The sequence below is a fragment of the Oncorhynchus mykiss genome, chromosome 22, assembly GCF_013265735.2.
Source record: "Oncorhynchus mykiss isolate Arlee chromosome 22, USDA_OmykA_1.1, whole genome shotgun sequence".
NCBI classification, from domain to species: domain Eukaryota; kingdom Metazoa; phylum Chordata; class Actinopteri; order Salmoniformes; family Salmonidae; genus Oncorhynchus; species Oncorhynchus mykiss.
The window spans coordinates 19174139-19245236 of NC_048586.1; the positions used below are offsets into that span (position 1 = coordinate 19174139).

General features: G+C 42.1%; 5 protein-coding genes across 12 annotated transcripts in view; 3 read left to right on the forward strand and 2 right to left on the reverse strand.

Moving 5' to 3' along the window:
* Positions 1–2127: 2127 nt before the first annotated feature.
* Positions 2128–5128, reverse strand: LOC110501547 (glutaminase kidney isoform, mitochondrial). 4 transcript variants are annotated; one of them, XM_021579201.2, is made up of 5 exons: positions 4954–5128; positions 3393–3454; positions 3023–3099; positions 2730–2793; positions 2128–2450 (listed from the first exon to the last, which is right to left on the reverse strand). In XM_021579201.2, the coding sequence occupies exons 3-5, from the start codon at positions 3081–3083 to the stop codon at positions 2300–2302; spliced, it is 276 nt and encodes a 91-aa protein (XP_021434876.2). In that variant the 5' UTR covers positions 3084–3099; positions 3393–3454; positions 4954–5128; the 3' UTR covers positions 2128–2299. The 4 variants fall into 4 exon arrangements, with proteins under 4 accessions (XP_021434876.2, XP_021434874.2, XP_021434875.2 ...); XM_021579199.2 differs by having other exon boundaries at positions 3388–3454; positions 4954–5127; XM_021579200.2 differs by lacking the exon at positions 4954–5128 and adding an exon at positions 4590–4701.
* Positions 5129–11937: 6809 nt separating this feature from the next.
* Positions 11938–19381, forward strand: LOC110501548 (glutaminase kidney isoform, mitochondrial). 3 transcript variants are annotated; one of them, XM_036958925.1, is made up of 5 exons: positions 11938–12453; positions 16815–16881; positions 17183–17259; positions 17487–17550; positions 17830–19381. In XM_036958925.1, the coding sequence occupies exons 3-5, from the start codon at positions 17199–17201 to the stop codon at positions 17978–17980; spliced, it is 276 nt and encodes a 91-aa protein (XP_036814820.1). In that variant the 5' UTR covers positions 11938–12453; positions 16815–16881; positions 17183–17198; the 3' UTR covers positions 17981–19381. The 3 variants fall into 3 exon arrangements, with proteins under 3 accessions (XP_036814820.1, XP_036814821.1, XP_021434877.1); XM_036958926.1 differs by having other exon boundaries at positions 11939–12453; positions 16815–16876; XM_021579202.2 differs by lacking the exon at positions 11938–12453 and adding an exon at positions 15354–15712.
* A 6619-nt stretch (positions 19382–26000) lies between these two features.
* LOC110501549 lies at positions 26001–38935 on the forward strand. Its single transcript, XM_036959582.1, has 7 exons — positions 26001–26414; positions 31505–31556; positions 31771–31960; positions 32076–32112; positions 32389–32633; positions 37418–37496; positions 38858–38935. The coding sequence occupies exons 1-7, from the start codon at positions 26379–26381 to the stop codon at positions 38933–38935; spliced, it is 717 nt and encodes a 238-aa protein (XP_036815477.1). The 5' UTR covers positions 26001–26378.
* Positions 38936–42965: 4030 nt separating this feature from the next.
* LOC110501550 lies at positions 42966–55730 on the reverse strand. Of its 2 annotated transcripts, XM_021579205.2 has the most exons (10): positions 55421–55730; positions 52630–52788; positions 52229–52396; positions 50374–50425; positions 49961–50150; positions 49809–49845; positions 49288–49532; positions 44630–49091; positions 44425–44503; positions 42966–43164 (listed from the first exon to the last, which is right to left on the reverse strand). In XM_021579205.2, exons 1-10 carry the CDS (start codon positions 55433–55435, stop codon positions 43010–43012), a joined length of 5562 nt encoding a protein of 1853 aa, XP_021434880.2. In that variant the 5' UTR covers positions 55436–55730; the 3' UTR covers positions 42966–43009. The 2 variants fall into 2 exon arrangements, with proteins under 2 accessions (XP_021434880.2, XP_021434881.2); XM_021579206.2 differs by lacking the exons at positions 49809–49845; positions 50374–50425; positions 52229–52396; positions 52630–52788; positions 55421–55730 and having other exon boundaries at positions 49961–50002.
* A 159-nt stretch (positions 55731–55889) lies between these two features.
* The window catches only part of LOC110501551 (WD repeat-containing protein 75), a 26883-nt gene continuing 11674 nt past the window's right edge, over positions 55890–71098 (forward strand). Inside the window, exons 1-7 of one of the 2 annotated variants that reach the window (XM_021579207.2) lie at positions 55890–56050; positions 64963–65092; positions 65830–65895; positions 67393–67492; positions 67673–67794; positions 67970–68040; positions 68373–68489. In XM_021579207.2, the coding sequence (XP_021434882.2) occupies positions 55965–56050; positions 64963–65092; positions 65830–65895; positions 67393–67492; positions 67673–67794; positions 67970–68040; positions 68373–68489 (692 nt within the window). In that variant the 5' untranslated portion in view covers positions 55890–55964. The remainder of the gene's footprint in view (positions 56051–64962; positions 65093–65829; positions 65896–67392; positions 67493–67672; positions 67795–67969; positions 68041–68372; positions 68490–71098) is intronic. The other variant, XM_021579208.2, reaches the window with a different exon arrangement.

Genomic DNA, 71098 nt, shown 5'->3' on the forward strand with positions numbered 1-71098 from the left:
AAGATGATCGTGGACTTCCGGAACCAGCAGAGGGATCACCCCCCTATCCACATCGACGGGACAGCAGTGGAAAGTTTTAAGTTCCTCGGCGTACACATCACGGACAAACTGAAATGGTCCACCCACACAGACCACCTGGTGAAGAAGGCTCAACAGCGCCTCTTCAACCTCAGGAGGCTGAAGAAATTTGGCTTGTCACCAAAAACGCTCACAAACTTTTACAGATGCATAATCGAGAGCATCCTATCTCGCTGTACCACCGCCTGTTACTGCAACTGCACACCGGGGGAAAACTACCTGCCCTCCATGACACTTACACCACCCGATGTCACGGGAAGGCAAAAAGGATCATCAAGGACAACAACCACCCGAGTCACTGCCTGTTCACCCTGCTATCATCCAGAAGGCGAGGTCAGTACAGGATGGTGACCATGTCGTGATGGTCAAAGCTGGGACCGAGAGACTGAAAAACAGCTTCTATCTCAAGGCCATCAGACTGTTAAACAGCCACCACTAACATTGAGTGGCTGCTGCCAACATACTGACTCACTCTCTAGCCACTTTAATAATTAAACATTGGATGTAATAAATGTATCACTAGTCACTTTAAACCATGCCACTTTATATAATGTTTACATACCCTACATTACTCATCTCATACTCTGTACCATCTACTGCATCTTGCCTATGTCGTTTGGCCATCGCTCATCCATATATTTATATGTACATATTCTTATTCATTCCTTTACACTTGTGTGTTTAAGGTAGTTGTGAAATTGTTAGATTACTTGTTAGATATTACTGCACGGTCGGAACTAGAAGCACAAGCATTTCGCTACGCTCACATTCATTTGTGAGACACTGTTGTGAATGAAAATATTTTTGAATTTTGCGCGCTGCCTTTTCAGAAGTATGTTGTCAAGGGGTTCCGCTAGCGTGTTCCCGGCGCTAGAAAGGTTAACATCTGCTAGCCATGTGTATGTGACCAATAAAATTTGATTTGATTTCATGTTTTCCCCATAAAACCTACCACTGCTTTGATTTCTAATTTGATCAGTATTGGTCCTTTACACACCAGCTCCGTGGGAAAATTAGATCCTGGCCAAAGGCACAAGTTCATTCAAAAAGTGTGAGACATCTAGGATGAGTTTTTGACAATATTAATGTCAACTGCCATATGTTTATGTACAGGTCCAACTGGTTTCCTCCTATTTGCAGACTACTGATGCCAGACTAGTGTTTTATCATGTGGCCACAGATACTCCCCTATTCTGTCAGTGGTTCCAGATCTACAACAGACAACTGTGTGCACATAGCATACAGTATTGAGCAATAGAGAAGTAAAATGTAATTGTTATGAGAAAATCATAATACAAAAAAAGAACACTAGACCAGAAATATACACAAAACATTTTTAAAGTGTCTTGTGCCGCCTCAAACAAAGTACAATAAAATGAAATGAAAGCTAAAGGGAATATGCAGTAGGGTTGATAAAGGTCAAGATAAGTTTGACTGGGACTAGTGGAAGCGTAGGATGTTTGGTAACATTTGGCATCCTAAACTTGTTTACTTGTGACAAAGTAGGCTCCAGGACCATATAGTGCTTCTACCCAAGTGGTGGCCAGTCATGTCTTTAGGAGCTACAGTCTTTTTCATTTTTTCCAACCAGGCATTAACCAAGACATATACCAACATAAACTAATTTTCAGATTCAACATCATATCGCTCCATAGACTCTAGTGTGCCTGGTTTGGCCAAAGATTACTACACATTGTGGCCATCCAGGAAAAATACCAAACTGCTAAACTATTACATTCCATTAGATTAAGTATTGGTACTTGATATCATTACATATATTTACTTTATGCAGTACATAAATATACAATTTACATGTAGCAGCATATGTATAATAATATCACTTTATATTGCACACCAATGTCACAAAGATTCAATCAGATTCTGCCCTTCGATTTGGGACTCACCACACACACACACACACACACACACACACACACACGGTGAGGGAAAGGTTAGAGGACGAAAGAGGAAAGATACAGCAAAAATAAGCAACACCGTCACCAAAGCGCACAACAAAAGGTAAAGAAAAACACTTACAGTAAAACAAAGGAGTATAACAAATGTAAAACACATTTAATCAAACACACAGTTCAGAAATAAAGTCATCATACATAGTTGACAAAAGTCACTCCAAAAAGTGTTTATCCCACCAAAGAAACAGCAGTCTATTAGAGAGGATACAAAAGCAGCGTGGCGCCATCAACTGGCTTGGATGTCTACACTACAGCAGACCGCCCAGGTTGTTCTCTGCTGTCTCCTTGTCCTTCTTGGGGGCCTCTTGTGGGTTGTACTTGTTTTGATAGTCCTGGAGGATGGTGACCATGTCGTGATGGCCAAAATGCAAGACCTCTTCCATTGGGTTCTTATCCCACCTACCGGAAAGATAATGAGCAGTGTGACTGACTGAGGTTGGACTGGCCTACAAAGGTATTCGTTTTGGGAACTAACACGACTCTTCAGGTGTGAAAATGCTATAGGGTACAGTTCAAATAAATCCCTCATGGTTGACCATAGGTGTTCTTTTGAGTGGGACTACATTGTAGACTCTCACACAAGTATATGATACAGTCTCTCATCCACCCACACCTACCTACCCACCCAAAACACACACACAGGTAAGACAGACAGGCGGACAGACAAAGTGGCCATACCTATCAATGGGAACAGGGTTCACTTTGCACGCCTCCAAGAGGAAGCTCACCACCTCTGCATGTCCTGAAAATAGAGCAGATGACAGGGTTATTTAAGAAACAAACACACACTCCTACGCACTTTCTCTCTCACACACTGCAGCAAAGATGTCAAACACTACACGGTGCAGTAACCGAGGGACAACAAATTAACCCTACGACACAGAGGGGGTCTGCCAAACACTCCCAGATGACCCTGACACACACACAATCTGTCCCTGTGTGTGACAGGAAAAGGAGGCTGTGAGAAGTACCTTCTGCTGCTGCCACATGTAAAGCCGTCCTGGAGTCATAGTCCCTCTGCTCCATGTCCATGGAGGAAAGAGCAAATCTGCAGACATACAGAAACAGGTCAGCAGTGTCACGAGATGGACGATAACGGCCAAAGAAAGAAGTCAGAGATGCAAAAGATGATTTATCACTATGAATGAAGATCTAATCATTCCATTGTCATGAAATTAACATGATTAAAATATGTTATAATTTGCATTTCATGGACAGCAGGACTTTAGTGCCGTTGTACACACTGAGGGACAGTCATTATGTTTGGTGTGTTTCTGTGAATTTGTGTGCACGTGCGCGTGTGTTAAGGAAGAGAGTGTGTAAGAGAGTTGCATACTTGACCTCCTTAGTGCTGAGACGTCTCCGGTGTAGGCAGCAAACAGGAGGTTGATGACAGACTTGACCTGGAGTGAAAAAAGAAAGCAGTTTGTGGAACCAGGCAACACACAGAGTCAGCCAGGGGGTGTGTGGGGGACATGTGCCAGCTAAAGGAGAAGCAGAGTCAAACCCGTCAAATCAGTACTTCTGGATACCAATAAACTCCTAACAAAACCCCTAGGCAATGGCAGTATTACTTTAATTATGTGAATCTGAAAAATATACGGCAGATTGAGGGATTTCTCGTTTACTGTAATAACCCGAAGTAAAATGCTACAGCGAGCCACTCGTGAAGTCAGCAATAACTAGGAAACTAAATGAGAAAAAGTAAGAAAACTATAGTTTAAAAAATATTGGCATCCCTAACTAGAGCCGAAAGGAATAATGCTAAGAATGCAGTTGTAGTGCATTGTAAGACTGGCCAGAAGTTCTTATTACCCCTTTATAATGTCTAAGCAGGGGATATTGCCAGCTTTGTTAGCCAATGTTTTCTATTTTAAAGTGCACACAGTCATATTTGAGGAGCTACCAGTATCGATTACAGACCAAATACTATGGTTGGATTCTGGCAGTGGGTTTTTAAAGAGTTGATTGGAGAAATAAAGGTAGAGATGAACATGTTGGGTGTAACACTATGGCACTAGCATAGAAATAGAGTGATGGAATACAATTTGAGCTTATTCTCTTTTCACAATACACTTACTTGAAGTTCCCATGCTTTAACAGACTACGTGTGCGTTTTATGGGAGGGAAAGCAGTCTAAATTGAGGGCCTTGCTGTATTGCAAAGTTATTGGTCTGCAGTAACCTTCTCCAATCTAATCTGACAATTAACCACTAGAGGGTGCTGAAACATTACTGAAGGGATAGTGACATTGCCTTGAGTAAATTCTCTGTTTTTCCAATTGGGTGTTGGTGGTGCTATTGTGGGTAGAGCTCAAAAGCTTCAAAGACATTGTTATGTGAACCTCTGGTTGGACCGGAATTAGATGCTTTATATATCAACTGCACTGGAGCTAATGAAAATAGTGAATTGAAAACAAAAACAGTAAACAGTGCTGGGGAATCAAAAGCATAAAACCCTTGCTTCACATTCACAACAAACCAGTAAAAACGAATCAATTATTACATTTCTCAATTAATGACAATATGGAGTTATTACCAGTTGAGAAATGTTTTACTTGGGGAAGAACAGTTCTGCAGTATAACATATCTGATGCATTTTGATCATGCTGCACAATGCTTTCCAATGCAGAGACACAACTGCCCAGAATATAATATAAAGGAGCTCCACATCACAGTAGAACACCAATCAGAACAGAATGAAGCAGGGCAAAACTCAGCATAGACCTAAGTTGCATAGAGCAGAACTGAACACAGTAAAATAGAGTAGAGCACAGGCATTTAGCAGATCAGTTGCACACAACTCGGGAGCAGAACAGAACTAGCTAGATCAGAAAATAACATATACGAAATGAGATAGCAGTAGAGCAGAGAGGTCCGGGAGCACCACATGAAACACTCACCTACAGCTCTTAACCATCACTGGGCTGCATTCAGCAGGGCACAACATTGTGAAGCGTTCAGGTAGGAATATATTGTGTAGAACAAATATGCCACTCTGACATGTAAGAAATCATGTCAGCTCTGTTCCTACAGAAAATGGCTCTGCTCTATATACCAATGTTGTCATGATGTCTTTAAATAATCTTTCCACATCTGTGATCAAATGAACACAGTGGTGTTGTTCTCACATCTTCACGTCTAGATACATGCTGGTGCAAGACGAGGGGATGTTGTATAATATACCGGTCCGATTTGGATCGAACCGTTCTGGATGAAAGAGCACTGAGTAATACTGCAGTGAATCTCACACCCAGTTCCATCTCTGAGATTTTTGCTGTGGATTAAGCCCCCACTGTGTGTCTCTTTTCTGCTATCTCCTGAATCCTCACCCCCAATCCCCATCTTACAAAAAGACTAGGAGAGAAGAGAGACAGAGAGAGGTATTGACTGAGAGAGGTAGTGACAGAGAGGTATTGACAGAGAGAGGTATTGACTGAGAGAGGTATTGACTGAGAGAGGTATTGACTGAGAGAGTTATTGACTGAGAGAGGTAGTGACTGAGAGAGGTATTGACAGAGAGAGGTATTGACTGAGAGAGGTATTGACTGAGAGAGGTATTGACTGAGAGAGGTAGTGACAGAGAAAGGTATTGACAGAGAGGTATTGACAGAGAGGTATTGACTGAGAGAGGTAGTGACAGAGAGAGGTATTGACTGAGAGAGGTAGTGACTGAGAGAGGTAGTGACAGAGAGGTATTGACTGAGAGAGGTACTGACTGAGAGAGGTAGTGACAGAGAGGTATTGACTGAGAGAGGTAGTGACTGAGAGAGGTATTGACAGAGAGGTATTGTCTGAGAGAGGTATTGACTGAGAGAGGTAGTGACAGAGAGAGGTAGTGACAGAGAGAGGTAGCGACTGCTTCTCAAAGAGAGTGAGAGTCCACATGGTGTGGTACAGCCTAAGGGCAGAGAAACTGAAGCAAAACAAAAAGGGAGCAACCTGTAGGCTAGTTAGGATAAAACACATGCAAACACACCCAATGTGGGGCTGAGAATATCTGAAACACTTTGTTCACACGGGGTCAGGGAGTTCAAATCAAATAACATTTTTTTGGTCACATACACATGGTTAGCACATTTTATTGCGAGTGTAGCGAAATGCTTGTGCTTCTTGTTCCGACAGTGCCACAACAACTACCTAATACACACAAATCTAAGTAAATGGAATAAGAATATATACATATAAATAAATGGATGAATAATGATAGAGCAGCATAGGCAAGATGCAATAGATGGTATAAAATACAGTATATACAGTGCCTTGCGAAAGTATTCGGCCCCCTTGAACTTTGCAACCTTTTGCCACATTTCAGGCTTCAAACATAAAGATATAAAACTGTATTTTTTTGTGAAGAATCAACAAGTGGGACACAATCATGAAGTGGAATGACATTTATTGGGTATTTCAAACTTTTTTAACAAATCAAAAACTGAAAAATTGGGCGTGCAAAATTATTCAGCCCCTTTACTTTCAGTGCAGCAAACTCTCTCCAGAAGTTCAGTGAGGATCTCTGAATGATCCAATGTTGACCTAAATGACTAATGATGATAAATACAATCCACCTGTGTGTAATCAAGTCTCCGTATAAATGCACCTGCACTGTGATAGTCTCAGAGGTCCGTTAAAAGCGCAGAGAGCATCATGAAGAACAAGGAACACACCAGGCAGGTCCGAGATACTGTTGTGAAGAAGTTTAAAGCCGGATTTGGATACAAAAAGATTTCCCAAGCTTTAAACATCCCAAGGAGCACTGTGCAAGCGATAATATTGAAATGGAAGGAGTATCAGACCACTGCAAATCTACCAAGACCTGGCCGTCCCTCTAAACTTTCAGCTCATACAAGGAGAAGACTGATCAGAGATGCAGCCAAGAGGCCCATGATCACTCTGGATGAACTGCAGAGATCTACAGCTGAGGTGGGAGACTCTGTCCATAGGACAACAATCAGTCAAATCTGGCCTTTATGGAAGAGTGGCAAGAAGAAAGCCATTTCTTAAAGATATCCATAAAAAGTGTCGTTTAAAGTTTGCCACAAGCCACCTGGGAGACACACCAAACATGTGGAAGAAGGTGCTCTGGTCAGATGAAACCAAAATTGAACTTTTTGGCAACAATGCAAAACGTTATGTTTGGCGTAAAAGCAACACAGCTCATCACCCTGAACACACCATACCCACTGTCAAACATGGTGGTGGCAGCATCATGGTTTGGGCCTGCGTTTCTTCAGCAGGGACAGGGAAGATGGTTAAAATTGATGGGAAGATGGATGGAGCCAAATACAGGACCATTCTGGAAGAAAACCTGATGGAGTCTGCAAAAGACCTGAGACTGGGACGGAGATTTGTCTTCCAACAAGACAATGATCCAAAACATAAAGCAAAATCTACAATGGAATGGTTCAAAAATAAACATATCCAGGTGTTAGAATGGCCAAGTCAAAGTCCAAACCTGAATCCAATCAAGAATCTGTGGAAAGAACTGAAAACTGCTGTTCACAAATGCTCTCCATCCAACCTCACTGAGCTCGAGCTGTTTTGCAAGGAGGAATGGGAAAAAAAATTCAGTCTCTCGATGTGCAAAACTGATAGAGACATACCCCAAGCGACTTACAGCTGTAATCGCAGCAAAAGGTGGCGCTACAAAGTATTAACTTAAGGGGGCTGAATAATTTTGCACGCCCAATTTTTCAGTTTTTGATTTGTTAAAAAAGTTTGAAATATCCAATAAATGTCGTTCCACTTCATGATTGTGTCCCACTTGTTGTTGATTCTTCACAAAAAAATACAGTTTTATATCTTTATGTTTGAAGCCTGAAATGTGGCAAAAGGTCGCAAAGTTCAAGGGGGCCGAATACTTTCGCAAGGCACTGTACATATGAGATGAGTCATGCAAGATATATAAACATTATTAAAGTGGCATTATTAAAGTGACTAGTGATCCATTTATTAAAGTGGCCAATGATTTTGAGTCTGTATGGAGGCAGCAGCTTCTCTGTGTTAGTGACGGCTGTTTAACAGTCTGATGGCCTTGAGATAGCATTGTTTCCTTCTCTCAGTCCCAGCTTTGATGCACCTGTACTGACCACCGCCTTCTGGATGGTAGCGGGGTGAACAGCCAGTGGCTCGGGTGGTTGTTGTCCTTGATGATCTTTTTGGCCTTCCTGTGACATCGGGTGCTGTAGGTGTCCTGGAGGGCAGGTAATATTGCTTCCGGGGATGCGTTGTGCTGACCGCACCACCCTCTGTAGAGCCTTGCGGTTGTGGGCGGAGCAGTTGTACTTACCAGGTGGTGATGCAGCCCAACAGGATGCTCTCAATTGTTCATCTGTACAAGTTTGTGAGGGTTTTAGTTGACAAGCCACATTTATTCAGCCTCCTGAGGTTGAAGAGGCGCTGTTGCACCTTCTTCACCACACTGTTTGGTTGGACCCTTTCAGTATGTTCATGATGTGTACCGAGGAACTTAAAACTTTGCACCTTCTCCACTGCTGTCTCGTCGATGTTGGTAATCAGGCCTACAACCGTTGATGTACATCAAGGAACACAGTTGCCAACAAAGAAAGCACACTTGACTTCACTCAACTCACCAAATAAAAAAAGGTTAAAAACAATGCTGCAAGACCGGAGAACAAGCTTTTTTTTTTAATTACCACAATTTCCCCCCCAATTTTGTGGTATTCAATTGGTAGTTACAGTCTTGTCTCATCGCTGCAACTCCCGTACGGACTCAGGGAGAGCAAAGGTCGAGAACCGTGCGTCCTCTGAAACACAACCAAACCAAGCCGCCCTGGTTCTTGATGGTAAATCTGACACAGCGGTTGCATTAAGGAGAGGTATATCTATAATTCCATGTCTATAACTTGTATTATCATCTACATTTATGATGAGTATTTCTGTTGAATCGATGTGGCTATGCAAAATCACTGGATGTTCTTGGAACTACTGAACGTAACGCGCCAATGTAAACTCAATTTTTTTTATATAAATATGAACTTTATCAAACAAAACATACATGTATTGTGTAACATGAAGTCCTATGAGTGTCATCTGATGGTTAGTGAGGTTAGTGATTCATTTTATCTCGGTAACGCGACCAATCCCGGAGAAGCTGGCGGGAGCCCCGGGGAGAGTTCTCTTTTCTTTGTGAAGGGCAGGGCGCCCTGGAATGGGTTCGCCCCGAGAGAGGGGCCCAAGCCCTGGAAAACGTTGCGGTTCCAGCGGCGTCCGGTGAGCTCTCATTGGCCCTTGAAAATCCGGGGGAGAACCCAACCCCTCACCGATCCGCCTTCGGCCCGTCGGCGAACACTACCCCAATGAACCCCCACAAGCAGCCCCTTGCGAGACCACAAATGAGAGCCCACGAGATGGACCGCACAACAAACTTCCAACAGTGGCGAGAGGAGGGCGGCGGAGCAACTGCTCCCCCAGCCGCGGCTCGAGCCCAGTCCCGCTTCATATCCCAGCCCGATCGACCAGTGGGTTAACTCCCTTGCTCAGGGGCAGAACGACAGTTAAGTACTGTTAGAAAGCTAAGAACTGTGGGATTCTGATAAGCGTTAGAAACAATGTGACTATTACAGAGCCCGAGGTTCGACATAAAATATGTAACCAATTACTCGCTCTAAACATGTGCACATTTCCATAGGAACATAGCCATTTTAAAAGCGCAGGGCTTGTGCAGCATTTTTAGTTTTACAGGATATACACATGAGAAGAAAGCTGAATTCTCTACCTATCCATTGATGGAAATATATTCCCTGTCTGATTCCCAGTTCGTCCACTAGTAAGCAGTAGGAGATCACATGAGTTCTCTTGGCCACTTGAAACCAGTTGCGTCTGGATCCTGTAATTTCTTAATGAGCCACCCCCAGGTGGTGAGGGTAGGCAACAATTTGTAACTAGATCTTGGACCTCCTGACGGGCCGCCCCAGGTGGTAAGGGTAGGCAACATCATATCCGTCATGCTGACCCTCAACACGGGGACCCCTCAGGGGTGCCTGCTTAGTCCCTTCCTGTACTCCATGTTCACCTGAGGATCCAACATCATCATTAAGTTTGCCAATGACACAACTGTGGTAGGGCCTGATCACCAACAACGATGAGACAGCCTACAGGGAGGAAGTCTGAGACCTGGCAGTGTGGTGCCAGAACAACAACCTCTCCCTCAATGAGGACTACAGGAAATGGAGAGCCGCGCACACTTCCGTTCACATCGACGGGGCTATAGTGGAGCGGGTCGAGAGCTTCAAGCTCATTGGTGTCCACATCACCTTGGTGTCCACATCACAGTCGTGAAGAGGGCATGACAATGCCTCTTCCCCTTCAGGAGGTTGAAAAGATTTGGCATGGGCTCTCAGATCCTCAAAATGTTATACTGCTGCACCATTGAGAGCATTTTGACTGGCTGCATCACCGCTTGGTATGGCAACTGCTTGGTGCTACAGACGATAGTGTGTGCAGCCCTGTACAACACTGCGGCCGAGCTCCTTGCCATTCAGGACCTCTATACCAGGCGATGTCAGAGGAATGAAACTTGTGTAGTCAAATTAATCTATGATCGTATGCTATACATTTGTTGTTTGTATGCTGTTCTTTGTATGACATTTTAATATTTTATTATTAACCAATGATATTAGGCCACTCTTGGCCATGATTACAGACACCTGTGTCTTTTGACACTATATAAACGAGTCATCCCGCAGTGTTTGTGATTATACCCTGATGAAGACAGCTTGGCTGTCGAAACGTTGGTAATTACATTTTTGCATCTGAGCTCCTAGAGTGTGCGGCTCTCTTTTATTTTCAAGATGTCAGAGGAATGCCCTAAAAATTTGATTTATTTGTTTTTCACGGAGTGGCTGTGGTTTGTGGCTATTGATAGAGATTTCTGCTTCTCTACAGGATTTTTTAAATGTAGCTGTAGCTGCCCACTCTGCCTAGGTAGCTTCGGCTCGATTTCATGCTCTATTTATTAAGAAGGTGCGTTTTGGCTAAATGCAGCTATCATGTTGTACATAGAATACTTTGTTGTCTGTTGTAATAGTATATTTAGGAAAGCATGTAAAACACAAGCTCGAAACAAACAGGCAGTCAAAATCGTGATTATTGTCTCATTAACATTGCAAAAATTGTCTAGTTATTTTTTCAGCAACTCTCACTACGATATGGCACCATAACTACGAAGATTATCATCGCAAATAGGGTGCCGGGCGACGCAGAACCAACTTGCCCAGTCAGACTCTGGTTATCAGTCCAGCTACACATGCTCGGGCTGCCTAGAAGGTTTGGCTGCCCAGAGGTGGAACCACTAGGTAGCCTACTCGTGCAGTACTTGTGTGATCATTGAGAAGCTAAATAGCAGTGAGCAGGGCCTGTGTGTGATTCATTTTGGGATCAGTGTCCCTTCCACGGACGGTTGAGCTAACATAGGCTAATGCAATTAGCATGAGGTTGTAAGTAACAGGATCATTTTCAAGGATATAGACATATCTGATATTGGCAGAAAGCTTAAATGCTTGTTAATCTAACTTCACTGTCCAATTTACAGTAGCTATTACAGTGAAATAATACCATGTTATTGTTTGAGGAGAGCACAATTTTGAACATGAAAAGTTATTAATAAACAAATTAGACACATTTGGGCAGTCTTGATACAACATTTTGAGCAGAAATGCATTTAAAGGATGATGGTACAACAAAAATACAAAAGAACGGTTGTTTTTTTCTTTGTATTATCTTTTACCAGATCGATTGTGTTACATTCTCCTACATTGCTTTAACATTTCCACAAACCTCAAAGTGTTTCCTTTCAAATGGTACCAATAATGTGCCAATACTTGCTTCAGGGCCTGAGCTACAGGCAGTTAGATTTGGGTATGTCATTTTAGGCAAAAATTGAAAAAAAGGGATGGATCCTTAAGAGGAGATTGTTTTTTCCCTCAATCCAAAACTCGGAAGTGGGGAGTTACATTCTTTTTTCAGGAGCTCTGCCAAGTGGCTACGATATGGCAGCAACTATAAAGATGAGCCTATATCATCACACAAAATGCTGATGGTTTTTGCAATGTGTCGGGACTGAGTCCTGCGCGTGCAACTGCAAAATCCATTACAACAGACAGAGAAGGTTGTATAGCCTTCAATACATATTTTGGGAATGTTCGTTAAAATGTTTATTTCAGCTGTTCAGAAATATGAATCAGAGATCATGGTTCAGAAGAGGGTGAGTAGAGAGAAACATAAAGGGAGAGGTAGTGTTAGCAGCAGCTACGTAGTGTGCGTAAAATAACACATGCGCAGAACAAGATCCGGATCCTTAGCATTGAGAAATATGTTTCTGGAGGGGCGAGGGCGAAAACTCCGTATTCACAGCCACGACCTTTTTTGAAATAAGACACAGACAGGTGAGGAAACTTCAAACTTATTTCCCTATTCACTTTTCCTATTGTAAACAAGTGAAATATATCAACGGTGCATGTGAAGGAGGCATACAAGGTCATGTGGATGGATAAGGAAATGCCTTGCTTTACAATGACCATCAAGGTGTACCCTTTCCATGCATACTAAATGTCTGCACTTTGTGACTTGACCTACATTGCAAACTCCTTAGCGCATGATTTTTGGCCTTTATGGGGGTAGGTGGTGGGAGTGGGAGATTCTTATGACATTGCCAGGAGTAAGATTTGAGTTATATATTTTTTTAAAGACGAGGGCTGTTGTTCCTTCCCCAACTCGCCGTACTCGGTACCAGGTCCAAAACAACCGCTCAGAGTTGAAAAGGTTTTAACTCAAATGAACTCAGCTGAAGTTGTTCAGCCTTTCTTAGTTTTCTTGGCTAACAGAATATTTTTTGATGGCCCTTTATGTTACGATATTGTTTGCACTGGTATTTATTTACTAGGACATTATGTGGTATCAATAGGTCCTTTCTTTACTTACTTTCAACACAATTGCTATCTGGTTGGTACTAAAACGGTAACTAGCAGTTTTAAATAATCCTAACAAATTTGTAACAATCAGTAATTTAAAGTAAACTTGTTGGTTATTATTATGTAACTACCATTTTACCATATCATTTCCAAGTAATTACCTGGTCATTTCTGTGCCATAAAAACGTTTGAAAACGTTTCTGTGACTAGGCTTGATTCTTCAGGTCACAGTTCAACCTGAGCTGGTAACGGAGCGGTGAGGGGGTGAGTGATTTGGCAGGGGTCTTGTGTGGGATGCAGTGCACCCTTTCACCTCTGAGATCAGAGTAAATGGAACTAATCAGAAGAGACCCCCAGAATGCATTGTGTTTGACCTGTGTGAGCTTGGTCTGTATGCTTGTGCTCTGGGTGGCGCAGTGGTCTAAGATGTGCCACTAGAGATTCTTGGTTCGAGTCCAGGCTCTGTTGCAGCCGGTCGTGCACTAGTGACTCCTGTGGCAGGCCGGGCGCAGTGCACGCTGACACAGTCGCCCAGGTGCACAGTATTTCCTCCGACACATTGGTGCGGCTGGCTTCCGGGTTAAGTGGATATTGTGTCAAGAACCAGGGCGGCTTGGTTGGGTTGTGTTTCAGAGGACGCACGGTTCTCGAACTTTGCTCTCCTGAGTCCGTACGGGAGTTGCAGCGATGAGACAAGACTGTAACTACCAATTGAATACCACAAAATTGGGGGGGAAAATGTGGTAATAAAAAAAAAAAGCTTGTTCTCCGGTCTTGCAGCATTGTTTTTAACCTTTTTTTATTTGGTGAGTTGACTGAAGTCAAGTGTGCTTTCTTTGTTGACAACTGTGTTCCTTGATGTACATCAACGGTTGTAGGCCTGATTACCAACATTGACGAGACAGCAGTGGAGAAGGTGCAAAGTTTTAAGTTCCTCGGGACACATCATGGAAAAACTGAAATGGTCCAACCAAACAGTGTGGTAAAGAAGGCGCAACAGCGCCTCTTCAACCTCAGGAGGCTGAATAAATGTGGCTTGTCAACTAAAACCCTCACAAACTTGTATAGATGAACAAATGAGAGCATCCTGTTGGGCTGCATCACCACCTGGTACGTCAACTGCACCGCCCACAACCACAAGGCTCTACAGAGGTTGGTGCGGTAAGCATCAACGCATCCCCGGGGGCAATATTACCTGCCCTCCAGGACACCGACAGCACCTGAAGGCCAAAAAGATCATCAAGGACAACAACCACCCGAGCCACTGCCTGTTCACCCCACTACCATCCAGAAGGCGGTGGTCAGTACAGGTGCATCAAAGCTGGGACTGAGAGAATGAAACAATGCTATCTCAAGGCCATCAGACTGTTAAACAGCCATCACTAACACAGAGAGGCTGCTGCCTCCATACAGACTCAAAATCCTTGGCCACTTTAATTAATGTATCACTAGTCACTTTAATAATGCCACTTTAATAATATTTATATATCTTGCATTACTCATCTCATATGTATATACTGTATTTTATACCATCTATTGCATCTTGCCTATGCTGCTCTATCATTATTCATCCATATATTTATATGTATATATTCTTATTCCATTCCTTTACTTAGATTTGTGTGTATTAGGTAGCTGTTGTGGAACTGTTAGATTCCATGTTAGATATTGCTGCACTGTCGGAACTGGAAGCACAAGCATTTCGCTACACTCGCAATAACATGTGCTAACCATGTGTATGTGACCAAAAAAATGTTATTTGATTTGAACTCCCTGACCCCGAGTGAACAAAGTGTTTCAGATATTCTCAGCCCCACATTGGGTGTGTTTGCATGTGTTTTATCCTAACTAGCCTACAGGTTGCTCCCTTTTTGTTTTGCTTCAGTTTCTCTGCCCTTAGGCTGTACCACACCATGTGGACTCTCACTCTCTTTGAGAAGCAGTCACTACCTCTCTCTGTCACTACCTCTCTGTCTCACACAGTGGGGGCTTAATCCACAGCAAAAATCTCAGAGATGGAACTGGGTGTGAGATTCACTGCAGTATTACTCAGTGCTCTTTCATCCAGAACGGTTCGATCCAAATCTGACTGGTATATTATACAACATCCCTTCGTCTTGCACCAGCATGTATCTAGACGTGAAGATGTGAGCACAACACCACTGTGTTCATTTGATCACAGATGTGGAAAGATTATTTAAAGACATCATGACAACATTGGTATATAGAGCAGAGCCATTTTCTGTAGGAACAGAGCTGACATGATTTCTTACATGTCAGAGTGGCATATTTGTTCTACACAATATATTCCTACCTGAACGTTTCACAATATTGTGCTCTGCTGAATGCAGCCCAGTGATGGTTAAGAGCTGTAGGTGAGTGTTTCATGTGGTGCTCCCGGGCCTCTCTGCTCTACTGCTATCTCATTTCGTATATGTTATTTTCTGATCTAGCTAGTTCTGTTCTGCTCCCGAGTTGTGTGCAACTGATCTGCTAAACGCCTGTGCTCTACTCTAGTCTACTGTGTTCAGTTCTGCTCTATGCAACTCTATGCTGAGTTTTGCCCTGCTTCATTCTGTTCTGATTGGTGTTCTACTGTGATGTGGAGCTCCTTTATATTCTATTCTGGGCAGTTGTGTCTCTGCATTGGAAAGCATTGTGCAGCATGATCAAAATGCATCAGATATGTTATACTGCAGAACTGTTCTTCCCCAAGTAAAACATTTCTCAACTGGTAATAACTCCATATTGTACTTAAATTTAGAAATGTATCAATTTATTTGTTTTTACTGGTTTGTTGTGAATGTGAAGCAAGGGTTTTATGCTTTTGATTCCCCAGCACTGTTTACTGTTTTTGTTTTCAATTCACTATTTTCATTAGCTCCAGTGCAGTTGATATATAAAGCATCTAATTCCGGTCCAACCAGAGGTTCACATAACAATGTCTTTGAAGCTTTTGAGCTCTACCCACAATAGCACCACCAACACCCAATTGGAAAAACAGAGAATTTACTCAAGGCAATGTCACTATCCCTTCAGTAATGTTTCAGCACCCTCTAGTGGTTAATTGTCAGATTAGATTGGAGAAGGTTACTGCAGACCAATAACTTTGCAATACAGCAAGGCCCTCAATTTAGACTGCTTTCCCTCCCATAAAACGTACACGTAGTCTGAAAAGAGAATAAGCTCAAATTGTATTCCATCACTCTATTTCTATGCTAGTGCCATAGTGTTACACCCAACATGTTCATCTCTACCTTTATTTCTCCAATCAACTCTTTAAAAACCCACTGCCAGAATCCAACCATAGTATTTGGTCTGTAATCGATACTGGTAGCTTCTCAAACATGACTGTGTGCACTTTAAAATAGAAAACATTGGCTAACGAAACTGGCAATATCCCCTGCTTAGACATTATAAAGGGGTAATAAGAACTTCTGGCCACTCTTACAATGCACTACAACTGCATTCTTAGCATTATTCCTTTCGGCTCTAGTTAGGGATGCCAATATTTTTTAAACTATAGTTTTCTTACTTTTTCTCATTTAGTTTCCTAGTTATTGCTGACTTCATGAGTGGCTCGCTGTAGCATTTTACTTCGGGTTATTACAGTAAACGAGAAATCCCTCAATCTGCCGTATATTTTTCAGATTCACATAATTAAAGTAATACTGCCATTGCCTAGGGGTTTTGTTAGGAGTTTATTGGTATCCAGAAGTACTGATTTGACGGGTGTGACTCTGCTTCTCCTTTAGCTGGCACATGTCCCCCACACACCCCCTGGCTGCCTGTGTGTGTTGCCTGGTTTCACAAACTGCTTTCTTTTTTCACTCCAGGTCAAGTCTGTCATCAACCTCCTGTTTGCTGCCTACACCGGAGACGTCTCAGCACTAAGGAGGTCAAGTATGCAACTCTCTTACACACTCTCTTTCTTAACACACACGCACGTGGACACACAAATTCACAGAAACACACCAAACATAATGACTGTCCCTCAGTGTGTACAACGGCACTAAAGTCCTGCTGTCCATGAAATGCAAATTATAACATATTTGAATCATGTTAATTTCATGACAATGGAATGATTAGATCTTCATTCATAGTGATAAATCATCTTTTGCATCTCTGACTTACTTCCGTCTTCTTTCTTTGGCCGTTATCGTCCATCTCGTGACACTGCTGACCTGTTTCTGTATGTCTGCAGATTTCCTCTGTTCTCCATGGACATGGAGCAGAGGGACTATGACTCCAGGACGGCTTTACATGTGGCAGCAGCAGAAGGTACTTCTCACAGCCTCCTTTTCCTGTCACACACAGGGACAGATTGTGTGTGTGTCAGGGTCATCTGGGAGTGTTTGGCAGACCCCCTCTGTGTCGTAGGGTTAATTTGTTGTCCCTCGGTTACTGCACCGTGTAGTGTTTGACATCTTTGCAGCAGGGTGAGTGGGAAAGTGTGTAGGAGTGTGTGTTTGTTTCTTAAATAACCCTGTCATCTGCTCTATTTTCAGGACATGCAGAGGTGGTGAGCTTCCTCTTGGAGGCGTGCAAAGTGAACCCCGTTCCCATTGATAGGTATGGCCACTTTGTCTGTCCGCCTGTCTGTCTTATCTGTGTGTGTGTTTTGGGTGGGTAGGTAGGTGTGGGTGGATGAGAGACTGTATTATATACTTGTGTGAGAGTCTACAATGTAGTCCCACTCAAAAGAACACTTATGGTCAACCATGAGGGATTTATTTGAACTGTAACCTATAGCATTTTCACACCTGAAGAGTCGTGTTAGTTCCCAAAACGAATACCTTTGTAGGCCAGTCCAACCTCAGTCAGTCACACTGCTCATTATCTTTCCGGTAGGTGGGATAAGACCCCAATGGAAGAGGTCTTGCATTTTGGCCATCACGACATGGTCACCATCCTCCAGGTCTATCAAAACAAGTACAACCCACAAGAGGCCCCCAAGAAGGACAAGGAGACAGCAGAGAACAACCTGGGCGGTCTGCTGTAGTGTAGACATCCAAGCCAGTTGACGCTGCTTTTGTATCCTCTCTAATAGACTGCTGTTTCTTTGGTGGGATAAACACTTTTTGGAGTGACTTTTGTCAACTATGTATGATGACTTTATTTCTGAACTGTGTGTTTGATTAAATGTGTTTTACATTTGTTATACTCCTTTGTTTTACTGTAAGTGTTTTTCTTTACCTTTTGTTGTGCGCTTTGGTGACGGTGTTGCTTATTTTTGCTGTATCTTTCCTCTTTCGTCCTCTAACCTTTCCCTCACCGTGTGTGTGTGTGTGTGTGTGTGTGTGTGTGTGTGTGTGGTGAGTCCCAAATCGAAGGGCAGAATCTGATTGAATCTTTGTGACATTGGTGTGCAATATAAAGTGATATTATTATACATATGCTGCTACATGTAAATTGTATATTTATGTACTGCATAAAGTAAATATATGTAATGATATCAAGTACCAATACTTAATCTAATGGAATGTAATAGTTTAGCAGTTTGGTATTTTTCCTGGATGGCCACAATGTGTAGTAATCTTTGGCCAAACCAGGCACACTAGAGTCTATGGAGCGATATGATGTTGAATCTGAAAATCAGTTTATGTTGGCACTAATATAACTCCATAACATTCTAGCTATATGTCTTGGTTAATGCCTGGTTGGAAAACATGAAAAAGACTGTAGCTCCTAAAGACATGATGGGCCACCACTTGGGTAGAAGCACTATATGGTCCTGGTAAACAAGTTTAGGATGCCAAATGTTACCAAACATCCTACGCTTCCACTAGTCCCAGTCAAACTTATCTTGACCTTTATCAACCCTACTGCATATTCCCTTTAGCTTTCATTTCATTTTATTGTACTTTGTTTGAGGCGGCACAAGACACTTTAAAACAAATGTGTGTATATTTCTGGTCTAGTGTTCTTTTTTTGTATTATGATTTTCTCATAACAATGAAATTTTACTTCTCTATTGCTCAATACTGTATGCTATGTGCACACAGTTGTCTGTTGTAGATCTGGAACCACTGACAGAATAGGGGAGTATCTGTGGCCACATGATAAAACACTAGTCTGGCATCAGTAGTCTGCAAATAGGAGGAAACCAGTTGGACCTGTACATAAACATATGGCAGTTGACATTAATATTATCAAAAACTCATCCTAGATGTCTCACACTTTTTGAATGAACTTGTGCCTTTGGCCAGGATCTAATTTTCTCACGGAGCTGGTGTGTAAAGGACCATATAAAATCATCTGAATGAGGGTTATTCATGATTCAGTGGGATTATAGCATAGTTGAATTCCATTTCATTTCCAATGAGTTTAAGAAATTAATGGAAAGCCATGTACTGATTGTATTTGCATGTTATGAATCGCTACTTGAATATGTACAAAAACAGTTTGTTGATTTAGTGTGTCAGTTTTGTGGAGGTCCAATATGAATGTAAAATCCAGACAGTTGAGGAATGACACGCAGTATGACATGAGCGATACCAAAAACATAGCTACCGCAGTCCGTTTACAACCAGTTTTTCTTTTTTAATTTGTTTATTGCTTAAACACACATTTTAACACAGCATAAACCAATACTGACCAATTAGAAATCAAAGCAGTGGTAGGTTTTATGGGGAAAACATTCAAACACATCAAATCACATACACATGGTTAGCAGATGTTAATGCGAGTCTAGTTCCGACCGTGCAGTAATATCTAACAAGTAATCTAACAATTTCACAACTACCTTATACACACAAGTGTAAAGGAATGAATAAGAATATGTACATATAAATATATGGATGAGCGATGGCCAAACGGCATAGGGAAGATGCAGTAGATGGTATAGAGTACAGTATATACATATGAGATGAGTAATGTAGGGTATGTAAATATTATTATCTTTTTTAATTCACCTTTATTTAACCAGGTAGGCTAGTTGAGAACAAGTTCTCATTTGCAACTGCGACCTGGCCAAGATAAAGCATTGCAATTCGACACATACAACACAGAGTTACACATTGAATAAACAAAACATAGTCAATAATACAGTAGAACAAAATAAACAAAAAGTCTATATACAGTGAGTGCAAATGAGGTAAGATAAGGGAGTTAAGGCAATAAATAGGCCATGGTGGCGAAGTAATTACAATATAGCAATTAGACACTGGAATGGTAGGATGTGCAGAATATGAATGTGCAAATAGAGATACTGGGGTGCAAAGGAGCAAGATAAATAAATACTGTATGGGGATGAGGTAGGTAGATAGATGGGCTATGTACAGGTGCAGTGATCTGTGAGCCGCTCTGACTGCTGGTGCTTAAAGCTACTGAGGGAGATATGAGTCTCCAGCTTCAGAGATTTTTGCAGTTCGTTCCAGTCATTGGCAGCAGAGAACTGGAAGGAAAGACGACCAAAGGAGGAATTGGCTTTGGGGGTGACCAGTGAGATATACCTGCTGGAGCACGTGCTACGAGTGGGTGCTGCTATGGTGACCAGTGAGCTGAGATAAGGCAGGGCTTTACCTAGCAGAGACTTGTAGATAATCTGTAGCCAGTGGGTTTGGCGACGCGTATGAAGCGAGGGCCAACCAACGAGAGTGTACAGGTCGCAATGGTGGGTAGTGTATGGGGCTTTGGTGACAAAACGGATGGCACTGTGATAGACTGCATCTAGTTTGTTGAGTAGAGTGTTGGAGGCTATTTTATAGCTGACATCATCGAGGATCGGTAGGATAGTCAGTTTTACGAGGGTATGTTTGGCAGCATGAGTGAAGGATGCTTTGTTGCGATATAGGAAGCTAATTCTAGATTTCATTTTGGATTGGAGATGCTTAATGTGAGTCTGAAAGGAGAGTTTACAGTCTAACCAGACACCTAGGTATTTGTAGTTGTCCACGTATTCTAAGTCAGAGCCGTCCAGAGTAGTGATGCTGGACAGGCGAGCAGGTGCGGGCAGTGATCGGTTGAATAGCATGCATTTAGTTTTCCCTGCGTTTAAGAGCAGTTGGAGGCCACGGAAGGAGAGTTGTATGGCATTGAAGCTCGTCTGGAGGTTAGTTAACACAGTGTCCAAAGAGGGGCCAGAAGTATACAGAATGGTGTCGTCTGCGTAGAGGTGTACCCGAGAATCACCAGCAGCAAGAGCAACATCATTGATGTATACAGAGAAGAGAGTCGGCCTGAGGATTGAACCCTGTGGCACCCCCATAGAGACAGCCAGAGGTCCGGACAACAGACCCTCCGATTTGACACACTGAACTCCATCAGAGAAGTAGTTGGTAAACCAGGCGAGGCAATCATTTGAGAAATCAAGGCTGTCGAGTCTGCCAATAAGAATGTGGTGATTGACAGAGTCGAAAGCCTTGGCCAGGTCGATGAATACGGCTGCACAGTAATGTCTCTTATCGATGGCGGCTATGATGTCGTTTAGGACCTTGAGCGTGGCTGAGGTGCACCCATGACCAGCTCTGAAACCAGATTGCATAGCGGAGAAGGTACGGTGGGATTCGAAATGGCGGGTAGTCTGTTGGTTAACTTGGCTTTCGAAGACCTTAGAAATACAGGGTAGGATAGATATAGGTCTGTATCAGTTTAGGTCTAGAGTGTCACCCCCTTTGAAGAGGGGGACGACCGCGGCAGCTTTCCAATCTTTGGGAATCTCAGACGATACGAGAGGTTCAACAGGCTAGTAAATAGGAGTTGCAACAATTTCGGCAGATCATTTTAGAAAGAGAGGGTCCAGATTGTCTAGCCCGGCTGATTTGTAGGGGTCCAGATTTATCAACTCTTTCAGAACACCAGCTATCTGGATTTGGGTAAAGGAGAAATGGTGGGGGCTTTGGCGGGTTGCTCTGGAAAGCGGCATTGTTTAAACTGACTAGTGATGCATTTATTACATCCAATTTTTTATTATTAAAGTGGCTAGAGAATGAGTCAGTATGTTGGCAGCAGCCACTCAATGTTAGTAATGGCTGTTTAACAGTCTGATGGCCTTGAGATAGAAGCTGTTTTTCAGTCTCTCGGTCCCAGCTTTGATGCACCTGTACTGACCTCGCCTTCTGGATGATAGCAGGGTGAACAGGCAGTGGCTCGGGTGGTTGTTGTCCTTGATGATCTTTTTTACCTTCCTGTGACATCGGGTGGTGTAAATGTCCTGGAGGGTAGGTAGTTTTCCCCCAGTGATGCGTTGTGCAGTTGCTGTACCAGGCGGTGATACAGCCTGACAGGATGCTCTCGATTGTGCATCTGTAAAAGTTTGTGACCGTTTTTGGTGACAAGCCAAATTTCTTCAGCCTCCTGAGGTTGAAGAGGCGCTGTTGTGCCTTCTTCACCATGTGGTCTGTGTGGGTGGACCATTTCAATTTGTCCTTGATGTGTACGCAGAGGAACTTAAAACTTTCCACTTCTCCACTACTGTCCTGTTGATGTGGATAGGGGGGTGCTCCCTCTGCTGTTTCCTGAAGTCCACGATCATCTCCTTTGCTTTGTTGACGTTGAGTGTGAGGTTATTTTCCTGACACCACACTCCGAGGGTGTAGCATAAGAACAGCTTCATTGGCACAATGGACAATAACATTGCACAATGTTCAAATCTAACATTCTAATCTATATCTGCTTAATTTGTAAATTATGTCAGTGTTGGAGCCCCTGGCTATCCATAAATTTAAAAAAACAAGAATATGGTGAGTCTGGTTTGCTTAATATAAGGAATTTGAAATTATTTATAGGTTTATAAGTATATTTTATCCAATTACATTTTTTGATACTTAAGTATATATAAAACCAAACACTGTTAGACTATTAATCTAGTATTTTACTGGGTGACTTTAACTTGAGTAAAAGAAAAGATACCTTAATAGAAAATGACTAAGTCATGTATGACAATTGTGTACATTTTACACCACTGCACACTGGTTCTGTGTATAAGCCATTTTAGCAATAACTTTTACCCAACGCGACTTGGCTACGACCATGCTTGATTCGTCCCGCAAAGTATTGTTCCTAGAGGTACTGAATATGCCGCTGTTAAGTGGAAACGTTATCTTCGTTTGAGTTGGTTGATCAAGGACGCAAGACTATGTAAGGAAGCTTCTGCAACGAGTCGTCTGTATAAACAATGTTTCTTTGCGGGAAGCAATGGCCATGCAGGTATACATTTTACGTATGGGTGCTCCCGGGAATCAAACCCATAATTACTGCGTTGCAAGCGCCATGCTGTACCAACTGAGCTACAGGACCACAGACAACAATAACCAACGTTACGTTTCTCTCAAGATTAGAATACTTGTGTTGTAGCTATACAGCAACACGTTAGCTAACGTGCTAGCTTGTAGCTAGCCATGGCTACAGTTTGCATTCATGCCATACTTGTGACATGCAGTTAATTCAGGTTTAGCTCATGTCAGCTACAATGTACCTGGAATCATTTGTAATAACTGGCTCTCTGAAGTTTATTTTGCTGCCACCAAGGTGAACCACGCGTATTTCTGCGTGCGCCACCATCTTTTCGAATTTCAACTATGAACCTTCGCCTCTGACCCAACAACACATGGCATGCGTCTGTCCTTGTTCATTCAAAACTGGTTCGAAGTCGCCCTCAAGCGTTCTTCTCAAATGACTGCATTTGATTTATTTTAATTTTAAAAAATTCTTTAACCTTATTTAACTAGCCAAGTCAGATAAGAACACATTCTTATTTACAATGTTATGTATTGCTCATCATTGTTGTCGGCTGTTGTTTACTTATTTATTTGTTGTCTCATCACATTATTGTACAAGAAAACGGAAACGTAGCTAATACACCAGTATTTATTGTTTCGAGTGGTCTTTTTAGTGGTATGGGGATCCAGTATTGCGTCGCTGATCGCATTGATTGACAGATCATCCCAGAAGTTGTTTTATTACGTAAAAGTTCATTCACATTATGACGTTGCCTGTGTTGCCGTATAAAATGCGATAGTTTATCTCTTTGGTAATCACTTGGTAAAGTTTTACATGATGGGAACATAGGCTCCAGGCATAGACTTTAACCATGGAGGATAATAAGGTAAGCCTATGAATTGCTAACAGAGAAGCCCTATGCAGTGGTGCAGGAACCGCTGCGCCGTCTTTTTTTATGCTGCGGCAGGAACCACAGGGTGGGTATACAGGACATGCCGATAGGGGTGCCGCAAGTAGTGGCAGCTGGGTGGCGGTGTGAGCTAACGTTAATGTGCCGCTAATATTATAATTTTTAATATTGTAAACAAATATATGCATTATAAAAACCTATGGGACTTGTTATACATACAATTTGATCCTTGCAAAGATAACAGCAGTAGGCTTTTTATAATAATTATACATAAATTATTATAATAATAGGTGACTCCATAACGCATTAATTACGAATCTTGATATCAGGCAATAGGATCTATGTGTATTTATAGCGAAAAGATGTACTGTAAAAAAAAATGCAACTGTACACTCCGTCCATGTAGCCATTTTGTTAGTTATTTAGCAGTCTTATGGCTTGGCGATTGAAGCTGTTCAGGAGCCTGTTGGTGTCAGATTTGATGCACGGTACCGCTTGCTGTGCCGAAGCAGTCTATGGCTTGGGTGGCTGGAGTTTTAACGATTTCAGGGCCTTCCTTTCCCACCCCACCGCCTGATATATAGGTCCTGGATGACAGGGAGCACAGCCCTGGTGATCAAATTGTATTTGGCACATACACATGTTTACCAGATGTTATTGCGGGTGTAGCGAAATGCTTGTGTTTCTAGCTCCAGTAATATCTAACAATATACACAATCTAAAGTAAAGGAATAATATATAAATATTTGGATGAGCAATGTCAGAGCAGCATAGACTAAGATACAGTAGAATCGGAAGGATACCGTATTTACATATGAGATGAGTAATGCATAATATGTAATGTGTCTCAAACCCTCAACCTTCTAGCCCGAAGTCCAGCGTGCTATCGACTGTGCCCCAAAAGCATGCTCAAGTGGCAGAGTCGATATCTGCGCTTATAACCCCAGGGTCGTTACAATATATAAACATTATTAAAGTGAATAGTGTTCCATTGTTAAAGTGGCCAGTGATTTCAAGTCTCTGTATATAGGGCAGCAGCCTCTAAGGCGCCAGTGATGGCAATTTAACAGTCTGATGGCCATGAGATAGAAGCTGTTTTTCCGTCTCTCTTCTGGATGATAGCGGGGTGAACAGGCAGTGGCTCAGGTGGTTGTTGCCCTTGATGATCTTTTTGGCTTTCCTGTGACATCGGGTGCTGTAGGTGTCCTGGAGTGCAGGTAGCTTGCCTCAGGTGATGCGTTGGTTGGCCTGATTTACTAGGCTGTCCGCACAACTCTCTGTAGCACCATGCAATCGTGGGCGGTGCTATTACCATACCAACCAATGATGCAGCCAGTCAAGATGCTCCTAATTGTACAACTGTAAAACTTTTTGAGGATTTGAGGACCCATGCCTAGGGCTGTTGCGGTCATGAAATTTTGTCAGCAAGTGATTGTCAAGCAAATAACTGCTGGTCTCACAGTAATTGACCGTTAATTAACATAACACATTTAGCATATCCTGGCCTCCACGGCATAGCCTACAAACCACTGATACAGACCTTTGGAACATCTACATATTAAAAAGTCTAATAATTCCATGTAACATAGCCTACACCATCACAATAAATTCAGTCTAAAATGTAGTCTATTTCAGAAGAACAGAAGAACATAAACGAGCTACACTAGTTCATTTAGCAGACAATATTTCGTTAGAATTCCATGGCATTATTTTATATTATTTTATAGTATGAAGAATACAATTGAACATAGCTGAATAAAATTAAATGTTTTCTCCAAACGATTTGAGGGAGTGCGCATATGTGGCTATTCTGTGTTTAGCAGTTAACAAAGAAATAGGTACTCCTTTATGCTTAATTTAGAGTTATTTATGTAACTTTAGTTGTGATACAAATGTTGGGCAATCCATTTTTATTCTATATACATTCTAAGGCTGTATGATGTGACTCGAATGATGATTTGAAAAAAGTTGCATGAAAGGCATGAGCTCGTAGGTCTTACCTGTCCACACCTGTCCACACACTAAACCTGTCCAATATGCCATACAACATGTTGTAAGGTTGGAGGGTAAATTGTCCTTACAACAGACTCTCTTAATCTCTTAATATTCAATCACCAATCGTTTACTGTAGCTCTTCTCAAAGGCCTGTATAGCCACGGCAACATACAGTATGTCATTGACTCTATTGTCTTTTTAGACCAAGAGGAGGACCAGTGCCAACAGTTCCACAATTGAACAGAGCACTGATACTGATGCAGCTGAGAGAGATTTTGTTGATAATCAGAATGAGGAAGATGAGAAAGGGGGGAAGAAGGATCCCCTGCCTCAGATGGAACAGGATGCCATGAAGAGAAATAAAGTCAAGGTAAGGGAATAGATTGAGCAGAGATGTAGATATTTGTGATATCTTTCATGTCTATAACCTGCCCCTACAACATGTTGTTCTGAGAAAGGTAAATAGCCCATACAATACCCTTTCATCTCCTAATAGTAAATCTAGGGCTGACCCCATTTGGCCGACTGGTCTATTGTTTGGTCGATAGGCCGTTGGTTGACTGGGATTTCTTAAATCGAGCAGTCGCAAAAGTTTTTTTTCTTCATGGTGCACATGGACTCCTGTCTGATTCGCACCTGTCTCAGTTGACTAAACCATTGCTGAGGCCACAGGGATGGCACAGTCCATCACGCTAAGACGTGATACTGAAATGGTATATGGTTATATTATGTAAAAGTAATGCTGCAACACTAATAAATCAAATATTATTTTATAACAAATGCGCTTTCTCCCGCGTTGGATACGGTCTTCAATGCGCCGTAGAATTGGCGCCCTTCCCTATGTTGCTTAGTACATAATAGCAAAGTTAACCAGCATATTGGGATTGAGAACAATGCTGCAGAGGCAGCAGCAGAGATGGGGAAACAGCCCTTGCCTTAGCCTAATTGTCTAATAAAATTGAGGAGAGGAAATCCCAACTTAAATAGGTCTGTAAACAATAGCCTAATTGTTAAATGTGCCTGGCTTTGTAAATCATCCATATATATATATATATACTTGTTAAATGTGCCTGGCTTATATATATATATATATATATATATATATATATATATATATATATATATATATATATACATATATACAGTGCCTTGCGAAAGTATTCGGCCCCCTTGAACTTTGCAACCTTTTGCCACATTTCAGGCTTCAAACATAAAGATATAAAATTGTATTTTTTTTGTGAAGAATCAACAACAAGTGGGACACAATCATGAAGTGGAACAACATTTATTGGATATTTCAAACTTTTTTAACAAATCAAAAACTGAAAAATTGGGCGTGCAAAATTATTCAGCCCCCTTAAGTTAATACTTTGTAGCGCCACCTTTTGCTGCGATTACAGCTGTAAGTCGCTTGGGGTATGTCTCTATCAGTTTTGCACATCGAGAGACTGACATTTTTTCCCATTCCTCCTTGCAAAACAGCTCGAGCTCAGTGAGGTTGGATGGAGAGCATTTGTGAACAGCAGTTTTCAGTTCTTTCCACAGATTCTCGATTGGATTCAGGTCTGGACTTTGACTTGGCCATTCTAACACCTGGATATGTTTATTTTTGAAACATTCCATTGTAGATTTTGCTTTATGTTTTAGATCATTGTCTTGTTGGAAGACAAATCTCCGTCCCAGTCTCAGGTCTTTTGCAGACTCCATCAGGTTTTCTTCCAGAATGGTCCTGTATTTGGCTCCATCCATCTTTCCATCAATTTTAACCATCTTCCCTGTCCCTGCTGAAGAAAAGCAGGCCCAAACCATGATGCTGCCACCACCATGTTTGACAGTGGGGATGGTGTGTTCAGCTGTGTTGCTTTTACGCCAAACATAACGTTTTGCATTGTTGCCAAAAAGTTCAATTTTGGTTTCATCTGACCAGAGCACCTTCTTCCACATGTTTGGTGTGTCTCCCAGGTGGCTTGTGGCAAACTTTAAACAACACTTTTTATGGATATCTTTAAGAAATGGCTTTCTTCTTGCCACTCTTCCATAAAGGCCAGATTTGTGCAATATACGACTGATTGTTGTCCTATGGACAGAGTCTCCCACCTCAGCTGTAGATCTCTGCAGTTCATCCAGAGTGATCATGGGCCTCTTGGCTGCATCTCTGATCAGTCTTCTCCTTGTATGAGCTGAAAGTTTAGAGGGACGGCCAGGTCTTGGTAGATTTGCAGTGGTCTGATACTCCTTCCATTTCAATATTATCGCTTGCACAGTGCTCCTTGGGATGTTTAAAGCTTGGGAAATCTTTTTGTATCCAAATCCGGCTTTAAACTTCTTCACAACAGTATCTCGGACCTGCCTGGTGTGTTCCTTGTTCTTCATGATGCTCTCTGCGCTTTTAACGGACCTCTGAGACTATCACAGTGCTTGTGCATTTATACGGAGACTGGATTACACACAGGTGGATTGTATTTATCATCATTAGTCATTTAGGTCAACATTGGATCATTCAGAGATCCTCACTGAACTTCTGGAGAGAGTTTGCTGCACTGAAAGTAAAGGGGCTGAATAATTTTGCACGCCCAATTTTTCAGTTTTTGATTTGTTAAAAAAGTTTGAAATATCCAATAAATGTCGTTCCACTTCATGATTGTGTCCCACTTGTTGTTGATTCTTCACACAAAAAATACAGTTTTATATCTTTATGTTTGAAGCCTGAAATGTGGCAAAAGGTCGCAAAGTTCAAGGGGGCCGAATACTTTCGCAAGGCACTGTATATATATATATATATATATATATATATATTACCAGTCAAAAGGGTTTTTCTTTATTTTTACTATTTTCTACATTGTAGAATAATAGTGAAGACATCAAAACTATGAAATAACACATATGGAATCATGTAGGTACCAAAAAAGTGTTAAAACAAATCATAATCTATTTTATATTTGAGATTCTTCATAGTCACCCTTTGCCATGACAGCTTTGCACACTCTTGGCATTCTCTCAACCAGCTTCATGAGGTAGTCACCTGGAATGCATTTCCTGAATTAACAGGTTTGCCTTGTTAAAAGTTAAGGAATGTCTTTCCTTCTTAATGCATTTGAGCCAATCATTGTGTTGTGACAAGGTAGGGTTGGTATACAGAAGATGGCCCTATTAGTTAAAAGACCAAGTCCATATTATGGCCAGAACAAATAACGAATAAATACAAATAAGTAAAGAGAAACAACAGTCCATCATTACTTTAAGACATGAAGGTCAGTCAATCTGGAAAATTTCAAGAATTTGAACCTTTCATCAAGTTGCAAAAACCATCAAGCACTATGATGAAACTGTCTCTCATGAGGACCGACACAGGAAAGGAAGACCCAGAGTTACCTCGGCTGCAGAGGATAAGTTCATTAGAGTTAACTGCACCTCACATTGCAGCCCAAATAAATGCTTCACAGAGTTCTAGTAACAGACACATCTCAACATCAACTGTTCAGAGAAGACTGCGTGAATCAGGCCTTCATGGTCAAATTGCTGCAAAGAAAGCACTACTAAAGGACACCAATAATAAGAAGATACTTGCTTGGGCCAAGAAACACGAGCAATGGACATTAGACCCGTGGAAATCTGTCCTTTGGTCTGATGAGTCCAAATTTCAGATTTTTGGTTCCAACAATGTCTTTGTGAGAGTAGGTGCACAGATGATCTCCGCATGTGTGGTTCCCACCATGAAGCATGGAGGAGGTGTGATGGTGTGGGGGTGCTTTGCTGGTGACACTGTCTGTGATTTGAATAGAATTCAAGGCACACTAATTAGCCTCTACTAACTCCCCATCCCGCATGCGGGAGCGTAATCATCGCCTGACACTAATTTGCATAACGCATCGGGCATAAATATCTCTAGAAAATATTCCTATTCATGAAAATCCCCAATTAAATATATTAGCCTTTTCAAAATATGCTTTACAGCCGAAGCTAGACAAGCATTTGTGTAAGTTTATCATAGCCTAGCATAGCATTATGCCTTGCTAGCAGCAGGCAACATTTTCACGAAAATAAGAAAAGCAATCAAATTAAATCATTTACCTGAAGAACTTCGGATGTTTTCACTCATGAGACTCCCAGTTAGATAGCAAATGTTCCTTTTTTCCAAAAGTATTATTTTTGGAAAGTATTATTTTATATTATTATATTATATTATTATTATTATATTAATTATTTTATATATTTTTTTTTTTGTAGGCGAAATAGCTCCGTTTGTTCTTCACGTTTGGCTGAGAAATCGACCGGAAAATGTCACAACAACTCCAAACTTTTTTCCAAATTAGCTCCATAATATCGACAGAAACATGGCAAACGTTGTTTAGAATCAATCCTCAAGGTGTTTTTCACATATCTATTCGATAATATATCCACCGGGACAATTGGTTTCTCATTAGAAGCGATTGGAATAATGGCTACCTCTGTACTTTACCCAAGATTTTCTGCGGGAGCCATCATGTGACCACTTGCTCAATGTGGTCACTTACGGCTATTCTTCAACATAAATGCGTAAAAATACGTCACAATGCTGTAGACACCTTGGGGAATACGTAGAAAGCGTATTCTTTGCTATGCTGTAATAATGGCTTTACAATTTTTTGTCGTTAGAACAGACTAGTATTGCTTAGAATTTATTTAGTGTTGTTTACACTGTTCCAAATGGTGAGAAAAAAACAATATTGTAATCAAACAGCAACTGTTTGGCACACATAATACTCACGCAAAGCTTGCTCCTATACCCTCCTTTTTCTTGATCACCAGTAGTTTCCACAACTAAGTCAAATGTCTTCCACAGATCTGACTTCCCCTTTCCCACGTAAGCAACCAGTAAACATTCACCCGTTTGGCGTTTATTTTTCACATCGTCAGCATCCATTTTGCTGTCGATATTACTGTGTTCGGAGTTTGTTATAACCAATTTATTGATTTGATTATGATAGGCTATAGGTAAGGCCCTATTCGTCACATGCATGCGATGCTTACATGTTTCACAATAAGAGAGCAAGGCTGAGGGAATAGGTAATGCTTTTTGTAAACAAGTTAGGGATTTCGGTAACAACTTTTCAGTCAGAAACGAGGAAGAAACTAAATGGCTGAAATGATGTTGCGTCGTCAGCATGGACAGCACAATAAACACTTGCTGTTAAGTGGTGCCTTTTCACTGCAGTAGGGAGGAGAGTGAGAAAACGTGAGCCTGTCACACAGGCACTCACTGTCATTTATTTTAATACAGTGTCTGATATGGACAAATAAATTGTTACATTTCGACCAATCAATTAGTCGAAAGAACAAGACGACTCTCGGTCGACAAAGATTTAGTTTTGTCGGGGACAGCCCTACAATCAGTCTTACCCTTGCTCTACTCAAAGGGTTGTATTGGAATGGCTTCATACAGTATCTGCGTGTATATCATTGACTGTGTTGTCTTTTTAGACCAAGAGGACCAAGAGAAACATAGTGGAGCAGGTCACTGATACAGATGCAGGTCATAAATTGAACTCAAATTTCACTGAATGTAATCCTTTTGCATGTAAATGTGATTTAGTATGGACATCTATTGAGCAGAGGACTAATAGGACTAATTATCCTTTCTTGGGTACTTAACTTCAAAGTACACAAAGTTGGCTAACACATACTTGCCTCACAAGGTTACATGTTTTCTGACTTCTTTACCTTGGTGAATGCTGCTTTGGACACAGGTCCCTCTACATCTGTGGAATCCTCTGGGATGGCAGTTCAGGGGACATCTCACCAGGGACAATCTAATGAAAAGATCCTAAGTGAGTGTGTCTCCAGGGCCTGTCAGACCAGGGCTCTTGACCTCCCGCCAATCAATCCGGATGCTTTCAACCCGATTATCATCCGGTTTCTGGAAAAACTTACTGAGGAGTATGTCCAAACTTCTATTGTAGTATTTGAATGCAATGTCATCTGGAGGATTTTATAAATGGTATGTGTGTTGGTGTGCTTTTTGGTACTAAAAACATCTAATTATCTCCTATAGGCAATGGAGGCAGTTAAGCATTGGCAGGATGGACCCTGTAAGTTGCTTAACCTTGAAAATGATTCATAGATATATTAATAGATGTTTCAAGAAAATTAGATACAAGCCTTTTATCTATCTACAGTATCATCCACATTATCACAAACAGTTACATTCAAAGAGCATTTTAGTAGCCTACTGCTTTTCATGCTTTCCAACGTATGCCACTTTCATGATTCTCATGAACATATGTGAGATTGTTGGTATCTCTTCGAGGAGCTTTGTTTCAGAGCCCGGCTATGAGTTATCTACCTACACTGTTTCGGTCCTACAGGTGATGAGGGCATTGCTTGCAGAGATGTGCCTGGAGATTGTGCGGTTTGTATCTGAGGCCATCCTGGAGGTCATCATCCCTGCAATTTTCCGTTTTGTACGGATATACAGCCATGTGTCTCCAGTATCCGGCAAGTCTCTGACAGAATCAGAGAGATCTTCTAGCACAAACCTGAAGGTTCGAACGAGAGGCAGCAGCAAATCCTCAAGGTCTTGCACGGCCAAATCAAGCTCCTCTCGTAATGGGTATGTTCAGTCATTCCTAAAGAAACCGGTTTCACCTAACTACACATAACCCATTTTGTGAAAATATGTTTTGTTATCTGTATAACAGTTTACTCTTAATGACCAGTTTAACTGATTACTGAATTATGCATTAATGTGACTACAGTGTCTACTATTGAATATGGAATGCTGTATTGTTTGCTTTGTATTCTCAAAGGTCTCAGACAGGGTTGCCAAATACTCAGGGAGATGGTGAGTCTATATCATCTGAGCCACTCAGTGACTTTTTTGGGATCACTGAGGACAGTCTCCTCACTAGTGTCCAGGATTCCTTCAAAGAGTCGCTGAACAATGTCCTCTGTATCCAAAGAGAGGGCCAGGTAGACACTCAAAGTCTATCCCGGGTTATTGTTGGAGAAGTGTCAAAGAAGGTCAATTCCATAATCTCTGTGGCCATCCAAACTCCCATCTCTGGGCGAATATCCCCTGTCATTTTTGCCAGTGGTGGTGTCTCCAGCACCAAGGTGGTTGAGGAGATGGTGTCTGGCGTTTCCAACATACTTCAGATGTACATTAATGGGAAGAGTGTTGAGCAGAGTGTTGTTCTCAGAGAGGATGGTGTTGAGGAGGATATGACACATTTAACAGGACAGGTCATGACAGCCCTCAGTGGCACTGTTTTGAACTTCAGCAATAAGGAGGAAAATGATCCCGACAGGAGGGAACTGCTTTGTTTTGTTGCTGACCATATGAAGATGCTTGCATCTTGTAAAAGTTCTGAGGAGATGCTAAAACAAGGAGAGAGCAACCTCAATATCAAAGGTGCCAAATCTAGTCTTCGTCTGTCAACACAAAGTATGGACAGACTACTCACTGAGGAGTTTCAGACCAAGGCCACTGAATCGATCCGGGAGATCGTTAAAAGATTCAGGGGTTGTACATCATGTTGGTCTGGCACTACATCATCTAGTCCAACTCCTAGGATAGGTGAGATCAGAGACCTTATGATCGACCCTGAAGCCTCTGAGTTGGTAAGTACCTTTGTTTCAGACATGGACAATCTTACCCAGTCTATCAGGTCATCCTGCTCTCCTGCACAGAGTGAGCAGATCCTTCTTGAAAACCATCAGAGTAAGATCTGGTCTTACACTGTTGGTTGTTACTACAACATGAAAAATACGCTGAAGAGGCTTCTTACCTGTCCAGAAAAAGGGGATCTCTCAAGTACATTTGTGGAGAGCACAAGAGATTCTTTCACAATGGTTCCAACTTTGTGCCTGGATGTCGGTCATTCCAGTAATGGTGAGGCTGACACATCGGACTCCTTTTCTTGTAAACCACTTGTAATAACGCCCTCATCCATGAATGAACAAAAAGGACAAAGTGAGACCCCAAAACCCCTCTTGGCTCTCAAAACGTATTTGCAAGACCAAGTCCTCCTTGACACCACAAAAGCGATTGCCAGCCAGGTTCTAGTCTTGTATAAGACTGAGGTGATGGAGAAGTTCTCATCTTCTGTTGGAGAGTGTGATTCTGAAGAGTCTCTGGAGGCCAATCTATTTGTGGATGGCATCATGTCTGACTTGAATAATTTCACCAGTTCTTGTTCCGCCTCACCATCTGAGTTGTTACACAGTGAACAATGTCTCTCCGATCTCACTTTTCCACTTAATCTGCAGGACAGCACCACCAACAGTGAATCTACCCAGAGTCTTCCAGTTATAAATATGACGAAACTCTCCAGTTTGTCTTTCCAGACAAAGGCTAGAAAGGCAGTGAGTGAAGCTCTGAGATCTGTCAACCCCTTTACAACCAGCTTACCGGGAGACTCTGAAGCATCTAAATTACTGGACACCTTTGTAACAGATGTGGAGACTATTGTTCAGTCCATGCAGGCACATGAATCTGAAATTCTAAGAATTTCAAAAGTGAGCACCCTTTCTGCTGCTCGTATTATATATCATAGATTTCGAGAAATGCTGAGGCGGTTTTTCACTCCCTGCCAAGACTCTGTGAAGGTCATCAATGGTGTTACACCAATACATGACGAGACTCTCAAACAGGCTCCCAGTGAAAGTTTAGATTCACAGGTGACTTGTAATAGTGATTCTCTTGAAATCCAAGCGGACCTTCAAACCTGTACCAAGGAGGTCATTAGTCAGATCCTCACTGTGTATCACTCTGAGGAATCCATGGAGGAATGCCTCTCTAGTCTAAAAGGAGATACAGAAGACCTGTCCAAGCTTTTGGATGCCGTTGTTTCTCAGATTGACGTCCTTTCCGCCTCCAAATCATATTTATATGTTGATGACTATGCTGTCAATACACAGGACAATATGCATGGTGAGATCAATAATGATATAGAGGAAGCATCCTCTAGAAGTCTTAAATCCACAGCCTTTGACAAACTATGTACTGAGGAGTTTCAAACTAAAGCCTCACATATGGCTGGTGGGATCCTTCGATCAGGGTTGATTGGCATTGTAAATACCAGCCTTGATGGTAGAAGTGCAGACATTTGTGCAGAGTCCAGTAATGATGGTGATGATAGAGATGTCAAAATCCTTCAGAAGAGTGGAACTCCATCTTTATTCACCTCTTCTCTGCACACCAATTCTGCAGCATCCAACATCGTCATAAGCATCACTAAAGACCTTAATAACTTCACCCAGATGACTAGAATGTCTGATGCTTCAGTGTCTGGCCAGTTAGAAAGATCCCTGTCAGCTTCAACCATTCCTGTCAGTGTTCACAACGGGGCCAATGTGAAAGGGAAAATAATTTGGCCAGGCACTGTTAACCTGTTCAAAAATGTGTTCACCAAGGTCAAGGACTTTTTTGCCCAGCAACAACCGGTCCTCCTAGACAATGTGGTTGAGGCCCCCAAACATGCCGAATCCATATGCAGAACAGCTACTTCTACACAAATGACTGACAGTGAACATGAGGGCAGCCAGACCAGCATGGTAAATTATTCCAAAGCCTTAATTAGTCAGATTCTGATGACAATCCAGAGGAGAGTGTCTATGTCAGAGAGGATGAGCACCTCAGAGAAGGGCCTCTTGACTCGTTCCATCGTGGGCTCCATGTTGGAGGATGTTGACATGGTGAGAACTGATGGACACGAGATACACCGGCCATCCTCCTCAAAGTCCTCCCTGTCCATCACCTCTGCCATGACCAGAGGGTCCCAGAGTGATTTTACAAATTCTCTTCCAGGCACTCCAGTCCCCAATGAGTGGCCTGTTGAAAGCTATTGTCCTATCATTAGGAGTTCGGTCATTGATATGAGTGACTCCTCAACTCATTCACAAGGGTCAACAAATTACACAAGGCAAACCATCTCTGCCATAGTTGACACTGTTATGGAGGTAATTCCAAGAGAAGATACGGAACACATAGCCACTGCAGATGATGTCACTTCTTTTACAAGAAGACTTGCGAGACTCAGCCCCAGGGACGGTCTTCAGAACTTCTCACATGAGCTCACTGACAAAGTTTATGAGCTCATAAAAAGTCACAACACCCCCCAGGCTCTTTTTGTGCCAGCTGGCAAGAGCGTGTCTGACTCTATTCTTTTGAAGCTGAAGACAGGATTGAATGCTTCTGAAGAATCCAGGGAGTTTCCATCTGACCTTGTGTACTCCTTTGCTAAGGAGTCAATAAAACGTCTGCTACAGCAGGTTATCTTCTGGCTTCCTCCACCATCACAAGGATCCGGTTTCTGCCAAACTATCATCTCTGATGGTTCTCTGCAGGACACAAGTCGGCTTATCCCGAGCTCTTCTGCCATCTCCATTAGTTCCTCACAGGTTTACTGTGACACAAAGAGCCTTTTCACCAATATAATGATCAATCAGGTCATGGATACCTGTTCTGTGGCCTCAAATTCATCAGTAAAATTATCAGAGTTGATGAACATAATCAATGGGTTGTCCCCAACTGATGCTGGAACACTTGACTTTGACAGACCGGCTCTCATGACCACTAGCCGTCAGTCTAGTGCCAAATCATTGCCTAGACCCTCTCTGTCTGGCAGCAGCGCACACAACGGTGGAACTGTGGATATTCAAGTTTTAGGAGAGGTGGAATCCAAGATGGACAACAATGATCTGGAGATGTCTAGTGTCTCTGTGCATCCATCAACTCCATCAGCCATGGACTCTGATACACATGCATCATTTGACTCCACTAGCAATGACTACACCACTTTGGTACTTTTACTGATTATTAGATTGCTGTCAATGATCACCCCTATCACATTACTGGAATCCTCTGACATTGGTGAAACATCAAGAGTTCTCACAAAGAGGATTCTGTCTGAGTTCTGTGGCACCTCAGGCCTTGAACCAACTCAAGCCTACCCCCAGAATCTGAAAATCAAAAAGATTTTCAAGGCTGTCTACAAGGGGCTTCTTCAAGAATTTGGGTCAGAGAAGATGCTCCAGGTTGCAATGAAGTCAACGGATTATGCATTTGACGATGCCCTGGTCAAATCATTAACTAGGGAATTGCTAACTAAATGCAATGAGGCTAGCTCTTCACCTCCCTCCATGACCCAGTTGTCATCACACAATGCACTTGGCAGTGACGAGGTAGGTAATTCTGGGCTTCCAACAACTGGTAGAAAGGAAAAGAAGAGAGGAAGATTCAACGCTCTCTGTGGATTCAACCCAAAGGTACATATGTCATCAAAATACAAATTATAAAGATTATTTTTATTCATTACGTACAGTATGATGGTAAACACTGATACCTTTTGTGTGCAATTTCTCCTACTGTACAAATGACTGTTTGTTTTCCAGTGTACTCAGAAGGTCAACAAGAGGAACCACTGCACTCCAACACCTTCCCAGAACCAGACCCCTGCTATCAGTGAAACAGGTAAGTCAATACACTCAAATGTGTACTGAACAAAAATATAAACGCAACTTGCAACAATTTCAAAGATTTTATTGAGTTACAGTTCATATAAGGAAATCAGTCAATTGAAATACGTTCATTGGGCCCTTATCTATGGATTTCACATGACTGGGAATACAGATATGCATCTGTTCGTCACAGATACCTAGGGGCGTGGATCAGAAAACCAGTCAGTATCTGGTGTGATCACCATTTGATCACCAGCATGACACTTCTCATTCGCATAGAGTTGATCAGGATGTTGATTGTGGCCCATGGAATGTTGTCCCACTCCTCTTCAACAGCTGTGCGAAGTTGTTGAATATAGGTGGGAACTGGAACATGCTGTTGTTCACGTCAATCCAGAGCATCACAAACATGCTAAATGGGTGACATGTCTGGTGAGTATGCAGGCCTTTCGACATGGGGCCATGCATTATCATGCTGAAACATGAGGTGATTGCGGCAGATGAATGGCACGACAATGGGCCTCAGGATCTCGTGACGGTATCTCTGTGCATTCAAATTGCCATTGATAAAATGCAATTGTGTTCGTTGTCCGTAGCTTATGCCTGCCCACACCATAACACTACAGCCAACACAACGCCATATACGTGGTCTGTGGTTGTGAGGCCGGTTGGACATACTGCCAAATTCTCTAAAATGACATTGAAGGCGGCTTATGGTAAAGAAATAAACATTCAATTCTCTGGCCACAGGTCTGGTGGACATTCCTGCAGTCAGCATGTCAATTGCACGCTCCCTCAAAACTAGTCAACCAGCGTTTTTCCTTGCTTCTATTTTTCTCCGTTTCTGAGACATCTGTGGCATTGTGTTGTGTGACAAAACTGCACATTTTAGCGTGGCCTTTTATTGTCTCCAGCACGAGTTGCACCTTTGTAATGATCATGCTTTTTAACCCACAAGAGTCTAAGCCCTGTCTAGGCCGAGGGGTTTGTATCGGCCTTACTGCTATTAGCCCATACAAACGCATTGAATAACAGATTCACTACATGGAACTGAAGTGTCTGTCCTAAATCTGAGAGATATAAGAAAGTTGATGAATACATATATATATATATATATATATATATATATATGTAAATATATTTTTTGCATGTTTTTATCCCCTTCTTTTTGGCACTAAACAGTCTAAGCCCTGGGGGGGCCTATGTAACACTTCTGCGTTAAATAGGCGGATTGAGACTGCTAGGCTACCTGCCGCCCTACATTTGTAAATTTGTAGAATATTACAATGTAAATAATAATAATGCAATACTAATTATTCACACTAACTAGGGTCAGTTAAAGAAAGTGTTATGTTTACATTTTTTTTCTTCCAGCAATTGTCAATGATCAAGAATCCTGCCGAACAGAGAGTGTATGCTCCATCAAGAAGAAACCAAAGAAGCGTTCGCTAATTTCTAGGATGTTTTCAGCTATAGGCAAAGCCTTGTCCAGTCCCTTTACTTCCTGCTATAAAAAGAAGAGCACCTAATCTATATTTCAAAATATATATTTGAAATAAACATAATTGCATTAATTCTTCATGTTGAGTGTTTTTCATTATATATTATTGGATGATATCAAGTGTAGTAGTAGTAGTAGTAGTAGAAGTTGTATAGTTGACTATATTACTTTTACTTTTAAGATACATTTAAAAAAAATAAGAATAGTGTGGACTTCTAGGTACAGTTGAAGTCTGATGTTAACATACACCTTAGCCAAATACATTTAAACTCAGTTTTTCACAATACCTGCCATTTAATCCTAGTAAAAAGTCTGTGTCTTAGGTCAGTTAGGATCACCACTTTATTTTAAGAATGTGAAATGTCAGAATAATAGTAGAGAGAATGATTTATTTCAGCTTTTATTTCTTTCATCACGTTCCCAGTGGGTCAGAAGTTTACATACACTCAATTAGCATTTGGTAGCATTGCCTTTAAATTGTTTAACTTGGGTCAAACGTTTCGAGTGGTCTTCCACAAGCTTCCCACAATAAGTTGGGTGAATTTTGGCCCATTCCTCCCGACAGCTGGTGTAACTGAGTCAGGTTTGTAGGCCTCCTTGCTCGCACATGCTTTTTCAGGTCTGCCAACACATTTTCTATTGGATTGAGGTCAGGGCTTTGTGATGGCCACTCCAATACCTTGACTTTGTTGTCCTTAAGTCATTTTGCCACAACTTTGGAAGTATGCTTGGGGTTATTGTCCATTTGGAATACCCACTTGCGACCAAGCTTTAACTTGGAGTCACACTCAAAATTAAAGTGGAAAACCACACTACAGGCTGATGTCTTGAGATGTTGCTTCAATATATATACACTGCTCAAAAAAAACACAATGTAACTCCAAGTCAATCACACTTCTGTGAAATCAAACTGTCCACTTAGGAAGCAACACCGATTGACAATAAATTTCACATGCTGTTGTGCAAATGGAATAGACGTGGAAATGATAGGCAATTAGTAAGACACCCCCAATAAAGGAGTGGTTCTGCAGGTGGTGACCACAGACCACTTCTCAGTTCTTATGCTTCCTGGCTGATGTTTTGGTCACTTTTGAATGCTGGCGGTGCTTTCACTCTAGTGCTAACATGAGACGGAGTCTACAACCCACACAAGTGGCTCAGGTAGTGCAGCTCATCCAGGATGGCACATCAATGCGAGCTGTGGCAAGAAGGTTTGCTGTGTCTGTCAGCGTAGTGTCCAGAGCATGGAGGCGCTACCAGGAGACAGGCCAGTACATCAGGAGACGTGGAGGGGGCTGTAGGAGGGCAACAACCCAGCAGCAGGACCGCTACCTCCACCTTTGTGCAAGGAGGAGCAGGAGGAGCACTGCCAGAGCCCTGCAAAATGACCTCCAGCAGGCCACAAATGTGCATGTGTCTGCTCAAACGGTCAGAAAAAGACTCCATGAGGGTGGTATGAGGGCCCGACGTCCACAGGAGGGGTTGTGCTTACAGCCCAACACCGTGCAGGACGTTTGGCATTTGCCAGAGAACACCAAGATTGGTAAATTCGCCACTGGCGCCCTGTGCTCTTCGCAGATGAAAGCAGGTTCACACTGAGCACATGTGACAGGCGTGACAGAGTCTGGAGACGCCGTGGAGAACGTTCTGCTGCCTGCAACAATCCTCCAGCATGAGCGGTTTGGCAGTGGGTCAGTCATGGTGTGGGGTGGCATTTCTTTGTGCTCGCCAGAGGTAGCCTGACTGCCATTAGGTACCGAGATGAGATCCTCAGACCCCTTGTGAGACCATATGCTGGTGCGGTTGGCCCTGGGTTCCTCCTAATGCAAGACAATGCTAGACCTCATGTGGCTGGAGTGTGTCAGCAGTTCCTGTAAGAGGAAGGCATTGATGCTATGGACTGGCCCGCCCGTTCCCCAGACCTGAATCCAATTGAGCACATCTGGGACATCATGTCTCGCTCCATCCACCAACAGACTGTCCAGGAGTTGGCAGATGCTTTAGTCCAGGTCTAGGAGGAGAACCCTCAGGAGACCATCCGCCACCTCATCAGGAGCATGCCCAGGCATTGTAGGGAGGTCATACAGGCACATGGAGGCCACACACACTACTGAGCCTCATTTTGACTTGTTTTAAGGACATTACATCAAAGTTGATCAGCCTGTAGTGTGGTTTTCCACTTTAATTTTGAGTGTGACTCCAAATCCAGACCTCCATGGGTTGATAAATTTGATTTCCATTGATCATTTTTGTGTGATTTTGTTGTCAACACAACTATGTAAAGAAAAAAGTATTTAATAAGAATATTTCATTCATTCAGATCTAGGATGTGTTATTTTAGTGTTCCCTTTATTTTTTTGAGCAGTGTATATTCAATCAATCACTGCCCGCACCTGCTCGCCCGTCCAGCATCACTACTCTGGACGGCTCTGACTTAGAATATGTGGACAACTACAAATACCTGGGTGTCTGGTTAGACTGTAAACTCTCCTCCCAGACTCACATTAAGCATCTCCAATCCAAAATGAAATCTAGAATCGGTTTCCTATATCACAACAAAGCATGCTTCACTCATGCTGCCAAACATACCCTCGTAAAACTGACCATCCTACCGATCCTCGACTTCGGTGATGTCATCTATAAAATAGCCTCCAACACTCTACTCAACAAACTGGATGCATTCTATCACAGTGCCATCCGTTTTGTCACCAAAGTACACTACCCACCATTGCGACCTGTACACTCTCGTTGGCTGGCCCTCGCTTCATACTCGTCGCCAAACCCACTGGCTACAGGTTATCTACAAGTCTCTGCCTAGGTAAAGCCCCGCCTTATCTCAGCTCACTGGTCACCATAGCAGCACCCACTCGTAGCACGTGTTCCAGCAGGTATATCTCACTGGTCACCCCCAAAGCCAATTCCTCCTTTGGTCGTCTTTCCTTCCAGTTCTCTGCTGCCCATGACTGGAACGAATTGCAAAAATCTCTGAAGCTGGAGACTCACATCTCCCTCACTATCTTTTAAGCACCAGCTGTCAGAGCAGCTTACAGATCACTGCACCTGTACATAGCCCATCTGTAAATAGCCCATCCAATCTACCAACCTCATCCCCATAGTGTTTTTATTTACTTTTCTGCTCTTTTGCACACCAGTATTTCTACTTGCACATCAATATCTGCTCATCTATCACTCCAGTGTTAATTTGCTCAATTTTAATTACTTCGCTACTATGGCCTATTTATTGCCTTACCTTCTCATGCCATTTTCTCCTTAATAACAGAGTGGTTAGATCTCAGGGCTGGAAAACAATTCCAGGAATCTCTGTCAGCATGTTGTCCAAGAAAGCAATGTTCTTTAACTCTATTGACTCCTGACCTAGGCTTGGCTTCAGCACATCACATGTACGCCCCTGTTTGTGTGGGATCGAATCCCAGTCCCTCTGCTATTCTGGTACACGCTCTCTGTCTGTCTCACTCTCTGTGTCTCTGACCCACTCTTTCCCTCTCTTTCTCTCTGTATTCCTCCCTCCGTTTGACAAAATGCCTTTCTCATTCTGTGCGTTTCAGGACCTGGTGTCTCTCTTTAACTTCCACAACTCCGACAAACTGAGGCACTTTGCCAAGAAGCACTGGGAACGTGATGAAATAAATAAAAGCTGAAATAAATCATTCTCTCTACTATTATTCTGACATTTCACATTCTTAAAATAAAGTGATGATCCTATCTGACCTAAGACAGGGAATTTTTACTAGGATTAAAAGTCAGAAATGGTGAAAGACTGAGTTTAAATGTATTTGGCTAAGGTGTATGTAAACATCAGACTTCAACTGTACCTAGAAGTGCACACTATTCTTTTTTTTATTTTTATGTATCTTGAAGGTAAATGTAATATAGTCAACTATAGTACAACTTCTACTACTACTACTACTACACTTTATATCATCCAATAATACATAATAAAAAACACTCAACATGAAGAATTATTGCAAATATGTTTATTTAAAATATTTATTTTGAAATATAGATTAGGTGCTCTTCCTTTTATAGCAGGAAGTAAAGGGACTGGACAAGGCTTTGCCTATAGCTGAAAACATCCTGGAAATGAGCGAACGCTTCCTTGGTTTCTTCTTGATGGAGCATACACTCTCTGTTCGGCAGGATTCTTGATCATTGACAATTGCTGGAAAATGTCAAATGTAAACATAACATTTTATTTTACTGACCCTAGTTAGTTTGAAGAATTAGTATTGCATTATTATTATTTAAATTGTAATATTCTACATAATTTACAAATGTAGGGCAGCAGGTAGCCTAGCAGTCTCAATCCGCCTATTTAACGCAGAAGTGTTACATAGGCCCCCCCAGGGCTTAGACTATTTAGTGCCAAAATGAAGGGGATAAAAACATGCAAAAAATATATATACATATAAATAAATAAATGTATATATATTCGTCAACTTTCTTATATCTCTCAGATTTAGGACAGACACTTCAGTTCCATGTAGTGAATCTGTTATTCAATGTGTTTGTATGGGCTAATAGAAGTAAGGACGATACAAACCCCTCGGCCTAGACAGGGCTTAGACTCTTGTGGGTTAAAAATCATGATCATTACAAAGGTACAACTCGTGCTGGAGACAATAAAAGGCCACGCTAAAATGTGCAGTTTTGTCACACAACACAATGCCACAGATGTCTCAGAGACAGAGACTGGGAAAAATAGGAGCAAGGAAAAACGCTGGTTGACTAGTTTTGAGGGAGCGTGCATTTGGCATGCTGACTGCAGGAATGTCCACCAGAGCTGTGGCCAGAGAATTTAATGTTTTTTTAGAGAATTTGGCAGTATGTCCAACCGGCCTCACAACCACAGACCACGTATATGGCGTTGTGTTGGCTGTAGGGTTATGGTGTGGGCAGGCATAAGCTACGGACAACAAACACAATTGCATTTTATCAATGCAATTTGAATACACAGGGATACTGTCATGAGATCCTTAGGCCCATTGTCGTGCCATTCATCCGCCGCCATCACCTCATGTTTCAGCATGATAATGCATGGCCCCATGTCGAAAGGCCTGCATACTCACCAGACATGTCACCCATTTAGCATGTTTGTGATGCTCAGGATTGACGTGTACAACAGCGTGTTCCAATTCCAACCAATATTCAACAACTTCGCACAGCTATTGAAGAGGAGTGGGACAACATTCCATAGGTCACAATCAACAGCCTGATCAACTCTATGCAAAGGAGAAGTATCACGCTGCATGAGGCAAATGGTCATCACACCAGATACTGACTGGTTTTCTGATCCACGCCCCTACCTTTTTTTAAGGTATCTGTGATGAACAGATGCATATCTGTATTCCCAGTCATGTGAATTCCATAGATAAGGGCCTAATGAACGTATTTCAGTACACATTTGAGTGTATTGACTTACCTGTTTCACTGATAGCAGGGGTCTGGTTCTGGGAAGGTGTTGGAGTGCAGTGGTTCCTCTTGTTGACCTTCTGAGTACACTGGAAACCAAACAGTCATTTGTACAGTAGGAGAAATTGCACACAAAAGGTATCAGTGTTTACCATCATACTGTACGTAATGAATAAAAATAATCTTTATAATTTGTATTTTGATGACATATGTACCTTTGGGTTGAATCCACAGAGAGCGTTGAATCTTCCTCTCTTCTTTTCCTTTCTACCAGTTGTTGGAAGCCCAGAATTACCTACCTCGTCACTGCCAAGTGCATTGTGTGATGACAACTGAGTCATGGAGGGAGGTGAAGAGCTAGCCTCATTGCATTTAGTTAGCAGTTCCCTAGTTAATGATTTGACCAGGGCATCGTCAAATGCATAATCCGTTGACTTCATTGCAACCTGGAGCATCTTCTCTGACCCAAATTCTTGAAGAAGCCCCTTGTAGACAGCCTTGAAAATCTTTTTGATTTTCAGATTCTGGGGGTAGGCTTGAGTTGGTTCAAGGCCTGAGGTGCCACAGAACTCAGACAGAATCCTCTTTGTGAGAACTCTTGATGTTTCACCAATGTCAGAGGATTCCAGTAATGTGATAGGGGTGATCATTGACAGCAATCTAATAATCAGTAAAAGTACCAAAGAGGTGTAGTCATTGCTAGTGGAGTCAAATGATGCATGTGTATCAGAGTCCATGGCTGATGGAGTTGATGGATGCACAGAGACACTAGACATCTCCAGATCTTTGTTGTCCATCTTGGATTCCACCTCTCCTAAAACTTGAATATCCACAGTTCCACCGTTGTGTGTGCTGCTGCCAGACAGAGAGGGTGTAGGCAATGATTTGGCACTAGACTGACGGCTAGTGGTCATGAGAGCCAGTCTGTCAGAGTCAAGTGTTCCAGCATCAGTTGGGGACAACCCATTGATTATGTTCATCAACTCTGATAATTTTACTGATGAATTTGAGGCCACAGAACAGGTATCCATGACCTGATTGACCATTATATTGGTGAAAAGGCTCTTTGTGTCACAGTAAACCTGTGAGGAACTAATGGAGATGGCAGAAGAGCTCGGGATAAGCTGACTTGTGTCCTGCAGAGAAAAATCAGAGATGATAGTTTGGCAGAAACCGGATCCTTGTGATGGTGGAGGAAGCCAGAAGATAATCTGCTGTAGCAGACGTTTTATTGACTCCTTAGCAAAGGAGTACACAAGGTCAGATGGAAACTCCCTGGATTCTTCAGAAGCATTCAATCCTGTCTTCAGCTTCAAAAGAATAGAGTCAGACACGCTCTTGCCAGCTGGCACAAAAAGAGCCTGGGGGGTGTTGTGACTTTTTATGAGCTCATAAACTTTGTCAGTGAGCTCATGTGAGAAGTTCTGAAGACCGTCCCTGGGGCTGAGTCTCGCAAGTCTTCTTGTAAAAGAAGTGACATCATCTGCAGTGGCTATGTGTTCCGTATCTTCTCTTGGAATTACCTCCATAACAGTGTCAACTATGGCAGAGATGGTTTGCCTTGTGTAATTTGTTGACCCTTGTGAATGAGTTGAGGAGTCACTCATATCAATGACCGAACTCCTAATGATAGGACAATAGCTTTCAACAGGCCACTCATTGGGGACTGGAGTGCCTGGAAGAGAATTTGTAAAATCACTCTGGGACCCTCTGGTCATGGCAGAGGTGATGGACAGGGAGGACTTTGAGGAGGATGGCCGGTGTATCTCGTGTCCATCAGTTCTCACCATGTCAACATCCTCCAACATGGAGCCCACGATGGAACGAGTCAAGAGGCCCTTCTCTGAGGTGCTCATCCTCTCTGACATAGACACTCTCCTCTGGATTGTCATCAGAGTCTGACTAATTAAGGCTTTGGAATAATTTACCATGCTGGTCTGGCTGCCCTCATGTTCACTGTCAGTCATTTGTGTAGAAGTAGCTGTTCTGCATATGGATTCGGCATGTTTGGGGGCCTCAACCACATTGTCTAGGAGGACCAGTTGTTGCTGGGCAAAAAAGTCCTTGACCTTGGTGAACACATTGTTGAACAGGTTAACAGTGCCTGGCCAAATTATATTTCCTTTCACATTGGCCCCGTTGTGAACACTGACAGGAAGGGTTGAAGCTGACAGGGATCTCTCTAACTGGCCAGACACTGAAGCATCAGACATTTTAGTCATCTGGGTGAAGCTATTAAGGTCTTTTGTGATGCTTATGACGATGTTGGATGCTGCAGAATTGGTGTGCAGAGAAGAGGTGAATAAAGATGGAGTTCCACTCTTCTGAAGGATTTTGACATCTCTATCATCACCATCATTACTGGACTCTGCACAAATGTCTGCACTTCTACCATCAAGGCTGGTATTTACAATGCCAATCAACCCTGATCGAAGGATCCCACCAGCCATATGTGAGGCTTTAGTTTGAAACTCCTCAGTACATAGTTTGTCAAAGGCTGTGGGTTTAAGACTTCTAGCGGATGCTTCCTCTTCATCATTGTTGATCTCACCATGCATATTGTCCTGTGTATTGACAACATAGTCATCAACAGATAAATATGATTTGGAGGCGGCAAGGACGTCAATCTGAGAAACAACGGCATCCAAAAGCTTGGACAGGTCTTCTGTATCTCCTTTTAGGCTAGAGAGGCATTCCTCCATGGATTCCTCAGAGTGATACACAGTGAGGATCTGACTAATGACCTCCTTGGTACAGGTTTGAAGGTCCGCTTGGATTTCAAGAGAATCACTATTACAAGTCACCTGAGAATCTAAACTTTCACTGGGAGCCTGTTTGAGAGTCTCGTCATGTATTGGTGTAACACCCTCGATGACCTTCACAGAGTCTTGGCAGGGAGTGAAAAACCGCCTCAGCATTTCTCGAAATCTATGATATATAATACGAGCAGCAGAAAGGGTGCTCACTTTTGAAATTCTTAGAATTTCAGATTCATGTGCCTGCATGGACTGAACAATAGTCTCCACATCTGTTACAAAGGTGTCCAGTAATTTAGATGCTTCAGAGTCTCCCAGTAAGCTGGTTGTAAAGGGGTTGACAGATCTCAGAGCTTCACTCACTGCCTTTCTAGCCTTTGTCTGGAAAGACAAACTGGAGAGTTTCGTCATATTTATAACTGGAAGACTCTGGGTAGATTCACTGTTGGTGGTGCTGTCCTGCAGACCAAGTGGAAAAGTGAGATCGGAGAGACATTGTTCACTGTCTAACAACTCAGATGGTGAGGCGGAACAAGAACTGGTGAAATCATTCAAGTCAGACATGATGCCATCCACAAATAGATTGGCCTCTAGAGACTCTTCAGAATCACACTCTCCAACAGAAGATGAGAACTTCTCCATCACCTCAGTCTTATACAAGACTAGAACCTGGCTGGCAATCGCTTTTGTGGTGTCAAGGAGGACTTGGTCTTGCAAATACTTTTTGAGAGCCAAGAGAGGTTTTTGGGTCTCACTTTGTCCTTTTTGTTCATTCATGGATGAGGGGGTTATTAAAAGTGGTTTACAAGAAAAGGAGTCCGATGTGTCAGCTTCACCATTACTGGAATGACCGACGTCCAGGCACAAAGTTGGAACCATTGTGAAAGAATCTCTTGTGCTCTCCACAAATGTACTTGAGAGATCCCCTTTTTCTGGACAGGTAAGAAGCCTCTTCAGCGTATTTTTCATGTTGTAGTAACAACCAACAGTGTAAGACCAGATCTTACTCTGATGGTTTTCAAGAAGGATCTGCTCACTCTGTGCAGGAGAGCAGGATGACCTGATAGACTGGGTAAGATTGTCCATGTCTGAAACAAAGGTACTTACCAACTCAGAGGCCTCAGGGTCGATCATAAGGTCTCCAATCTCACCTATCCTAGGAGTTGGACTAGATGATGTAGTGCCAGAACAACATGATCTACAACCCCAGAATCTTTTAACAATCTCCCGGATCGATTCAGTGGCCTTGGTCTGAAACTCCTCAGTGAGTAGTCTGTCCATACTTTGTGTTGACAGACGAAGACTAGATTTGGCACCTTTGATATTGAGGTTGCTCTCTCCTTGTTTTAGCATCTCCTCAGAACTTTTACAAGATTCAAGCATCTTCATATGGTCAGCAACAACACAAAGCAGTTCCCTCCTGTCGGGATCATTTTCCTCCTTATTGCTGAAGTTCAAAACAGTGCCACTGAGGGCTGTCATGACCTGTCCTGTTAAATGTGTCATATCCACCTCAACACCATCCTCTCTGAGAACAACACTATGCTCAACACTCTTCCCATTAATGTACATCTGAAGTATGTTGGAAACGCCAGACACCATCTCCTCAACCACCTTGGTGCTGGAGACACCACCACTGGCAAAAATGACAGGGGATATTCGCCCAGAGATGGGAGTTTGGATGGCCACAGAGATTATGGAATTGACCTTCTTTGACACTTCTCCAACAATAACCCGGGATAGACTTTGAGTGTCTACCTGGCCCTCTCTTTGGATACAGAGGACATTGTTCAGCGACTCTTTGAAGGAATCCTGGACACTAGTGAGGAGACTGTCCTCAGTGATCCCAAAAAAGTCACTGAGTGGCTCAGATGATATAGACTCACCATCTCCCTGAGTATTTGGCAACACTGTCTGAGACCTTTGAGAATACAAAGCAAACAATACAGCATTCCATATTCAATAATAGACACTGTAGTCACATTAATGCATAATTCAGTAATCAGTTAAACTGGTCATTAAGAGTAAACTGTTATACAGATAACAAAACATATTTTCACAAAATGGGTCATGTGTAGTTAGGTGAAACCGGTTTCTTTAGGAATGACTGAACATACCCATTACGAGAGGAGCTTGATTTGGCCGTGCAAGACCTTGAGGATTTGCTGCTGCCTCTCGTTCGAACCTTCAGGTTTGTGCTAGAAGATCTCTCTGATTCTGTTAGAGACTTGCCGGATACTGGAGACACATGGCTGTATATCCGTACAAAACGGAAAATTGCAGGGATGATGACCTCCAGGATGGCCTCAGATACAAACCGCACAATCTCCAGGCACATCTCTGCAAGCAATGCCCTCATCACCTGTAAGACCGAAACAGTGTAGGTAGATTACTCATAGCCGGGCTCTGAAACCAAGCTCCTCAAAGAGATACCAACAATCTCACATATGTTCATGAGAATCATGAAAGTGGCATACATTGGAAAGCAGGAAAAGCAGTAGGCTACTAAAAATCTATTTTAATGTAACTGTTTGTGATAATGTGGATGATACTGTAGATAGATAAAAGGCTTGTATCTAATTTTCTTGAAACATCTATTAATATATCTATGAATAATTTTCAAGGTTAAGGGACTTACAGGGTCCATCCTGCCAATGCTTAACTGCCTCCATTGCCTATAGGAAATAATTAGATGTTTTTAGTACCAAAAAGCACACCAACACACATACAATTTATAAAATCCTCCAGATGAGATTGCATTCAAATACTACAATAGAAGTTTGGACATACTCCTCAGTAAGTTTTTCCAGAAACCGGATGATAATCGGGCTGAAAGCATCCGGATTGATTGGCGGGAGGCCAAGAGCCCTGGTCTGACAGGCCCTGGAGACACACTCATTTAGGATCTTTTCATTAGATTGTCCCTGGTGAGATGTCCCCTGAACTGCCATCCCAGAGGATTCCACAGATGTAGAGGGACCTGTGTCCAAAGCAGCATTCACCAAGGTAAAGAAATCAGAAAACATGTAACCTTGTGAGGCAAGTATGTATTAGCCAACTTTGTGTACTTTGTGAAGTTAAGTACCCAGGAAAGGATAACATGTGCACTCTGCTATTAGTCCTCTGCTCAATAGATGTCCATACTAAATCACCTTTACATGTAAAAGGATTACATTCAGTGAAATTTGAGTTCAATTTATGACCTGCATCTGTATCAGTGATCTGCTCCGCTTTGTTTCTCTTGGTCCTCTTGGTCTAAAAAAGACAATACAGTCAATGATATACACGCAGATACTGTATGAAGCCATTCCAATACAGCCCTTTGAGTAGAGCAAGGGTAAGACTGATTGTAGGGCTGTCCCCGACAACAAAAAAAAAATTGTCAGCCGAGAGTCATCCTGTTCTAATGTTAAAATGTATTTTTCCATATCAGACACACCCTATGTGTTTGAATACAATCAACTACATAGGCACTGAGCTTGTCTGATGCTTTAAGCACACTGTTTGATTAAATAATTAAGACACACAAATGACTAAAGAAAGAGCCCGATGATGACACTGTATTAAAATAAAGGATGTGGATGTGAAAAATAAACGCCAAACGGGTGAATGTTTACTGGTTGCTTAGGAGGGAAAGGGGAAGTCAGATCTGTGGAAGACATTTGACTTAGTTGTGGAAACTACTGGAGATCAAGAAAAAGGAGGGTATAGGAGCAAGCTTTGCGTGAGTATTATGTGTGCCAAACAGTTGCTGTTAGATTACAATATTGTTTTTTCTGACCATTTGGAACAGTGTAAACAACACTAAATAAATTCTAAGCAATACCAGTCTGTTCTAACAACAAAACATTGTAAATCCTTTATTACAGCATAGCAAAGATTAAAAACAGCCGAATCTGTGAAATTGCTTAATTCAACATTTTGCCGGTGCATGAGGCTTGGTGCTCACAGAATCAGTAGGCTATTAAACAAATATTCAAACAGGCAACATAAGCTATATCTGTCTCATTTCTGTATATATGTATACAGTACCAGCCAAAAGTTTGGACACACCTACTCATTCAAGGGTCTTTCTTTATTTTTACTATTTCTACATTGTAGATTAGTAGTGAAGACGTCAAAACTATGAAATAACACATATGGAATCACGTAGGTACCAAAAAAGTGTTAAACAAATCAGAATATATTTTATATTTGAGATTCTTCAAAGTAGCCATCCTTTGCCTTGATGGCAGCTTTGAAGAATCTCAAATAGAAAATATGTGTTATTTCATAGTGTTGATGTCTTCACTACTTTTCTACAATGTAGAAAATAGTAAAAATAAAGAAAAATCCTTGTGACTGGTAATATACATATGGATGATTTACAAAGCCAGGCACATTTAACAATTAGGCTATTGACCTAATTAAATTGGGATTTCCTCTCCTCAATTTTCTTAAGACAATTAGGCTAAGGCAAGGGCTGTTCCCCCATCTCTGCTGCTGCTGCTGCCTCTGCAGCATTGTTCTCAATCCCAATATGCTGGTTAACTTTGCTACTGTATTATGCACATAGCAACATAGGGAAGGGCGCCAATTCTACGCGCACTGAAGATTATGTTTCAGAACCACTGACAGTGACCGTACCCAACGCGGGAAAAAGCGCATTCGTTATAAAATAATATTTGATTTATCAGTGTTGCACCATTATTTGTACATAATATAACCATATACAATTTCAGTATCACTTAGCGTGATGGACTGTGCCATCCCTGTGGCCTCGGCAATAAATTAGTCAAAAAAAACATGACCTATGCGAATCAGACAGGTGTCCATGTGCACCATGAAGAAAAAAAACTTTTGCGACTGCTCGACTTAAGAATTCCCAGTCAACCAACAGCCTATCGAACAAACTAGCGACCAGTCGACCAAATGGGGTCAGCCCTAGATTTACTATTTGGAGATAAAAGGGTATTGTATGGGCAATTTACCTTCCTCAGAACAACATGCTGTAGGGGCAGGTTATAGACATGAAAGATATCACAAATATCCACATCTCTGCTCAATCTATTCCCTTACCTTGACTTTATTTCTCTTCACAGCATTCTGCTCCATCTGAGGCAGGGGATCCTTCTTCACCTCTTCCTCATCTTCATCATTCTTATTATCAACAACATCTCTCTCAGCTGCATCAGTATCAGTGCTCTGTTCAACTGTGGACCTGTTGGCACTGGTCCTCCTCTTGGTCTAAAAAGACAATACAGTCAATAACATACTGTATGTTGCCGTGGCTATACAGGCCTTTTGAGAAGAACTACAGTAAACGATTATTGATTGAATATTAAGAGATCTAAGTCTGTTGTAAGGACAATTTACCCTCCAACCTCACAACAACATGTTGTATGGCATATTGGACAGGTTTAGAGTGTGGACAAATAAGACCCCAGATTTCCCTTTCTCTCCTCAATCTTTTCTCTCACCTTAACTTTTCTCCTTGTCACAGCCTTCAGCTCAATCTGAGGCAGGTGATCCTTCACTTCACTATCTTCTGGATAGTTTAAACCCAGCATATCATTCTTCATTTTCTGGACTTGACCTTCCAAACTTTGAAGATCATGTGGAACATCTTCGTTTAAACTCTGATTGGAACAAATTAGACCATTCTTTAAATGCTCATGGATATGGCCAATATACCACAGCTAAGAGCTGTTCTTATACATGACACAAACGCAGAGTTATTATAAACTGCTTACCAACTTAATTAGAATAGTAAAAATAAGTGTTTTGTCATACCCGTGGTATACGCTCTGATATACCACAGCTTTCTGCCAATCAGCATTCAGGGCTCGAACCACCCAGTTTATAATGGCCAATATACTATGGCTAAGCGTTGTTCTTAGGCAAAACTGCTTGGATACAGCCCTTAGCAGTAGGATATTGGCCATATACCACAAACACTGAGGTGCCATATTGCTAATAAAAACTGGTTACCAACATAAATAAAACAGTAACAAGTATTTTTGCATCATACCCGTGGTATATTGTCATATATACATACACATGGCTGAAATGCTGTTTCAGCAAATAAGCATCCAGGACCCAAACTGCCTGGTTTATAATTACGCAATAAGGCACTATTGTGTGCTATATGGCCATTTTACCACGGCTAAGGGCTGTTCTGAAGCAAGCCGAAACGCAAAGTGCCTGGATACAGCCCTTAGCCATGGTAAATTCATTTTTGCTAACGGTTGTATTCATTTTGGGATCTATCGCATGGCTAATGAGAATTTAGCTATCTGAGAGAGCCATATGAGTGAGAGGTGCTTTCCGTCTCTCTTCTGGATGATAAACAGGCAGTGGCTCCGGTGGAGAAGGGAATTATAATTATTATATTCAGCTCAAGGACACAATGGACACTGGCCGCAAAAAGCATGGATTTTTTTAGGGGGCATTATGGTCACTCAAAGGGGATGTCGCTGGGTAATTTGAGTTATTATCAAGTGCTTGTCAAATTGTGAATAATAGTGTGCAGCCTGAGCAAAAAAAATTAAGCAGAGCTCATGCCTTTCATGCGACTTTTTTCAAATCATAATATCAGTCACATCATACAGCCTTAGAATGTATTTAAAATCCAAATGGATTGCCCAACGTTTGTATCACAACTAAAGTTACATAAATAACTCTAAATTAAGCATAAAGGAGTACATATTTCTTTGTTAACTGCTAAACACAGAATAGCCACATATGCGCACTCCCTCAAATCGTTTGGAGAAAACATTTTATTTTATTCAGCAATGTTCAATTGTATTCTTCATACTATAAAATAATATAAAATAATGCCATGGAATTCTAACCAAATCTTGTCTGCTAAATGAACTAGTGTAGCCATATGGCATAGCCAGATCAGGCTCTAACATAAGGACAAGTCAGAGTATGTTATTCTGTTCTTCTGAAATAGACTACATTTTAGACTGGATTTATTGTGATGGTGTAGGCTATGTTACATGGATTTATTAGACTTTTTAATATGTAGATGTTCCAAAGGTCTGCATCAGTGGTTTGTAGGCTATGAGTGGAAGCAAGGAGATACAAAATGTGTTTATGTTAATTAACGGTCAGTTACTGTGAGACCGGCAGTTATTTGCTTGACAATCACCAGCTGACAAAATTTCATGACCGCCACAGCCCTAGGCATGGGTCCTCAAATCCTCAAAAAGTTTTACAGTTGTACAATTAGGAGGAGCATCTTGACTGGCTGCATCACTGCTTGGTATGGTAAAAGCATTGCCCACGATTGCATGGCACAACAGAGGTTGGTGCGGACAGCCTAGTAAATCAGCCCAACCAACGCATCACCGGGGGCAAGCTACCTGCACTCCAGGACACCTACAGCACCCGATGTCACAGGAAAGCCAAAAATATAATCAAGGGCAACAACCACCCGAGCACACTGCCTGTTCACCCCGCTATCATCCAGAAGAGAGGCGGAAAAACAGCTTCTATCTCATGGCCATCAGACTGTTAAATTGCCATCACTGGCGCCTTAGAGGCTGCTGCCCTATATACAGATACTTGAAATCACTGGCCACTTTAACAATGGAACACTATTCACTTTAATAATGTTTACATATTGTAACGACCCTGGGTTTATAAGCGCAGATATCGAATGTGCCACTTGAGCATGCTTTTGGGGCACAGTCGATAGCACGCTGGACTTCGGGCTAGAAGGTTGAGGGTTCGAGACCTGCTCCCTGACTGTTTACTTACATATTTTGCATTACTCATCTCATATGTATTTACTGTATCCTTCCCATTCTACTGTATCTTAGTCTATGCTTCTCTGACATTGCTCATCCAAATATGTATATATTATGAATTCCATTCCTTTACTTTAGATTGTGTGTATTGTTAGATATTACTTGTTAGATATTACTGCACTGTTGGAGCTAGACACGTTATGGAGTCACCTATTATTATTATAATTTAGGTAAAAACTCGCCTACGGCTGTTATCTTTGCAAGGCTCATATTTTATGTATAACAAGTCCCATAGGTTATTATAATGCATATATTTGTTTACAATATTAAAAATTATAATATTAGCGGCACATTAACGTTAGCCCACACCGCCACCCAGCTGCCACTACTTACGGCACCCTTATCGATATGTCCTGTATACCCTGTGGTTCCTGCCGCAGCATTTAAAAAAAGACGGAACAGCGGTTCCTGCACCACTGCACAGGGCTTCTCTGTTAGCAATTCATAGGCTTACCTTATTATCCTCCATGGTTAAAGTCTATGCCTGGAGCCTGTGTTCCCATCATGTAAAACTTTACCAAGTGATTACCAAAGATATAAGCTATCGCATTTTATACGGTAACACAGGCAACGTCATAATGTGAATGAACTTTTACGTAATAAAACAACTTCAGGGATGATCTGTCAATCAATGCGATCAGCGACGCAATACTGGATCCCCATACCACTAAAAAGACCACTCGAAACAATAAATACTGGTGTATTAGCTACGTTTCTGTTTTTTTGTATAATAATGTGATGAGACAAATAAATAAGTAAACAACAGCCGACAACAATGATGAACAATACATAACATTGTAAATAAGAATGTGTTCTTATCTGACTTGGCTAGTTAAATAAGGTTAAATCATTTAAAGAAATAAAAATAACAAATCAAATGCAGTAATTTGAGAAGAACGCTTGAGGGCGACTTCGAACCAGTTTTGAATGAACAAGGACAGACGCATGCCATGTGTTGTTGGGTCAGAGGGGAAGGTTCATAGTTGAAATTCGAAAAGATGGTGGCTCACGCAGAAATACGCGTGGTTCACCTTGGTGGCAGCAAAATAAACTTCAGGGAGCCAGTTATTACAAATGATTCCAGGTACGTGTGTGTACATTGCAGCTGACATGAGCTAAACCTGAATGAACTGTATGTCACAAGTATGGCATGGATGCAAACTGTAGCCCTGGCTAGCTACTGTGGTTAGCTAGTAGCACGTTAGCTAACGTGGTACTGTATAGCTACAACACAAGTATTCTAATCTTGAGAGAAACGTAACATTGGCTATTGTCGTCTGTGGTCCTATAGCTCAGTTGGTACAGCATGGCGCTTGCAACGCAATAATTATGGGTTCGATTCCCGGGAGCACCCATACGTAAAATGTATACCTGCATGGCCATTGCTTCGTCCCGCATCAAACCATTGTTTATACAGACGACTCGTTGCAGAAGCTTCCGTACGTTGTCTTGCGTCCTTGATCAACCAACTCAAACGAAAATAACGTTTCCACTTAACAGCGGTATATTCAGTATCTCTAGGAACGATACTTTGTGGGGACGAAGCAAGCATAATCGTAGCTAAGTCGCGTTGGGTAAAAGTTATTGCTCATTGGCGTATACACAGTGGTGGAAAAAGTACCCAATTGTCATACATGACTGAGTAATTTTCTATTAAGGTATATTTTATTTTACTCAAGTTAGTCACCCAGTAAAATACTAGAGTGATAGTCTAAAAGTATTTGGTTTTAAATATACTTAAGTATACTTTTTGCATCCAAGATGGCGTAGCAGTAAGTCGTCCTGTCGTGTCCCTTGTATATATCGTTTCTTTTTCGTTTTTTTTTACATATTTTTCTAAGCATATCTCTTTAAAAACATTTTGCTAAACCTAAGCTTCCAATACTCTCCTGCAACCCGCCTCACCCAACGTAGCTATTTTTCTTAAAGTATTTATATTTACTTCGGAACCGGAACCCCTCAACTGAAGCTAGCCAGCTAACCACCAGCTGTGCTAGCGGTCTTCAGCTAACCGGTCATCAGCTAACCTTTAGCTCGGAAAGCTCTCGCCAGTTCGAACAACGCGACTAACCAGAGCACAACGGACCTATTTATTTTTTTCATCCCCGGATTCATCCCCGGATTCCCACCGCAAACGGAACATTTCTCAGCTGGATCTTCACAACTAGCTATCTAGCTAAACCGCAACCCCGGATGATTGCTCCTGGCTAGCGTTTCCACCCACTTAGCTTGAAGCTAGCCCGGCCAGCGCACCTGTGCTACCACCGTAGCATACTCCTGGGCTACAATACCCGGGCCCACGACCGGTCTATCGATGTCACCGCATGAAGAGGAATAAACAGACTCACCCCATCGCGAAGTCCCCCAAAGGCTAACTCTCTAGCCCTCTCTATCTCCCTGCTTGCTAATTAGGCCTGCTAACTGCTAGCTTGTCCAGCTCCGGTCCGCTAACTGCTACCTTGTTTACCCCGGGCCTACAAACTGTTAGCTTGTTAGCACAGGCCTGCTAACCGTCTGAATCGCCGCGTCCCAAACACTCACTGGATCCATATTTACTTTCTATCTCTTTTTGATTTTTAACTTGTTTATACCTTCCGGACACCTGCCTCAACCAATGTGATACGGAATCGCTATTATTTTTAATTTTTAGTACACACTCAAGAACCCCCAGAAGCTAACCAGCTAACTAGCTACAAGCTATCTAGTCATTGTTAGTTTTTTTTTAACCTGGATAACACTCGCCAGTCCAGCTTCCCTGCCCCATCCACCGCTGCCCCCTGGACACTGATCTCTTGGCTACATAGCTGATGCACGCTGGACTGTCCATTAATCACGGTACTCCATTCTGCTTGTTTGTTTTATCTGTTGGCCCCGTTGCCTAGTCAACGCCATTTTACCTGCTGTTGTTGTGCTAGCTGATTAGCTGTTGTCTCACCTACTGTCTAGCTAGCTTTCCCAACTCAACACCTGTGATTACTGTATGCCTCGCTGTATGTCTCTCTCAAGTGTCAATATGCCTTGTATACTGTTGTTCAGGTTAGTTATCATTGTTTTAGTTCACAATGGAGCCCCTAGTTCCACTCTTCATACCCCTGATAACTCCTTTGTCCCACCTCCCACACATGCGGTGACCTCACCCATTACAACCAGCATGTCCAGAGATACAACCTCTCTCATCATCACCCAGTGCCTGGGCTTACCTCCGCTGTACCCGCACCCCACCATACCCCTGTCTGCGCATTATGCCCTGAATATATTCTACCATGCCCAGAAACCTGCTCCTCTTATTCTCTGTCCCCAACGCTCTAGGCGACCAGTTTTGATAGCCTTTAGCCGCACTCTCATACTACTCCTTCTCTGTTCCGCGGGTGATGTGGAGGTAAACCCAGGCCCTGCATGTCCCCAGGCACCCTCATTTGTTGACTTCTGTGATCGAAAAAGCCTTGGTTTCATGCATGTCAACATCAGAAGCCTCCTCCCTAAGTTTGTTTTACTCACTGCTCTAGCACACTCTGCTAACCCTGATGTCCTTGCTGTGTCTGAATCCTGGCTCAGGAAGGCCACCAAAAATTCAGAGATTTCCATACCCAACTATAACATCTTCCGTCAAGATAGAACTGCCAAAGGGGGGGGAGTTGCAGTCTACTGCAGAGATAGCCTGCAAAGTAATGTCATACTTTCCAGGTCCATACCCAAACAGTTCGAACTACTAATTTTGAAAATTACTCTCTCCAGAAATAAGTCTCTCACTGTTGCCGCCTGCTACCGACCTCCCTCAGCTCCCAGCTGTGCCCTGGACACCATTTGTGAATTGATCGCCCCCCATCTAGCTTCAGAGTTTGTTCTGTTAGGTGACCTAAACTGGGATATGCTTAACACCCCGGCAGTCCTACAATCTAAGCTAGATGCCCTCAATCTCACACAAATCATCAAGGAACCCACCAGGTACAACCCTAACTCTGTAAACAAGGGCACCCTCATAGACGTCATCCTGACCAACTGGCCCTCCAAATACACCTCCGCTGTCTTCAACCAGGATCTCAGCGATCACTGCCTCATTGCCTGTATCCGCTACGGAGCCGCAGTCAAACGACCACCCCTCATCACTGTCAAACGCTCCCTAAAACACTTCTGTGAGCAGGCCTTCCTAATCGACCTGGCCCAGGTATCCTGGAAGGACATTGACCTCATCCCGTCAGTTGAGGATGCCTGGTCATTCTTTAAAAGTAACTTCCTCACCATTTTAGATAAGCATGCTCCGTTCAAAAAATGCAGAACTAAGAACAGATACAGCCCTTGGTTCACCCCAGACCTGACTGCCCTCGACCAGCACAAAAACATCCTGTGGCGGACTGCAATAGCATCGAATAGTCCCCGTGATATGCAACTGTTCAGGGAAGTCCGGAACCAATACACGCAGTCAGTCAGGAAAGCTAAGGCCAGCTTCTTCAGGCAGAAGTTTGCATCCTGTAGCTCCAACTCCAAAAAGTTCTGGGACACTGTGAAGTCAATGGAGAACAAAAGCACCTCCTCCCAGCTGCCCACTGCACTGAGGCTAGGTAACACGGTCACCACCGATAAATCCATGATTATCGAAAACTTCAATGAGCATTTCTCAACGGCTGGCCATGCCTTCCGCCTGGCTACTTCAACCTCGGCCTACAGCCCCGCCCCCCCCGCTGCTCCTCGCCCAAGCCTCTCCAGGTTCTCCTTTACCCAAATCCAGATAGCAGATGTTCTGAAAGAGCTGCAAAACCTGGACCCGTACAAATCAGCTGGGCTTGACAATCTGGACCCTCTATTTCTGAAACTATCCGCCACCATTGTCGCAACCCCTATTACCAGCCTGTTCAACCTCTCTTTCATATCGTCTGAGATCCCCAAGGATTGGAAAGCTGCCGCAGTTATCCCCCTCTTCAAAGGGGGAGACACCCTGGACCCAAACTGTTACAGACCTATATCCATCTTGCCCTGCCTATCTAAGGTCTTCGAAAGCCAAGTCAACAAACAGGTCACTGACCATCTTGAATCCCACTGTACCTTCTCCGCTGTGCAATCTGGTTTCCGAGCCGGTCACGGGTGCACCTCAGCCACACTCAAGGTACTAAACGATATCATAACCGCCATTGATAAAAGACAGTACTGTGCAGCCGTCTTCATCGACCTTGCCAAGGCTTTCGACTCTGTCAATCACCATATTCTTATCGGCAGACTCTGTAGCCTCGGTTTTTCGGATGACTGCCTTGCCTGGTTCACCAATTACTTTGCAGACAGAGTTCAGTGTGTCAAATCGGAGGGCATGCTGTCCGGTCCTCTGGCAGTCTCTATGGGGGTGCCACAGGGTTCAATTCTCGGGCCGACTCTTTTCTCTGTATACATCAATGATGTTGCTCTTGCTGCGGGCGATTCCCTGATCCACCTCTACGCAGACGACACCATTTTATATACTTTCGGCCCGTCATTGGACACTGTGCTATCTAACCTCCAAACAAGCTTCAATGCCATACAACACTCCTTCCGTGGCCTCCGACTGCTCTTAAACGCTAGTAAAACCAAATGCATGCTTTTCAACCGATCGCTGCCTGCACCCGCATCCCCGCCTAGCATCACCACCCTGGATGGTTCCAACCTAGAATATGTGGACATCTATAAGTACCTAGGTGTCTGGCTAGACTGCAAACTCTCCTTCCAGACTCATATCAAACATCTCCAATCGAAAATCAAATCAAGAGTCGGCTTTCTATTCCGCAACAAAGCCTCCTTCACTCACGCCGCCAAGCTTACCCTAGTAAAACTGACTATCCTACCGATCCTCGACTTCGGCGATGTCATCTACAAAATGGCTTCCAACACTCTACTCAGCAAACTGGATGCAGTCTATCACAGTGCCATCCGTTTTGTCACTAAAGCACCTTATACCACCCACCACTGCGACTTGTATGCTCTAGTCGGCTGGCCCTCGCTACATATTCGTCGCCAGACCCACTGGCTCCAGGTCATCTACAAGTCCATGCTAGGTAAAGCTCCGCCTTATCTCAGCTCACTGGTCACGATGGCAACACCCACCCGTAGCACGCGCTCCAGCAGGTGTATCTCACTGATCATCCCTAAAGCCAACACCTCATTTGGCCGCCTTTCGTTCCAGTACTCTGCTGCCTGTGACTGGAACGAATTGCAAAAATCGCTGAAGTTGGAGACTTTTATCTCCCTCACCAACTTCAAACATCAGCTATCTGAGCAGCTAACCGATCGCTGCAGCTGTACATAGTCTATTGGTAAATAGCCCACCCATTTTCACCTACCTCATCCCATACTGTTTTTATTTATTTATTTTTCTGCTCTTTTGCACACCAATATCTCTACCTGTACATGACCATCTGATCATTTATCACTCCAGTGTTAATCTGCAAAATTGTAATTATTCGCCTACCTCATGCCTTTTGCACACATTGTATATAGACTCCCCCTTTGTTTTCTACTGTGTTATTGACTTGTTAATTGTTTACTCCATGTGTAACTCTGTGTTGTCTGCTCATACTGCTATGCTTTATCTTGGCCAGGTCGCAGTTGCAAATGAGAACTTGTTCTCAACTAGCCTACCTGGTGAAATAAATAAAAAAAAATAAATAAAAAAAAAATGTAATTGGATAAAATATACTTATAATAAACTTATAAATAATTTCAAATTCCTTATATTAAGGAAACCAGACGGAACCATATATTTAGAAATGAAGCATGTGTGTTTAGTGAGTCACCAAATCAGTGGAGAGTAGGGATGACCATTTTCCTGTCCTGCTAAGCATTCAAAATGTCAGAAATTGTATGAAGTAAGTACATTATTTTGGATTCCTAAAGAAAATTGACTTAAGTAGTAGTACAATTTTTAAGTACATTACAGCACTGTGCAGAACAAAAATTAAAATGCAACAGGCAACAATTTCAAAGATTTTACTGAGTTGCTATTTATAAGAAAATCTGTAATTTTAAATAAATTCATTAGGCCCTAATCTATGGATTTCACATAACTGGGAATACAGATATGCATCTGTTGGTCACAGATCCCTTACCTGGTAGGGGCATGGATCACAAAACCAGTCCGTTTCTGGTGTGACCGCTATTTGCCTTATGCGGCACCCCACATCGCCTTTGCATAGAGTTGATCAGGCTCTTGGTTGTGGATTGTTGTCCCCCTCTTCAATGGCTGTGCGAAGTTGCTGAATATTGTCAGGAACTGGAACACGCTGTCATACACATTGATCCAGAGCATCCCAATTGTGCTCAATGGGTGACATGTCTGATAAGTTTCCAGGCCATGGAAGAACGGGGACATTTTCAGCTTCCAGGAATTGTGTACAGATCCTTGCGACATGGGGCAGTGCGTTATCATGCTAAAACATGAGGTGATGATGGGGGATGAGTGGCACGACAGTGGATCTCGTCACGTTATTTCTGCATTCAAATTGCCATCGATAAAATGCAATAGTATTCATTGTCCATAGCTTATGCCTGCCCATACCATAAGCCCACTTCCCACATTGGGCGAACCACTCGCCCACACGATTCCATTACACACTGTCTGCCATTTGCCCAGTTCAGTTCAAACTCGGATTCATCTTTGAAGAGCACACTTCTCCAGAATGCCAGTGGCCATCGAAGGTAAGCATTGGCCCACTGAAGTCGTTTAGGATGCCGAACTGCAGTCAGGTCAAGACCCTGGTGAGGACGACAGGCACACAGAGAAGCTTCCTTGAGACGGTTTCTGACAGTTTCTGCCGAAATTATTCGGTTGTGCAAACCCACAGTTTCATCAGCTGTTCGGATGGCTGGTCTCAAACGATCCCGCAGGTGAAGAAGCCGGATGTGGAGTTCCTGGGCTGGCATGGTTATACTTGGTCTGCGGTTGTGAGACTGGTTGGACGTACTGCCAAATTCTCTAAAACAAGATTGTAGGCCGCTTATGGTAGAGAAAGGAACATTCAATTCTCTGGCAAAAGAACATTCCTGCAGTCAGCATGCCAATTGCACACTCCCTCAACTTCAGAAATATGTGTCATTGTGTTGTGACAACTGCTAATTTTAGTGGCCTTTTATTGTCCCCAGCACAAGGTGCACCTGTGTAATTAATGATTATGCTGTTTTATCTGCTTTTTGATATGCCACACCTGTCAGGTGGATTGATTATCTTGGCAAGGAAGAAAGTATCACTAAAAGGGATGTAAGCAAATTTGTGCACAAAATTAGAAGCTTTTTGTGCGTATGGGAAAATTGCTGGGTTCTTTTATTTCAGTTCATGAAACATGGGACCAACACTTTACATGGTGCGTTCTTATATTTTTGTTCAGTATATATTAACTAACTAGGCAGTCCACTGATCCAAAATGTAATGTTACACATACCGGTAACTAGCTAGGTGCTTTAATTAAGCAACAAGGGTGCAACATTAACGTTTATTTAAATACACTGGCACTGCTTTCAATTGTATTGGGTTGCACAAAAACAGTCCCTGGGAAGCCAGAATTGAAATACAATTCCATTTCAACTTATGGTGTTTTCAGTCATCTCAGTCCTCTTTAAAGTGAGCTCCGGTGAAGAAAAGAAAGGAGAATAACTGTTCCCTTTGAATGGGGACTACACTCTGTTTATTTTTTTTTATTTTTTTGCCAGTTCACTCTACCTATTTTGTGGTCCGAAACCCTTCTGCATTCACATTGCTATGTTTAGAAAGGAACCAAGGTATTTTTGCAACATTCACTCAATGCACTCTGGCTGGCCCACAGTCTGGGTTTTTACAAAGTGCAGGACGAGACATTTTATCAGAATGTGTTTTCGGACAGCTAGATATACCTAATCACATTTTGGAAGCTAATACATTTGCATTTTGTTAAACTATGAGACATAATAATTATAATCTGAATATAATATTAACATGTAAATACTATTGGTAACAGAATAAATGGCAAAAGGATAACTAGATTACATAATGTAATTGAAAATTGTACACCCGATGAAGGCTACTGCCCCTTTAAGATTGACCAAATATGTTGTCATCTTACACTATTCAAACCCCACAATCGAATAAATGGCTTATGAAGCTCTTAGCTTATAGATCATATTGCAAACAAGTAATCTGAACATCGTGTCAAAACATGCAAATATAAGTATTTAGTTTTGCATGTGCATCCTTGACAATCTCTAGCCAGTGTCCAAAAACAGCACATGTTTTTTCCGTGAACCTGAACATCATCGTATCTCTTTTGTGGCACCAATGTTTGAGGTTATGGAAGAGGAAACTGTATTGCAGTAGTCTAGTGTATGGTGCGGGAATAATGACAAGCGAACATGGCGAGATTTGGGTTCACATTGCCCTAAAAAGGGGAATCAAACACAGACTTCAAGCGACTCGAACTTAGACCACCTTTTGAGATTGTTTTGGTTCGCTTCGGGGCTCTTTTGAGGGGTCTGGGTTCCCTTGGAGTGTTCACACTGCACAAAAATAAAGCTAACCTCACTGAGTTCACAAAAATTGTCTGAAAGGGCCCATGTTTGAAAACACTTAAGGGACCCACTTCCTCTCTGCTTACCTCATGTCAAAATAAAAGTCCCCCAAAAGTTATCCCTTTTTGTCTACAACAGACCCACGTTTGGAAAGTCTGTTTAATAATACGATCTTTTAGATAATGTGTCTCAAATTCCCTCCCGTCATAATGACCAACCCGCCATGGCCACCGGACATAGTAGGTTGAAATGGAACTGGAACTTCTGGCTTCCCAGAATTGTATTTCTGTTTTTGTGCAACCCAATACACTAGCGTTGCTACAATTGTATGTAAATACACCCGAGTTGCTAAAAGCACCTTACCGGTATCGTAAGCTAGCTAGACCTGTTTTTGGTATTTAGCTAGCTAGTTAGCTAATCATAATAAACAGTCGGGTGTCTACGTTGAATCGGGAATAACCGTAGTCTGTAAACTGATGTCTTTCTGGTCCTTTTCACCAGGTTCCTCTTGTGTGCCTCGGGGGAGTCAGTGAAAGTGTACAGTTCCAGCTCCGAGGAATGCGTCCATGATTTGCAGGGACACACAGACCTGGTGTCAGGCATTGTCCGCAACCCTTCAAACCACCTGCAGGTTTGTAAATACAGTAGCTACCAGTTTGTGTGCCCGATATGTGTGAACTTTCCATACTGGGCGTTACAGGAAAGCCATAAACTTTAACTAGCCGTCCTTGGCAATACTTTTTTCACTGACTCAAGAACGAAGAAAGTATCTTTTAATGTCTGTGTCCAGTTGTAGGTGGTTCTACCAAAAAAAAAAAACAGCGAAAGCGGTGCTACTATTTTTGCAATGTAATCTTGTTTTTTTACCGAGTGAGATGTCCCTCTAGCATGTGTGTAGATCTTTGTTTTGGCTGCGCAGTGTGACACTCATCTACTTCTACAGTTCTTGCAAAGATGTTGGAAAATGCAAGATGTCTGGCAGCTAAAATGGCAAGAGAACACCTCACTTGGTGCAAACCTTAGATTTAATATCTTTCTTTGTTTTTGTAGAATGACCTGCAACTGACACACACACTTCTAAGATACTTTCTTTGTTCTTGATTTCGGTCAAAAAAGTATCACCAAGAATAGTTAAGTTGAAAAATGTATGGCGACATCTTGTAGGGGGCTTTCCTGTAACGCCCAGTATGGAGACATAGTTATCAGATATCTGGTAGCTATAAATACAGTAGCTACATACGTGTCTGCAATCAGTATGTTTGTCGAAAGAATGGTTTGTTGTTGCTCCTATGGTTTGGTGTCTCTGAGGAATTTTTGTTCATTGCAGTGTTTTGTGTGTAGACGTGACATTGTTGCACTCTCCTGCAGGTATACTCGTGCTCAGCAGATGGCACTGTCCGATTGTGGGACTTCACAGATGGCATCCTCATCAAGGTACAGCCGCACTCTTTGCCAAGATCATTTGCGATCGCTGCTTCCTTTTTTGCTATATGTACAGTACTCGTCAAAGCACACTTACTCGTTCAAGGGTTTTTCATTTTCACTATTTTCTACTTTGAAAAATAAGAGTAAAGATATCAAAACTATGAAATAACACACACGGAATCATGTAATAACCAATAAGCTGCCTTGGTGACGGCTTTGCACAGACTTGGCATTCTCTCAACCAGCTTCCCCTGGAAAGGTGCAATTCATCCCAAAACATCTCAATTGGGTTGAGCTCAGGTGATTGTGGAGGTCAGGTCATCTGATGCAGCACTCCGTCAAATAGCCCTTACACAGCCTGGAGGTGTGTTGGGTCATTGTCCTGTTGAAAAATAAATGATAGTCCCACTAAGCGCAAATCAGATGGGATGGTGTATCGCTGCAGAATGCTGTGGTAGCCAGGCTGGTTAAGTGTGCCTTGAATTCTAAATAAATCACAGACCGTGTCATCAGCAAAGCACCCCCACACATCACACCTCCATGATTCACGATGAGAACCACACATACGGAGATCATCCGTTCACGTACTCTTCGTCTCACAAAGACAAGGTGATTGGAACCAAAAATCTCCAATTTGGACTCCAGACCAAAGGACAAATTTCCACCAGTCTAATGTGCATTGCTCGCATTTCTTTGCCCAATAAAGTATCTTCTTATTGGTGTCCTTCAGTAGTGGTTTCTTTGCAGCAATTTGACCATGAAGGCCTGATTTACGCAGTCTCCTCTGAACAGTTGTTGTTGACGTGTCTGTTGCTTGAACTCTGAAGCATTTATTTGGGCTGTGATTTGAGGCTGGTAACTAATGAACTTATCCTCTGCAGCAGAGGTAACTCTTGGTCTTCCTTTCCTGTGGCCGTCCTCATGAGAGACAGTTTCCTCGTGGCAATTGATGGTTTTTGCGACTGCACTTGAAGAAACGTTCAAAGTTCTTAATTTTCCAGATTGACTGACCTTCATGTCTTTAAAGTAATGACGGACTGTCGTTTGACGTTGAACTCTTTGCTTATTTGAGCTGTTCTTGTCATAATATGGACTTGGTCTTTTACCAAATAGGGCCAATATCTGTATACCACCCCTACCATGTCACAACACAACTGATTGGGTCAAACACATTAAGAAGGAAAGAAATTCCACAAATCAACTTTTAACAAGGCACACCTGTAATTTTAAATGCATTCCAGTTGACTAGAATGTTTGCGAGAATGCCAAGTGTGCAAAGCTGTCAAGGCAAAGGGTGGCTACTTTGAAGAATCAAATATAAAAATATATTTGAATTTAACACTTGTTTACTACAAGATTCCATGTGTTTATTTCCTAGTTTTGATATCTTCACCATTTTTCTACAATGTAGAAAATAGTACAAATAAAGAAACCCCGGAATGAGTAGGTTTGTCAACTTTTGATTGGTTCTGTATTTATAAATCACGTTACTATAATACTTTTCAGACCTTCATTATTGGGTACCCCATCTACTCCATATACGTCTCTGAAAATCATGGAGGAGTTGTGTTTGTCGTCGTCCCAATGGCAAATGACAAAAGCTCTGGTAAGTACAAATCAGAGGTTGGCATTTGCACATCAATTGTCCTTAAATGCCTATATAGGGCCTTTTTGCAGTCAGTCAGTGTTCTTTCAAGTCACAAGTGATTTATTTTGTAATTGGTCAACATAATAGTGCAGAATGTGGAGGAGGGTGATCTCTGATGTGGTGTGTGTGTGTCTTTAGAGCTGTTCCAGCTGGTGGCTGTTCATCTGCCCTTAAGTGGGGACCAGGAAGTGGAGGCGCGAGAGCTCTCGGCCGTCCTGTGTGATGTCAGCCCCTCTGGGGCTGCCTCCTTTGGCAGAAAGGTACGTGTAGTAGGCCTACCTGGAACTTCAGTAGCAAACAAGTCTCTGGCAGCAAACAACTTACTCTTGGGTCACTTGTCATAGTTTGCCATTGTATTGTTAAGTGAGAGGTTTGAGTTTTTTTTATTACCACCTCCGATATGTGAAAAGCTTGTTTATTCCTCCAATCTAACAGGGTGAATACATTGCTGCCGTCAAAGGTTTACAGCTTGAGGTGTTTTTCTTCAAGAATCAGAAGTCTCACAGGTAAACAACATTCTGCCCTGTCAGGAGGCTGTCCCCTTCAAGGACTGTAAGCATGAATGTTAATGTCTTTCTGGCTAGTGTTTGTGCAATACGAGTCCAAACACGCTGAACGGCAGTCCTGTCTGTTGGATGAGTGGCCTTTCTGCTTGTCTGTGGTCAGGAGTGGGGGAGTTCAGCCAGCCCTCTCGATTGTTTTGAGCAACCCCCTCGTCTGGAAACAGGGTTGATTACATTACAGTATTTTATGGGGATTTGACATTGCCCAACTAAACATTGGTCATCACCAGTCATAGCACTCATTCAACTGTATTGTCTGTTTCTGTGCCTCACAGGTTTTTCCTCAAGCCGGGGAATAAGAAAGGGGCTAAGAATGCCTTCACCTGTGTCTCGTGCCACCCTAAAGAGGACTGTATCGCCACAGGTCACGAGGACGGCAAAATTCGCCTGTGGTGAGTGATGCCGGAAGAACATTGCGTCCATGACCATACATGGCCTCAATTAAAACTTCTTATGGCTGCAATCCCGTTAACGGGATCGATATGACAACTGCCAGTGAAAGTGCAGGGCGCCAATTTCAAAACATCAAAAATCTCATAATTAAAATTCCTCAAACACACACATCTCATACCATTTTAAAGTTAATCTTGTTGTTAATCCCACCACAGTGTCTGATTTCAAATATGCTTTACAGCAAAAGCACCACAAACGATGTTAGGTCACCACATAGCCACAGAAAAACACAGCCATTTTTCCAGCAAAAGATTTTCCTGCCAGAGTCACAAAACCCACAAATAGAGATAAAATTAATCACTAACCTTTGATCATCTTCAGATGACACTCATAGGACTTCATGTTACACAATACATGTATGTTTTGTTTGATAAAGTTCATATTTATCAAAATATGAGTTTACATTGGCGGGTTACATTCACTAGTTCCAAAATCATCCAGTGATTTTGCATAGCCACATCATTCAACAGAAATACTCATCATAAATGTAGATGATAATACAAGTTATACACATGGAATTATAGATATACCTCTCCTTAATGCAACCGCTGTGTCAGATTTAAAAAAAACTTTACGGAAAAATAAACCCATGCAATAATCTGAGACGGCGCTCAGAAGGAAAAGTCACAATAGCCGAAATGATGGGGTCCCCATAAACAAGAAATTACATGATAAATATTCCCTTACCTTTGATGATCTACATCAGAAAGCACTCCAGAAATTCTAGGTCCACAATAAATGTTTGTTTTGTTCGATAATGTCCGTTATTTATGTCCAAATACCTTCTTTTGTTAGTGCGTTTGGTATACATATCCAAACGCTCATTCCGGTCAGTGTTACATCGGACAAAAACTTCAAAGTTATATTACAGGTCAAAGAAACATTTCAAACTAAGTACAGAATCAATCATTAGGATGTTTTTAACATATAGCTTCAATACAGTTCCAACCGGAGTATTCCTTTGTGTCTTCATGAGCAATGGAACGCAAATGGATACCATGAAGAATAAGTGTGATCAGAAAATGGCTGACTGCTAGACACCTGATAGATTCTGTACTCATTCACTCCCACAACACCGTAGAAGTCTCATTCAAATTTCTATAGATGGTTGACATCTAGTGGAACCCCTAGGCAGTGCATCATCATTAATATCTCAAGGGGATTTCATTGGGGACTCTGAATACATACAAAGCTCAGATTTCTCACTTCATGTTTTGATTTCTCCTCAGGATTTTGCCTGCCATGAGTTCTGTTATACTCACAAACATCATTCAAACAGTTTTAGAAACTTTAGAGTTTTCTATCCAATATGAATAATAATATGCATATATTAGCAACTGAGACTGAGGAGCAGGCCATTTACTTTGCAACTTATTCATCCAAGCTACTCAATACTGCCCCCCAGCCATAAGAAGTTAACCTTTCTGATCTCCCCATCCCGGATCCGGGTTCGTGAATACAGACTCAAGCTCATTACCATAACGCAACGTTAACTATTCATGAAAATCGCAAATGAAATGAAATAAATATGCTAGCTCTCAAGCTTAGCCTTTTGTTAACAACACTGTCATCTCAGATTTTCAAAATATGCTTCTCAACCATTGCAAAACAAGCATTTGTGTAACAGTATTGATGGCTAACGTAGCATTTAGCATTAACATTCAGCTGGCAACATTTACACAAAAAAACAGAAAAGCATTCAAAAAAATCATTTACCTTTGAAGAACTTCAGATGTTTTCAATGAGGAGACTCTCAGATAGCAAATGTTCAGTTTTTCCTGAAAGATTATTTGTTTAGGACAAATCGCTCCGTTTTCTGCGTCACGTTTAGCTATGAAAAAAACCCTGTATCCAGGATTGTGTAAATCTATCAGCAAGCTCATTAGCATAACACAACGTTAACTATTTATGAAAATCGCAAATGAAATGAAATAAATATGCCATCTCTCAAGCTTAGCCTTTTGTAAACAACACTGTCATCTCAGATTTTCAAAATATGCTTCTCAACCATAGGAAAACAATAATTTGTGTAAAAGTAGCTAGCTAGAGTTAGCATTTCGCGTTAGCATTTAGCGTTAGCATTAGCGTTAGCATCCAGCACGCAACATTAACAAAAACATAAAAGCCTTCAAATAAAATCATTTACCTTTGAAGAACTTCTGATGTTTTCAATGAGGATACTCTCAGTTAGATAGCAGATGCTCAGTTTTTCCAAAAAGATTCCTTGTGTATTAGAAATAGCTCCGTTTTATACATCACATTTGGCCACCAAAAAAAATCCATAAATTCAGTCCTCAAAACGCAAACTTTTTTCCAAATTAACTCCATAATATCGACTGAAAACATGGCAAACGTTGTTTAGAATCAATCATCAAGGTGTTTTTCACATATCTCTTCATTGATACATCGTTCTTGGACACATGCTTTCTCCCCTGAATCAAATGGTAAAGTGGAAGCAGCTGGCAATTGCGCACCGAATTCGACGCAGGACACCAGGCGGACACCTGGGAAATGTAGTCTCTTATGGTCAATCTTCCAATGATATGCC

Coding starts and splice junctions, on each gene's coding strand:
- LOC110501547 (XM_021579198.2), bottom strand. CDS start 4,638: ATGTTATACTGCAGAACTGTTCTTCCCCAAGTAAAACATTTCTCAACT. Junction 3,455..4,589: donor AGTAAAACATTTCTCAACTG/GTAATAACTCCA, acceptor TTTTCACTCCAG/GTCAAGTCTGTCATCAACCT. Junction 2,451..2,729: donor AACCCTGTTCCCATTGATAG/GTATGGCCACTT, acceptor TCTTTCCGGTAG/GTGGGATAAGAACCCAATGG.
- LOC110501548 (XM_021579202.2), top strand. CDS start 15,664: ATGTTATACTGCAGAACTGTTCTTCCCCAAGTAAAACATTTCTCAACT. Junction 16,882..17,182: donor CTCAGCACTAAGGAGGTCAA/GTATGCAACTCT, acceptor GTATGTCTGCAG/ATTTCCTCTGTTCTCCATGG. Junction 17,551..17,829: donor AACCCCGTTCCCATTGATAG/GTATGGCCACTT, acceptor TCTTTCCGGTAG/GTGGGATAAGACCCCAATGG.
- LOC110501549 (XM_036959582.1), top strand. CDS start 26,379: ATGGAACAGGATGCCATGAAGAGAAATAAAGTCAAG. Junction 31,961..32,075: donor CTGGAAAAACTTACTGAGGA/GTATGTCCAAAC, acceptor TATCTCCTATAG/GCAATGGAGGCAGTTAAGCA. Junction 37,497..38,857: donor CCCTGCTATCAGTGAAACAG/GTAAGTCAATAC, acceptor TTTTTCTTCCAG/CAATTGTCAATGATCAAGAA.
- LOC110501550 (XM_021579205.2), bottom strand. Junction 52,397..52,629: donor TGACAAGGAGAAAAGTTAAG/GTGAGAGAAAAG, acceptor TTGTCTTTTTAG/ACCAAGAGGAGGACCAGTGC. Junction 49,846..49,960: donor CTGGAAAAACTTACTGAGGA/GTATGTCCAAAC, acceptor TATTTCCTATAG/GCAATGGAGGCAGTTAAGCA.